Consider the following 72089-nt stretch of genomic DNA (forward strand, 5'->3'; position numbering starts at 1 on the left):
ATCGCCTTTTCGAAGGATTTTTATTAAACTGTTTTAGATCAGTAACCAAACTGATATTTTTAGTATAAAAATAAGTATTTTAACTTATATTAAGTTTACTTGGTGTTTGGTTAGTCATACGTGACTTCCGACGCTCAAAAATGTTACCAAGATGCTAAAATAAGTGTTTTCGACATAACTATAATGGGTTGTTCATGAGAAAATTTTATGTGTTACAATGTGCTATGTGTTTTATAATATGTGTATGATGACATGATAATACCTGACAAGATTATTTGTTTTACGCTTGAGTACATATACGCGAATATACCAAAATAATCAAAAATAATAACTTTTCAAGGAATCTCAAAGTTATGTGAAAATTCTAAGTATCGGAGAAACTTCGTCATTTTTATGAATTTTGTTTATTAAATCATTCTTATTCAATTTAGGACAAATAAATAATTTGAGGGATTGTGTTAGCATATAAAAACGCACCCAAAGGTGAGTACATAGTTCCCCTATTTTACTGTTTTCAATTGTTTTGGGGTGATTCATATGTATCAAAACGATTTCGATGTTTTAACGATGGTTTCACAACGAGTAAGATGGTTTATATTAAACTAATAACGATTTCGATAATGTGAACGAGCTTGTTGGTTGTAATTACATAACAAATGACATTCATTAATTTCGGCCAAACCGACCAGTATTAGGTTATGGTACCATAGGATTCGACAAGTCCTGTTATCAGACCGTACCCATGGTTATGTGTGGGTTAGGTGGGTAACGACCGAATCTGATGATTGTTAACTTACCCTTTGGAGGTTTGTTAATGCGAAAACGAGTTGAACAATAAACGAGTCACACAGGTTTGAATGTTATTAGCGAGACGACCAAAAGTAGTTTCACGATCTAAAACGAGAATGATTTAAACGACTAAAGAGATGTTTAACGAATTAAACGATCTGGGTAAACAATTGGAAGCGATGACACACAAACGAGGTTTCGAAACGATATAAACTGTACGAATTTTATTACGAAAATGATTTACGATTTGGTTTACGAAAAAGAAATGTTTTGGGTAAAGATTCATGGCTTCGAGGTTTATAAATTATAACCAAACTATTTTGATTCGGTTATTCATTTTACGATACAAACATTTTACAAAACAAGGTTTTCAAATGACAATTAACAAGGTTGCACAATTTATTCCAACGTATAAACGAGCCATGAATCTGACACTCTCACAAAACCTATGTACTCGCCAGCATTTCTTTGCTGACTTTGTTTTTACATATGTTTCAAGTGAAGTTGCTTAGTGTGATTGCGAATAGGAAGCAATGCTCACTTAGGACCGGACGAGGCCTTAGTGATTTAATAATGATATTAGTCTATGTTTGATTTGCTTGTTTAACTTTAGAACAATGTTTAATATTTAATGAAATGAAACTCTTCGTATCCATGGTTTGAAACAATAATTCTGTTACAACACTCCCCGGCGTTTCCGCCACGATTTGTCGTTTTACGTGGTCGGGGTGTGACAGTTATTGTTCAAATCGGCATACTTTCGCAGTTTGTCAATTTTAGTCCGTGTAAGCGAATAGACTTGATTTTGCCATACCAAAGCCTTCAAAACTTATTTCTAAGTTATGTAAAGGTTATTTAAGGTATGTTAAGCATAAGTTGATATTCCGGAGTATTTGTCGCATTAAACTGATTGCGTTCACGCACCAGTTTGTGTATAATTCTCTAGAAAGCGATATAGAGTTTGAAATTGAATAAAAACCAAAACATGAAAAACATCAAACATAAACAAACAAACATAGGGATCAAATAACTTTATTTCATTGATAACTGAACTGTTTACAATGATTACAAGCACAGATGTCACAGTCTCCCCTACTTGTGGAAATTTCGTCCGGAATTTGTTTAGAGGAAACTCGTGGGAAAAGATGTGGATACTTCGCCTTCATTTGATCTTCACATTCCCAAGTAAACTCAGGTCCACGTTTAGATTCCCAGCGAACTTTAACCAACGGAATGCGCTTGCGTTTAAGCCATTTCACTTCACGATCCATAATTTCCACCGGTTTCTCAACAAAATGAAGTGTTTTATCAACACGGATTTCTTCAAGCGGTATGTGGAGGTTCTCATCAGCTAAGCACCTTTTGAGATTGGATACGTGGAAGGTTGGATGAATATTACCAAGTTTAGGAGGTAATGCAAGTCTGTAGGCTACCTTGCCGATTCTTTCGACGATCTTGAATGGTCCAACATATCTAGGTGCAAGTTTTCCTTTCTTTCCAAATCTGATCATACCTTTCAAGGTGAGACCTTAAGTAATACACGATCACTGACTTGAAATTCCAAGGGCTTGCGTCGTCGGTCCGCGTAACTCTTTTGACGACTTCTAGCTGCCTGTAGGTTATCACGAACTCTCTTAACCTTGTCAGTTGTCTTTAGAATGAGGTCAGGTCCAGTAAGCTGAGCCTCACCTATCTCATTCCAGCAGACTGGTGAACGACATTTTCGACCATAGAGAGACTCGAAAGGAGCCATGTTGATGCTGGAGTGAGAACTATTGTTGTAGGAGAATTTAATCAATGGAAGATGTGAATCCCACTACCACCAAAATCGATCACACAAGCTCTAACCATATCCTCCAAAGTCTGGATTGTTCTTTCAGTTTGGCCATCTGTTTGTGGATGATAAGCTGTGCTCAGATTAAGTTGGGTCCTCATAGCAGATTGCATGGTTCTCCAAAATCGAGAAGAAAAGTGAGCATCTCGGTCAGAAATAATGTCCAAAGGAACACCATGTCGATATACGATTTCATCCACATAGATTTTGGCCAGCCTTTCAGCAGAAAAATCCTCACGGATTGGCAAGAAATGCGCTGACTTAGTAAGACGATCAACAACTACCCAGATGGCATCATGACCTTTCTTAGTGCGCGGAAGTTTGGTAATGAGATCCATAGCAATGTTTTCCCATTTCCAAAATGGGATCTCTGGTTGCTCCAAAAGACCATAAGGATGTTGGTGTTCAGCCTTAACCTTAAGGCAAGTAAGGCATTTTGAAACGTACAAGGCAATGTCTTTCTTCATACCAGGCCACCAATACTGAGTACGAAGATCCTTATACATCTTGTCTGAGCCAGGATGAATAGAATAACGAGACTTATGGGCCTCATCCATAAGCAAAGTGCGGAGATCATCTAGGCTTGGAACCCACAAACGGTCCATGAAATAATATGATCCATCTTCCTTCAGAATAAGATCAGGCTTAATGTGATAGGATAATTCCTTACCCATCAAATCTTGTGAAACACAAGCATGTTGAGCCTGAGTAATGCGTGCTTGGATATCAGATCGAGCTTGAATAGCAGATTGAACACGAACACAATGAAGCATAGTACGTTCCTTACGACTCAATGCGTCAGCCACAACATTCGCTTTACCGGGATGGTAGCGAATTTCGCAATCATAGTCGTTTAAGAGTTTGACCCAACGTCTTTGCTCATGTTGAGTTCTTTCTGATTGAAGATATGCTGGAGACTTTTGTGGTCAGTGAAAACCACGCATTTTGTACCGTACAAATAATGTCTTCCCAGATTTTGAGAGCGAAGATAACTGCACCCAACTCAAGATCATGAGTGGTGTAGTTTCTCTTATGCACCTTTAATTGCCTTGATGTGTAGGCTATGACTTTGTTCCTTTGCATCAGAACACAGCCAAGGCCCAATTTCGATGCATCACAGTAAACGACAAAATCATCATTGCCCTGAGGCAAGGTCAGAATAGGTGCATCACAAAGCTTCTGCTTCATGGTTTGAAATGCTTCCTTTTGCTTATAACCCCATTCAAAGGGTTTGTTCTTCTGAGTTAGAGCAGTTAGAGGAACTGCAATCTTCGAGAAGTTCTCGATGAAGTGGCGGTAATAACCCGCAAGACCAAGAAAGGAACCAACCTCAGTAGGAGTAGTAGGCGTATCCCAATCCTTAATCGCACTGATCTTGGAGGGATCTACATGAATACCTTGTTCGTTGACAATATGTCCCAAAAAATTGAACTTCCTTAAGCCAAAATTCGCACTTGGAGAATTTTGCAAAAAGTTGCTCTTTCTTTAGGAGTTCCAGAGTGAGACGAAGATGTTGCTCATGATCAGCTTACGTCTTAAAGTAAATCAAGATATCATCAATAAAAACGATGATGAACTTATCCAAATAAGGCTTGCAGACCCTATTCATCAAGTCCATGAAAACAGCAGGAGCATTGTGTTGGACCGTTGTTTTGACCCGAAAAGTCAGTAGAGATAGTTCATCTTTGTATATAAAGGCGGAATCAGTATATATAAAGTTACACAACTTGTCCTTTCAATTCCTATGCTTTTTATTGCTTTCTGAATAGATTTTGACAGAGTTTCGTTCCACAAGCACACACATACCTCTAACTAGATCCGCTCAAATGATCAGGTATTTATAGGGTTGAGAGGTTCGCTCTAAGTGACTTGACTAATAAGTGAACCACTCATTTTGACTAATGAGCGAACCTGCCAGATGACCTGATAAGCGAATCTATAAAGAGCCCTATGAGCGAACCTACTTATAAACTGTACATAAAAGCGAACCTAATACATATAACTCATATTTTGACTTTCTAGACCCTCTAATGACCTATTTTGACCTAAGACTTCACGAATACGTAGTCAACAGACATCCCATGCATCAACAGACTCCCCCTTGGATGTTGACGTAGTCTTCAGCAGTCTTTCGCTCCTGAGTCTTCGGTCTTGGTCTTTTTTCCAACTCTGTCTTCTCTTCATAATCACTTTATCTTCAGAGGTTCAGAATCACAACCTGACTCCATCTTCAGACTTCTCTTTAGCTGTTGATCAAGACTCCCCCTCTCAGTATGCTGGGATCTAAGAAATATGGTTTAAGCTTTGACATTTAGCTTCCGTTGGAATAATGTCCAAACCTGCTACTCAACCAATAACATTACACTTCTATCTTTTCAAACAATAAACACAAATTCAACCAGTTTTAGAAATCCACTCAAGTCTTCAAGTTCAAGTTAATGACCCTGATCACTTGATTAATCTACCAAGTTCAATTTAATGACCCTGGTTGATCAATTGACGAATCAAACTGATTTTCAACAACATTTTTAATCTTTTTCCAAAATAACAAGTATCAAGTTAATAAACTTGTTTTTACTTTCAATATCCCAACTTTCATCTAGTATAAGCTCTCCTCATTCTTCAGTCCAGAATCTTCTGCATCTGCTTCAAACTTTCGTGAATCCGACAATCAACTTTCCACTCTGGTTTGTCTAAAATGAAGCAGAAATGTAAAATCTTTTTGAATTTTAAAGATGATCTAAACTAAGAAATGAAATAACGAAAAACTTAAACTATTTACAAACTTATTTTGGTGAGCGTGTCAGGGAATCATATCAGTTATTAGACAAGTTATCAGTACCGTTAAGCTTTAATTCATACTCATATTTAAACATTTTACGTAGATAGTCTCTAAATTCTCAGCACAATTTTCAATCTATTCAGGATACGATTTAGATGTTTTAATAAACTTAGCTCATTTATGTGTCCCACCTCTTGAATATACTCCCGTATCCAGAATCTCAAACTTCAGATTTACATGTGATTGTACTAAAATGATGTCTGTATATAATTTAGGGAATGCGAAGACTGAGGGATCTCAGGTCGATACTTCTGTATGCGCAGAGAGATATCAGTTTCGACATAGCAGTTTTGTCCCCTTTAGAGGATCTTTTAGCTACAACATATGATTATCAATTTTATTGTCTAATCAACTGAGGGCTATAATGCTATGTTTCAAGCATTTAAGATAAAGCATTATCCAAGGACTAGGTCAGAACTTCCGTTCACCAGAAGTCCCGGAATAATACCCCAGACATCAAATAGTAAAAAAACCTAGTATATCAGAATATGAGATCTTTCAAACGAGATTTCAGGGGTTACCTATATATCCAAGTAGTGTTCCCCATAAATTTCGCAAGTTTGAAATTTTAGGTTTATATCCCAAATAAATCTACTAAATGTGTAAAGATCTTATCAACATATCATCAGTAAAACTGTTTAACTCTTTATACGTTACAAATCTTTAGCGTACGACAACTGTCAAACCGATGTACTATCATTTTCCCTATATACACAAGCTCTTTTTCAGATTTTATATTGTTTTTGGATTTTGAACTTTTTATCATGTTTTTGTATTTTTGAATTTTTTACTGTTTTTTTATTTTCTAAAACATATCTATTTACAGATATCTACTCCCCCTAAATACCAAAACAACTAAAAATTCGACAAACCATTGCAGATTGTTTCTCGTCGTCATCATCCACAACAGTAATCTCATCAACGCTAAGAATGCCATCCAACACCTAGAAAAGCTTCATACCATTTAATTTCAAAAGAAATTTAAACCGATTTTTATCAAAAGATTTGGTTTGTAAATCAGTTTCTGATTGTCAGTGTGGATTTTCTCAATCCGTATCAATTTTTTTTCGAAGCAATCTCGAATAAAGTGATGACGAATTTCTATGTGTTTAGTTTTAGCGTGATGTACTGGATTTTTCGTAATGTTAATTGCGGCCTCATTATCAACAAACAGAGGTGTGTTAAGAAACTGCAAACCGTAGTCGCGCATCTGTTGCTGTATCCACAGGATCTGAGAGCAGCAACTGCTAGCAGAAACATACTCCGCTTCACATGTAGATAACGCCACAGACGTTTATTTCTTACACTGCCAGGTAACCAATCTAGGACCAAAGAACTGGCAACCTGCTGTCGTTGATTTCGCATTGATTTTGCAGCATCCGAAATCCGAATCGGAATACCCTTCGAGCGTGAATTCGCCTTTCCTAGGATACCATAACCCCAATGAAGGAGTACCTTTCAGGTAACGTAATATCCTTTTGACAATGATCATGTGCGATGCTCTCGGGTTAGACTGAAATCTTGCTGCGAGGCATGTTGGGCACATGATATCAGGCCTTGAAGCAGTTAAGTACATTAAAGAACCTATCATGGAACGATACAGCGTTTCTTCAACCCTATCTCCGGTGAGATCTGGATGTATCCCATGATTTGTCGCAAGTGGGGTTGAAGCCGGAGTAGAACTTGACATGCCGAATTTCTCCAGAATATCATGAACGTACTTCGTCTGGTGAATGAATATTCCCTCAGGTAATTGTTCAACTTGAAGACCCAAAAAGGATTTCATCTCCACCATTGATGACATTTCGAATTTCTGCTTCATGACTGATTCGAAATCTTTGTACAATTTATCATTTGTTGACCCAAAAATTATATCATCGACATAAATCTGTACGATCAGAAGATGACCGTCGACTTCTTTAGTGAAGAGAGTGGCATCCACTTTCCCTCTGATAAAGCTGTTAGCGAGTAAGTGTTGAGACAAAGTCTCGTACCAGGCTCTCGGCGCCTGATGTAGACCATACAACGCTTTGTCCAGCAAATATACTTTGTTCTTGTGGATTGGGTCGACGAAGCCCGGCGGCTGTCCGACATAAACCTCCTCCTTTACCTTTCCATAAAGAAAAGCCGATTTGACATCCAACTGATATACTTTGAAATTTTTCCAAGATGCAAATGCTAAAAAGATTCTGATCGCTTCTAGGCGAACTACAGGAGCATAAACTTCAGTAAAATCGATACCCTCCTGTTGACTAAAGCCCTGAACAACGAGTCGAGCCTTGTTACGCACAACCACTCCACGATCATCACGTTTACACTTGAATACCCATTTTGTATTTATCTTCTGATGACCTTCAGGTAAATCAACCAGCTTCCACACTCCTAGTTTCTCAAATTGCCCCAATTCTTCTTGCATCGCGTTGACCCAAGAATCTTCAGTAAGCGCCTCTTTATATGTTCGCGGTTCGATCTGCGAAATAAAACAACTCAGTGAAAAATCAGATTGTAAAAGTGCTACTGTAGAATAAAAACATGTTAAGCCCTGGTCAATTTGACGTCTAGTGAGAACGCCCGATTGTAATTCTCCTATGATCAGCTCCTCCGGATGATATGAAAGAGTTCGCGGCATCACTTCGCTTGGAACATCTACATTTCCCTCCAGATTAGTAACATTCTGCTCTGCATCTTGTTCACCAACTTGGTTTGTTTGACTTGATAACTGGATCTGCTCCCCCTCAAGATCTGAATCACCATGGTCAAATACTGGCATGTTATCAGCTTCTTGATCGTCATTCACCTCCGACTGATTACCAGGAGCAACTTCATCATCATGTTCACCAGCATTACTAGGACCTGCTTCATCGTCATTTGAAGTTTCCCGAGGTCTTCCAGAATACTCTGCTGGGAACTTGAGTTGCGACTCATACTCTCGCAAAATATCCAGCTCATCAAAGAAATCTTCCTCTTCCTCTGATTCTTCTCTCATGTCAAACGAATCCCAAAGTTTGTGATAATGATAACGCCATGAATCACCAGGATTCTGTGGCGGCATAGTGTAACCTTGACATTCAACATTTGCAGCTTCAATAATCCGCTTTTCACTTGGAACGAAGACACGTCGTGTAGGACTTGAATAGCCAACAAAGATACCCTCAATGCTCTTCGAACCAAACTTTCCATTAGGCACTATCACCGTACAGGGAGACCCGAACGGTTCTAGATACTTCAAATTCGGCTTGCGGTTAATGATTAGCTCAAAACACGTCTTGTTGAACTTCTTTACAGTAAGAACTATGTTGAGAGTATAGCATGCAGCAGAAACAGCTTCAGCCCAGAAATTAATTGGCAACTTAGAGTCTGCAAGCATCGTTCTGGCTGTCTCGATTAGCGTCCGGTTTTTGCGTTCTGCAACTCCATTCTGCTGCGGAGTGTACGGAGCACTAAACTCATGCAGTATACCTCGTTTGTTACAAAATTCTTCCATCTTACTGTTTTGAACTCAGTACCATTATCACTTCGAATTTTACAAATAGGCCTCTGGTACAGATTCTCAATTCTTTTAAACAACGCCATCAAGCTGTTAAACGTTTCGTCTTTTGATTTCAAGAATGAAACCCACGAAAATCTGGAATAATCATCAATCACGACCAAACAGTAGTACTCTCCTGTTATATTCTTGACATTCACTGGACCGAACAAATCCATGTGAAGTCTTTCCAAAGGTCTTGAAACTGAATTGACTTGCTTTGTAGGGTGTGACTTTTTCTTCTGTTTGCCTTTGATACAACTTATGCACTCCCCTTCCAGATGAAAACCTTTGACATGCACTCCTATGACCAAATCGTTATGCACCAAGTGATTCATCTTCCTTAGGTGAATATGCCCCATCTTTCGGTGCCATAATCTTGACTCTTTTTCCGTTGCTCTGGACACAAAACAATGAGCCTGACCCGTGGTTGTAGTAGCTACGCTCATGTCCAACACGTACAGATCGTTGACTCTTGGTGCCCTCATGACGATCCATTCCTCAGGTATCACAAATCCCGGTTTCAAGATCAAACATTCTTTGTCAGTGAAATGAGTAGTATACATCCTGTCACAGATCTGGGAGATACTCAGCAGGTTGTTCTCCAACTCAGCGATGTAGTTAACCCTCTCAAACGTTACGATGCCATTCAATAACATTCCTTCACCTATGATCTTTCCTCCTTGATTACCCGCAAAACCCACGTAACCACCGTTAATGTTTCTCACATCATACAGCAGCGCGGTCTTCCCTGTCATATGTCTTGATGCTCCACTATCCATGATCCATCTGGATACAAGTTTTGGAAGATCCTGCACATAACAAATCATCACTTAAACAACTTCAAGAAAGATGCCGATTCATGCTTCGCAATCCAGGAAGCTCCGGCAATTCAAACTGTTTAGTCAAACATGGTGTCCACCCAGGCCTCACCAGCCTTAGGTGTAACGTTGACTTTCGCAATTTGAATTTTGAAATTTTCAGCCTTGAGAGGTGGAAAATTTGCATCATAATCAACCGTAATTGATTCTTCAGCCTTTTTCACCTCAGAAGTTGAAACTTTCTTTTCAACTTTTGATTCAATTTTAGGTTTCCACGCAGTCAATGCAACCCGTTTGTAAAATTTGTCATTTTTAGTTACCGACTTCTTTACAAGTTCATTTTTCATTTTGAAGTTGTCAATTTTAACATTCTTCTTCTCAACAACTATTGGTGCTTTACCCTTCTCATCAACCTTCTTCTGTTTAACCTTCACAGCTTCAGTCTTAGGCTTCACATTGGTACACCTTTGTGCAATGTGGCCAACTTGATTACATCGAAAACAAGTACGAGTATCAGCTATCCGACTCGTGCCCTCAGACTGAGCCTGTGAAGCTCTTTCCTCAAAAAATTCTTTGTTAGATTTTGAAAAAAAATTCTTTTTCTTCATTAGCAAGTGAACTTGAACTGTTCACAAACTTCTTCTTCTCAACAAACCTTTTGTTTGAAACATTTCTTTTCTGATACGATTTACCCCCTTGATAACCACCCGACCAGTTGTTTCTGTTGTTATTGTAAAAACGCGGTGGATTAACAGATTTCTTGTTGTAAACCTTATCTTTCTCAAACCTCATTTTATTTTTCTTTTGACACAGATTATTCACTGTTGACAACTCAACTTCAACCAGTTTGAAAACATTTGTCAATTTGTTGATGTTTACATTCTCGATTGGAAACTCTGAATCCGAAAACAACTTATCTGAACCCATCATCTTGTACATGACAAGGTTTGATTCTTCATTTAGGTTGTTTTTGAACTTTTGTTTCGAAATGTATTTGTCTAAGAAACACTCATCCTCCTCAGAAGTGTCACAATCCGGTTTTAGCACTTTATCAACCACACTTTTTACCACATCATTTTGGACACTTTCGTCATTGGAAGACGTGAACGTGAAATCAATGTTCTCAGGAAGTTTAACTTCACTTTCTTCATCAAGTTCAACCAAGCTAGATTGCTTTTTCGTGTAATTATCCAAAACTGGCGGTGGAACTTTATGAAAACCTACGCCAGTTCCATCAGAAAATACATCTTCTCCAGCTTTGTTTTTCCCTATGGGTTTGGGAACAATGTGCTGTAAAACAAAGCTTGCGGAGCTATAGCTGTTAAGCTTCAACTGGATTCGTTCGTTCTCAATTTCAGCCTCTTGAACTTTAAGTTTCAATTTAGCGATTTCATCCAGTTGTTCATTAATTAATTCTTCTTTTATTCTCAGCACTGCTCTTAGATGTTCGTTTTCTTTATAAGTTTTACCATTACGATCATCACTATCTTTCACAATGCTTTTAAGTTTTTCAAACTTTTCAAAAATCTGACGGTTTTCAAGAATTAACTTTTCATTTTCACGTTTAACTTTTTCATGTTCAATTTTATCAGTTTCAATTTGAGCCGTTAATTCTTTAATTCGTTCAGTTGAAGCTTTTACAGTTTTGTCACGACCGAGAATCTGATCCTCAACGCTTCTGACCTTTGCTGTCAGATTTTTAATTTTCTCACCATTGAGGTACGTGACAGTGCTACAAAAATTGCATTCATTGTTGCAATTTTTGCAATCAGCATTTCCTTCAAACTTTTTACCTGACGCATTTGTCGACGATTTTGGACGGACCTGGTCTTTTGACTCAGACATGGAGTTAGAGTCTACCTCAAGTGCTTTCGCAGCTAGCACTTTGTCAGCCATTTTTCCCAGGTTCTCAGCCGTCAACTCCTGCGTAGTATCGATCATGCCGGTATCAATCTGCTTTGCTTTCTCGATCTCTTCTTTTTCTTTCTTCTCTTTCTCTTCTTTCTCTTTTTTTCTTTTTCTTCTTCAATCATTTTCTCAGTTGGAGTTCCTCACCATCTGTGCTGCCAATATTCATCATCTTCTTTAATCTCCTTGATGATGGCTTCCATATCAAGTGTGCTGTCATCAATTGCAATATTTCCATACTCATGAAGATAGCATTCCCTGTCTGGATCCCATCTTCTAGCTCTCCTAGCATCCAGATAGATACGAGAAATTCTCAAGATTCTGTTTTCAGCAATCATTTTCCGATAACAATACTTCTGCTCTTCAGTACGATCATCTTTCCACGGAATTGGGTCATCGTTACTCGCCATGAATGCGTAACCAACCGCATCTTCTTCCGATAGAACTTCTTTACTCCAATCGTACCCCTCATCATCATAAATCACAGCAAGAGCCCTTGATTTATCTCTGTTATCTTCAGCCTGCTTCAATCTAGGTGGCTCGGATTTATTCTGATGATATATCGCCTTTTTGTAGTAATCATCTCTAAACGGATTCTCTGACCCATCAGCATACGCATTTCTGCATTATCGCTTGAAATGACCCTTCTGCTTACACTTGAAGCACGTCACCTTTGATTTGTCGAATCCCAACGTTGTAGACGGACCACCAATCGTTTTTCTCCCGGTAATTTCCATGAAACGTTGTGCACGTCGAACAGCACTTGCCATCGCCCAACGAATATCTATCAGCTCCATTTCTTCGGGATCTATCTGATCGTAATCTTCTTTTGTCAGATTTGTATTCCCGATCTTACCAGCCACCAACCCTTCATACGATTCTAGCACAGACGCCAAGAAGACCATCTGTTGCTTAGCCAACTCTTCATCAAAATTCTGAGCATTCTTCAGATCAATTGCGATGTTGCATGAAAACTTTGCATCAGAACGATTTGCAGAAGATGAAGATCCACTGTGATAACCACTGTGACTTTCGCTGCTTGGACTGCTTTGACTTTCTTTACCTGCTGAAGAAACATTCTCAGCAGAAAATGCAGTTTTCGGAGAAGTAGCTTTCGGCATCAAACTTTTTGGATAGTACAGATCCAGGTTTTGCTGATAAGATGAGTGACTGACTTTGTATGTTTTCTTCAGTTCTAGCTCATGACTTTCAAGTCTCTCAATCACCAAATCTGGAGTCAAATCTTCAGGAGCAATAGTGTTCTTCAACATCAGTGCGTAATATCTCCAATCCACTTCATCTGGTAATGAATCGAACAGTTTGTCAACAAGTTCTTCATCAGAATACGTGATCTTATGTCGTGCAAGTTCCAGCTTCAGATGACCAAACCTTTCAATCATTTTGCAAACTGATTCATTTTTAAGACAACCAAACATGTCGAACTCTTTTCTAAGCATTTTCGTTTTATTTTTTACAATCTCTTTACTACCTAGACACTTCTTCTTGAGTTTTTCCCATAAATCTTTTGCATTGGAGTAGTCTATCAACGAAATAATGTCTTCCCGCACAGACTGAAACAGTAATGCCACACACTTTTGCTCGGCTACAAATCCTTCAATTTCTTCAGCTGATCTCAATGCTTCACCATTCTTCTTTCCATTTGCATATCCATTTTTCATACTTTTCCAGCTTGCAAATGCGAATGCCATCAGCCAGTCTTCGAATTTTGTAGACCACCTACTATAGTCTTCTATAGCCATCAGCTTCGGAGGTTTGTTGAATGTACCAAATGCAGTCTCCAACTCCCAAGCTTCTTTCTTTTTCTCTTTTGGTGGACTCTCGTTCGTATTGCTCGAAGACGTATCATTGTTTCCGGAACTACCTGTGAATGCATACATGTTGCTGAAAGGATTCAAGAATGTAGGATCGTGTCGCGACCTAAACGAGTCGTTCGGAAGAGCTCAAATCCGTTTCAGAGGCGGAAACAAAGAAACGGACGTGTACACAACTTGAATCACACTTTAAACCTCTTGTATATTGATTTTACAGCGTTTACAGTTACAAGGAACACCGGTAATACCTCGGTATCAATTCTGGAATCGTTACAAATGAAATGAATGACAATCCTATTTATACTAAACCTGGTTCGCTCCAATGACAGAACCAAAAAAGCGGACCATACAAAGATCCATAAAAGCGAACCACAAATACCGTAAAAGTGAACCTTCCATGATCCTTATTCAAGATGGGCTCTCATTGGACCATCACATGTTAGTTGGGCTCTCATTGGACCATCACATGTATTTGTCTTATGTGAACTAGTATGATGAAGATGTAACCTGTTTCAATCACGTGAAGTTTGTAAAGCATGATGTCATCATATGATGTCATCATCCATGATGATGACATCATGTTTGATCCAAAACCGAAACGAACCCGAGACTCGATATTAAGACGAAGACGACAGATGACTGAACCAACAGACTCCCCCTCAGATGTTGACGAGTCTTAAGTGTCGAGTCTTCAACGACTTCAGACTTTATCAGTCTGAATACTCTCTGAAATATCTCACAGTGTAAGCATCCTCAAATCTTTCTCTTCTCTTTTCATCATCATCAACGGACTCCCCACGCACAATCTCAACTCAGATGCCTTCAGACTCCCCCTTTCGATATGCTGGGATCGCAGTCTGGCACGTTGTAATCACAAAGACTTCAGGTATCGGAACCTGGTTTTCTAACACTTCAAAACCTGCACATCCTCTACCCAAAAATAAATTTTCTGGTGATAACATGTAAAAATCTAATGGATCACTCACAGAAATTTTACATTCAAAGAATAATTTTACAATGTTAATCTTTGAAGAACCACTTGAAGATATATTATTTTTATTTTCAAAACAACACACTCTCCCAAACCATCTGTTCATCATGTTTAGCACCCGGAATTTTGAAAATCAACTTTTCAATATCAGTTGTCGAAAATCTTTTTGGATTTTTGACATAAGAGAAATAAAATGCAGTAAAGAAATATTTACAGACAATGTTTTTGTGAGTTTGTGTAAGAGGATCATATCAGCTAATGAGACAAATCACCAACACCGTTAAGCTTTGATTTCATTTTAAGTTCTAAACAATTTACCTAGATTGTCAGTATACTGGTCCACTTAAATTTTCACACAAAGTTCAACTGATCCGAGATACGATATTAATGTCTTAGAAACTAAAACTTATCCGTGTGTCCCACTACTTGAATATACTCCCGTATCCAGATCCCAATATTCAGTCTTACAGGTGAGTATACCACAGATGATATCTGTAAGGGGTTAGGTGCGAAACCGGGAGAGATCAGGTCAGAACTCCCGTTCAGCAGAGAGATGACGACTCGACTTTTGGTGGGTCCCCTTTAGAGGATCTTTTTTACAACAGCAATGACTATCAATTTTATTGTTTCATCGATTTGCTGAGGGCGGTGCTTTTTCAAGCATTTGCAGAAAGTATTATCCGGGGACTAGGTCAGTACTTCCATATAGCAGAAGTCCCGGGTTAATACCCTAGATATCACTGAGCATAAAGACCTAGTATCTCAGAATAAGGGACCTTTCAAACAAGATTTCAGGGGTTACCTATATATCCAAGAAGTTTTGTTAACCCACAGAATAAGCAAGTTTGAATTTTTAAATTTATATCTCGTTACAGTTTATTAAATGTGCGAAAACCTACTGACATATCCACAGTAAGATTGTTTATTACTTTTAAACTTTCCAATTCTTTAGCATGTTGTGATAGTCTGCTGATGTACTATCATTTCCTCTTTTTCACAACAAACTCATTTTTAGATTTTATCATGTTTTTGTCTTTTTCAAATTTTCTAATGTTTTTGGATTTTCTGAAATTTTCTACTCCCCCTAAAATGCAAACACATTAACGAAAAATTGAAAACAAACTGTACAGAAACATGACAACCGATATCAAATCGCATCAATTCGCCATTCACTTGGCATAAACAATCAGAACTCCCCCTATCAACAAACTATTTTCTCATTTAGATTTCAAAACACTTAAGTTTGTTTTAATCAAAATGATTTTTCCGGAAAATAAGTTTGGTTGATTTTACCACTTGTAGGTATATCAATACTAAGTTCGGGAATGTGGTTCATCATCTTGTCTCTCAATCACTTGTAGGAAAATGCAAGTACAAATTAATGTCCTTGATTTACCATATGCACAAGTTATGAACAATCAAATCTTCTAACCACTTGTAAACAAACATAAACAAACCTTTTTTACCGTTTGTATTATTGACATTACCGTAGCAAATTCTTCAAGAAAGATGCCGATACCTGCTCCTCGCTTACCAACCTGGAAGCTCCGGCATAGTCCTTCAACCTGTAAAATTTCACAATTTTAAACACTTTCAAATCATTCTAATTAAACATGAAAGATGCCGATTCCTGATCCACGATTACCAACTTGGGATCTCCGGCAAGTCCGATGTTTTACTCAAACATAATGTCCACCCAAGCCTCACCAGCTTTGGGTGACTTTGGAACACATCTGTCCCACCAACATTTTGATTTATAAAACTCTTTAGCACCCTTTACTTTCTTATCAACCATCTTACCAAAAATATGTTTGACTTTCCCGTTGAAAGCCTTCTCAACATCAAATTCTCCTTTATCAGCAAAGAATTGATTTGAGATCTCAACCTTTCCAACTTTCTTCATCAGATTTTCCTTTGACAATGGCGGAAAATTTTCATCGTTCATCACCGGAACGGAATTCACAATCTTTTTATCAACCAATGACTCCTCTGATTTTATGGAATCAGATTCATTGTCAGAATTACCCTCAGATTTAACCACCCACTTTTGCTTGTTCATATCACCTTTTCTTTTGTAAAAACGTTTTGAACTTTCTCCTTCCTCAGAAGTAGAATTTTCAAACTTTTTAACATTTTTCACAGGTTGTTCTTTCTTATCAACACAAGTTTTTCTCAAAACAGAGTTAGAAGAAACTCCCTGTTTTTGGTAGTTGGTCTTGGGGCAATTCCATGCTATGTGTCCAACTTCTTGACATTTGAAATAGGTTCTTCTGTCAATTCTTTGAGCAGATTTTCTCACATTCTTCCTCACTTCATCAAGAAACTCTTGATTCGATTGTTTCCAGAACGGTTTCTTCTGTTCATCCTCTGAACTTCCTCCTGAAACAAATTTTTTTTTTGGTTTATAAGTTTTCTGATTTTTATAATTTTCTGAAGAATTGAAACCAAGACCTTTCTTTTTGAGATTACCATTATGGTTTGGTTTCTTTCGATAACCTGAACCATAATCATAACCCTTTTTCTTGTTCAATCTCTGTTGAACTCTTGAAGTGTACTTTTTAGGTTTTTTAGTAAGATTTACATCTTTTATTTCAGAAATATTAATTTCTGTTAATTTGAAAACCTGTTTGATCATTTCAGTTTTGACACTTCTTATTGGGAATTCCTCATCAGAAAATAATTTGTCCGAATTATTCAAGGTATAAGCAACCTTAAACATTTCGTCATTCAAATTATTCTGTGATAACACAAATTCTTTATTGTAAACCCTCTTAACCGGTGAACTCGGACTTTTCTCAGACGAACTCGAACTATCTGATTTAGACTCCGACTTTGACTCTTCATCCATATCAAACACCTGATCGACAACTCTTTTAACTAACTCGGACTCATGATTAGTGTCAGACGCTGTGAATGTAACATCAATATTGTCTGGTAATTCATCAGTGATTTCAGACTTTAATTTGATGTTTAGAGCCTTGTCTACTTGTTCCTCGTTTGGTTTCCTGGGGGAATAACTCTCAAAGATAGGAGGCGGACATCTGTTATACTTGACACTTGGTTTCTTACCAGTATCCTCTTCTTTTTCTTTCTTCTTGAACGCTTCAAGACCTACAACAGTAGGATAAACACGATCAATCAGATAATCACAAGTAGTATAACTCAAAAGTAATCGGTTAATCCTTTCACTCTCAATTCTCTCAAGTTCCAACTCCTTCTTCAAGTTAGCACAATCTTCAATGTAATCATTTATGACACTTTGCTTTGTCATCAAAGTTGCACTCATCTTGTCATTTGCTTTTTCAAATTCTGCATTTGCTCTTTTCAAACTGTCAACTGTCCTATTCAATACGTCGTATGACTCTTTCACATACTTCACATCAAACAGTAAATCTTCTTTCATTTTCTTTAGCTCAGCAATCTTTCTATCTTTTTCTTCACAATCTTTGTAAGATTCTAAACATTTCTCACAAGGCTTAGTAACTTCAACCACCTTTTCAACTATCTTTTCGACTTCGACAGTCTTTTCAACTTCTACAAATTTCTCGACTTCTACAATCTTTTCTATTTCGACAATCTTTTCAACAATTTTCTCAACTTCCACGAGTTTCTCGACTTTGACAATTTTCTCGACCACTTTCTGTATTTCAACAATCTTTTCTGGTGCAATCTCAGCAATTGTTTCATCTTTTGTTTCTACAGCTTCAGTCTTCGCCTTTTCATCAGCGAGTAACTTTGCAGCCTCTAGCTCTTTCTGCAATCGAGCAATCTTCTTCTGATTCAGCATCTCAACTTTATCTGCATAGAAAAAATTAAAACTGTCAGGATCAATGCTTTTTCTACATTTGTTTACTCTTCCTCATCATCCGTATCAACATCACTTCCAAGATCTGGAAATATTGGAATCCTCTTCTGACAATCCTCATTTTGATCCAGAATCCTGGTAACAAGTGCCACATCAGATTTAGTTCCACTAGGTATATACTTGTCCCAGCTAAATCCCTGTGCAACAAACTCATCACTTTGATCTATTATTCCATAGTAAGCTTTCCTATTGGCTTCTTCAATCATTTTCCCATGAGCAGTTTGCGGTTCCTTTTGTTGAGGTTTTTGATCGATTTGATGAAAGATTGATTTCTGATAGTAATTGTTTTTTTCTTGACTACCAGTTGACTCTTGGTTCTTACATTCTCGTTTAAAGTGACCTTTTCCTTTACATCGGAAACAGGTAACCTTTGACTTGTCAAAACCAAGTGGAGAAGCAGCCATTCCTCGGAACTCGTCTCTGCCAGTAATCTGTTGAAATTTTTCAGCTCTCCTGCAGGCACTAGCTAAGCACCACTTCACATCCATCAGCTCTAGCTCTTCTGCATCAATTTGGTCGTAATCTTCTTTTGTGAGCATCGGATTACCAATTCTTCCTGCTATCAAGCTTTCATATGACTCCAACATGGCGACAAGAGATGCCATGTGTTGCTTTGCCACCTCAGGAGAAAGATGTTGACCATTCTGAATGTTCAAGGTCACATTACACTGCAGATTTGTAGAATTTTGCTTCTGAGGGCTAGGTGTGTTACTGTTTGGATCAAAGCTTGAGAATGATGAAGTAGATCCACCACTTTGAGTTGTAGTACTTGCAGTTGGACTTGCAGAACCATCAGCACTGAATGCAGTACTAATCTTTGAAATTTGACTGGGAGTGGTCTCAAACTTGTTCCCTCGATAGTACAGACTGACATCTTGCTTTGCATTTGGATTTGTCATGACAGCTGTCTTTTGAATATCCAGCTCCTGCTCTTCGATTTTCTGAATAAACTGAGCCAAATTCATGTTTTCGGACTTTCTCATAAGTTTCACAATCATCAAATACGTTCCCCACTTATGCTGTGGTAACGCCTCTGCTAATTTATCAACCCACTCATCATCATCTTTCACAATGTTCAACCTATCCATTTCCAACACCAGATGACAATACTTATCAATGGTCTGTTTTGTAGTTTCATGATCGAAAGTTGTAAACATATCAAATGATTTTTTCAATAACGCCTTTTTGTTTTTGATCATATCAGCACTTCCTCTAAATTTCTGAATCAAAGCCTCCCAAATGGATTTAGCTGTTCCGTTATGTTGAAGTAAGACGAAGATATCTTCTTTAACTGCTTGCTGAAGGATGCTGATCATCATCTTCTCACTAGTGTACTTCAACTTATCAGCTTCAGTAAAATCATTAAAACCCTTTTCCAAACCACGTTCATTCTTTGGTTTCTCGTAATCTTTCAGTAAAGAACACCATGCTTCGAATCTGTAAGCCTGAACCCAGTTCTCGAATCGGTTCTTCCAACCTTGAAAATCTTCAATGTACATGAGTTTCGGCGGTTTTTGATGAGTTCCCGTCTCATTCTCATTATACAACGCTTCAGCAGGGGTTACAGGGGCAACGGGTGTCGCGAACGCATTGTAGAACTCTTCAGCCATGTTTCAAAACGCAGATGATGCTTCGGGAAATACCTGAAAACACACAAACAACACAATCAGTTTAAAAATTTATCAATTAATGAAAACGAACTGGTACTCGAACTGATGATTATTCTGTGCAGATTGAGATTTGACAAACTGTGCGGACTGATATGACCCGGATCAAATACGAATGGCGTGACCCTTTTTCGTGTAGACTGACTGACTTTCAAATGACCTGATGAATACGGCAAACGAACTGATGATTTTTTCAAGCAACCTGAACAACTCGTGTGAACTAAGGAACTCAAACTTCCAACAACCTGAACCGGTGCGACTAGAATTTTGTATGGACAATTTCAAACCTTGGGTCGATACTCTATAATGAACTACCAATAATAACACTAATGAAGCCCTAATTTTTTTAAATGTGGCCAATCAACTTATCATGTATGCATTATCATTGAGCCTCGAGCTTATCAAAAATTATATGCAAGCTAAACACACTCACAAGCAACTTTAGAAAAACAAATGGATTTAAAACCTTTTGACTGGACCGATATCCTTTTTTAAACATATGATAGGGCCTCCAAACAAAACCACTAAATCGACAAGTGATTGGGTCGCAACATGAATATAACTGATGATAGTGGCCTAAAAATCCTCTTGAAAATGTGATTGAGCCTTCACATTAATGGGGCAGTGCACCTTTTTTACTTAAAAAATCTCATTGGGTCTTCACTATCTAGTGAGTCGGTTTTAACTGTTTTACATGAATCTTTTAATGCAACCGACAACAATTACTCAATTTCTTCAATTCAAATGCACATGGGTCAAAGAACTTCACGTGATAATCGACAAACACATGCAATCCTTAATGCTGATTGGACCTTTATAATAACATGTACTCCTCGAGCAGTGCAAATACATGAACCGACATACTTTTTCACGTGATGACTGATAAAGCGAAATTTATTGAAACCACAAGAGCAAACCTACTGATATCGAACAAATGAGCGGACCTATGTTTGCAGTGACACAAAAGCGAGACTGAGTTGTCAAATAAGCGAACCAGAATGTCTTTTAAAGCGGACCTAATGATGTGACACTATGAGCGAACCTTTACTGTCACTAAAAGCGGACCAAATGTTCTATGAGCGGATCTGTTTCATTTTTGAGCGAACCTGTTTGAATTTTGGAGCGGACCTGACTTTTATGAGCGAACCTAAGCAATTGTTTGGAGCGGACCTTAGTGATGTCAGCAAAGAACGAACAACTTTCAAGCGAAAGCTCAATTTGAATCAATTTTAAGCCGATTTTAGTTCTGAAATCTTCCAGGTTTTGTTAATACATGATTACGCATACACTGTGTGAGTTTAAAGCAATTCTGACCGTAAAAAGTTCTGTTTTTTCAGAAAAGAAAGGTGTAGAAGCAGAAAAAATGATGAAAACGAGCTGTTTTTGCGAGATCTCTTCCTCCTTGGCTCTGATACCAATTGTAGGATCGTGTCGCGACCTAAACGAGTTGTTCGGAAGAGCTCAAATCCGTTTCAGAGGCGGAAACAAAGAAACGGACGTGTACACAGCTTGAATCACACTTTAAACCTCTTGTATATTGATTTTACAGCGTTTACAGTTATAAGGAACACCGGCAATGTCACACCCCTTTCTGCGGCGGAAGCACGAGGTGTGATCATGAAAGGTTCTCATTGCATACGAAAGGTAAACATACTACATGCTCATGAAAATAACTTCAAATACCATAACTTGAAATCATAAGTTAGCGTTTACAACGCGAGATAACATAAAACATTGTCTTAAAAGGTTTACACTTTATTTAAGGACAAACACAAGCGACATCCACGAGCATAAGAGAGACCACGCGCACATCCATCCTAGTTACCTGAAATACATGTGAGTTTTGGGAAAAACGTCAACATAATGTTGGTGTGAATTCATGCCGTTTTGTTTTGCACTTTTGTATACTTTGTATGAAAACATATTTTGTGAATAAATCAAGTTTTCATAAAATCCAGTCTCATGTGTACACCACGTACTCATGTATGATTCAAATTCTTCTAGAGTACCCCACGTGCTCAAGTATAATCCATGCTTTTCTTGAGTACCCCACGTACTCAAGTATTCATCAAGTTTTAGAATGGTATGAGTTTTTATGTAAATTAAGTATTCCTGTATGTATCAGGATTGTTAATGGGTTGCAAAGCCATTAACATGTGACACGACATAGGAAGTCACCAAACCTTAGGCATTTAATTGGTATATTCTGAGACACAAAAGCACTACTCGATACTCGCCCTCATCGAGAGTGTGGCTGCCCGGCACCCGTTAGATCTAACCTTTTGTTCTGCGGTCTAGGTATATTGTTGATTAATGGTGCTTCTGTACCCTATTCGTGACACGATTCCTCGCATCATTTTTCATAGCGCATCCTACTTGGTACTCGTTTCTCACCAAGCGCGCTTCTCATATTCCTATTTCACAACACACTTGGTACTCGTTCTCACCAAGTGCGCTTCTCGTTTTCTTATTTCACAACACACTTGGTACTCGTTCTCACCAAGTGCGCTTCTTGTATTCTTATATCGCTACACACTTGGTACTCGTTCTCACCAAGTGTGCTTTTTATTATCATACCATTTGTTAAACATAAAAATATCTGTAACATGTATTTCACCCCCGAAGTTATAAAACTGAAAACAGTTAAGAGAAAAGGGGGAGCATGAACTCACAACTTTGCGTTCCTGTGCGTCGTAAACTTCACCGGGTTTGCTTATTTAACGTCGTAACCTATACGCGTTTTCTTAACGTTAGTCACTAGACTTGCGTCGCACAAGTTCAGTCACTCACTTTTGTATTCGTATTGTCGTGTTAAAAAATATTTCATATTTTTTTTTTAACTAAGTATCTTACTTATATTATTTTTCGCAAATTAATATAAGTATCTTGTGTTTTGCACTTTGCACCCGAATTATGTGTCTTGTATATTGTATGTGTATTTTCATGTTTATACTCCTCATGAGTATTTAGTGTATTTTTACGTCTTAATACGCTAGCACGTATAACACATACTATATACACTTAGCACAAAAGTTGGTGATAAAATAATATATATTTTTCTCTCAAAAATATACATACTTATATTCATTTTTATTCTTGAAGAAATCCTCATTTCTTATCACCAAAAATTAGGGAAACCTTGGTAATACTCTTAAATACATTTTTAGGGAATAAGTTTCTCAAAAACTTATATTTTTCTAAGTATCAAAATTTATAAAAATTTTGGCAGAGTTTCCCCTAAAAATGGAGGTTTCCCATGTTTTCAAAACATGTGTTTATTTTCTTTTAAATCGTCAACAATCATCAACAACACTTATCAACAATAATCATCCACGAATATCACTAATTTCTCCATTTCATGAACTTGGTTATTTACTAAAATTGTGTAGTAACTTACTAGCACATTTAGTAAGTCTTGTTATCTTTAAAAATAAGTTTAGTTTCTTAAAAACCTTATTTTCAAAGAATATAAAGTTTCACAACTTCTAGTCGGTTTTTACGAAAATTATTTCTTTGTTAAAACTTTTGTTACACAAATGTCCATACACTTGTTTGTTCACAAAAATCACTTTTGTTTGTGTAAGATCCGGTTTAGAACATGTGGTTCCTTTTGACGCTTGGTCTTTTGAAAATACCACTTGTAGATACATAGATCGGCAAGTTTTAAACACTTTTTTACAAGTAAAGATACTTTTACACAAGTTCATGTTTCTCGTGTGGTAGAGTTTCACCTTTTAACCCTTGTACCGTCTGAAACAAGCTTATGTCAAGATCTATGATCTTAACAAAGTCGGGTTAAACGGTGATCCGGGCTACCACAACGTAGATCGGGCCTAAATAATCCCACAAATCAAATACTACAACATTTACACATCATGTGAGCTTTTATCCATCATTTAAGTGTCTTTTAGTAGACTTTAATGTATCAAATTGCAAGATTCCAAGTTTTAACTGTTATCTATCATATTAACCACTCTAGATTAGTTCAAGAATGTGTTTTAAGTAACTCACCACTAGCTCGAGGCTAGGGAAGAATCTAGACGCGAATGTGGTGGATAAAAGCTAGAGAAAAAGGTCCTTCGTGCTCCGAGTGCACCAAGCCTCCTAATACGTGATCCTTGATGCTTGGGTATGCTTGGAATGGCTTGAACAAGGCTCGAAAAATTGATGGGTGATTAGGGATGTTTGGCCGTGAGCTTTCTAGAGGGAGAGAGGAGAGTTGTTTGGTGTTGTGAAGTGTGAGAGTTCATATGTGCCATCTCACGGTATTTATAGACATTCCATATGGCATATTCCTAGCATATTCCTGGCATATTCCTGGAATATTCCTAGCATATTCCTGGCATATTCCTGGAATATTCCTAGCATATTCCTGGAATATTCCTAGCATATTCCTAGCATATTCCTAGAATATTCCTAGCATATTCCTAGAATATTCCTAGCATATTCCTAGCATATTCCTGGAATATTCCTAGCATATTCCTGGAATATTCCTAGCATATTCCTAGGTTTTCTGCGTTGTCTGCGTTTTGCAGTGTAAGCACTGTGTCGCGTAGGAACACACGGTACGCGCTTAAACATGAAAAAAAAATAACGTTTTTAAGCGTTTTAACTTATTTTTTTTTTTCAACACGAACCTGATTAAAATTAAATTTTAATCATAACAGAATGTTTGTGGGATTAAATATTATCCGGGCGGCCATCAACGTTCGTTTCGCAGTTTTGTCGTAATTAGTTCTGCTCTTAAAGTGTGTTTCGGGTGCTTTTAGTGCTTATTTTTGCTTTCGCAATGTCTATAAATTAAACCCTTATATGTATTCTTGGGTTTTTATGTACCTTTGTCGTAGGACCTACACCTAGGCCTCAATTCTAATGTCTGACTGCTTTCTGCAGTTCCGTTGACACAGTGTGTCTTACCGGTGAGTTTACTAATATTTCTGACGCAACGCTCTCGTTTTTGCATAAAGCAATATTTTGTAGTATACAACGTGCATGAATTCACTTGCTTAGCTTCTAATCAGTCAATGTTGACATTTAAGCTCATAATTGCAGTCATTAAATAATAATTAAAATGTACGGAAGTTACCGGTTTTGTGCCAGTTGTCACAGTCTCCCCCCGTTAAAAGAATTTCGTCCCGAAATTCAGGTTGAACTAACTCTCGCAGGAGTCTTCTTGAATAGGTGGGGATACTTTTCTTTGAACTGGTCTTCGCGTTCCCATGTATACTCGGGTCCGTGCTTAGAGCTCCAACGTACTTTGACAAGTTTCACACTGCTCCTCCTAGTCTTGTTGACTTTCCAGTCAGTAACCTCAACGGGTTGTTCTGTAAATCGGAGGGCTTCATCAATATGCACTTCATCCACCGGGATGATCACGTTTTCTTGTGTTGGACTCTTCTTCAGGTTGGATACATGAAACGTATCATGTACTCCATTAAGTTCTTCCGGTAACTCCAACTTGTACGCCACGGTACCAATTCTTCTCAAGATTCTGAATGGTCCGATGTATCGTGGGTTCAGCTTTCCACGCTTTCCAAATCTGACTACGCCCTTCCAAGGTGAGACTTTTAACAACACTTTGTCTCCCACCTCGAATTCTACTGATTTTCTTTTCGGATCAGCGTAGCTCTTTTGTCGATCTCGAGCCGCCTTAATGCGTTCTCGGATCTGCGCAATCTTGTCGGTTGTCTCTTGAACAAGTTCAGGACCAACCATACGTTTATCTCCGGCATCTGCCCAACATAAGGGCGATCGACACTTGCGGCCATACAGAGCTTCGAACGGCGCGGCCTTTATGCTTGTATGATAACTGTTATTGTAGGAAAACTCAACTAAGGGTAGGTGAGTATCCCAGCTGCCGCCTAGATCCATGACACATGCGCGAAGCATATCTTCTAACGTTTGTATAGTCCGTTCGCTCTGGCCGTCTGTTTGCGGATGGAATGCCGTGCTTAGATCTAACTGAGATCCAAAGGCTTCCTGAAATGATTGCCAGATTCTTGAGACAAAGCGTCCCTCTCTGTCTGAAATGATTGAGATAGGCACTCCATGACGTGCCACAATTTCTCTTAAGTATATTTCTGCAAGCTTTCCAGTGCTATCCTTCTCTCGGATTGGCAGGAAATGCGCAGATTTCGTCAACCGATCAACTATTACCCATATCATGTCGTGCCCCCTTGGGGTCCTGGGTAATTTCGTTATGAAGTCCATCGAGATTTGTTCCCACTTCCACACGGGAATCTCTGGTTGTTGTAGTAGGCCGGACGGTTTTTGATATTCGGCCTTAACCTTAGCACAGGTTAGGCATTTTCCAACATAGACAGCAACATCGCCTTTGAGTCTCGGCCACCAGTAGTACTCTTTCAAGTCTTGATACATCTTGTCCGATCCTGGGTGGATCGAATATCTCGATTTGTGGGCTTCATTAAGGATGACTTCTCGTATGCCACCATAGAGTGGAACCCAAATACGCTTCTTGAAGTATAAGGCTCCCTCTTCATTTGGTGCCATGTACTTCAATGCACCTCGGAGGTATTCAGCTTTACGGTTCTCTCCTTTAAGAGCTTCTTGTTGTGCATCACGAATGCGTGCAGTGAGGTTCGTTCGAATGGTCATTTCTAACGCTCGAACTCTTAGGGTCTTAACCCTTTCTTTTCGACTTAATGCGTCTGCTACAACGTTTGCCTTTCCTGGGTGGTACTTAATCTCACAGTCGTAATCATTTAGCGGCTCGACCCATCGCCGCTGGCGCATATTCAATTCCTTCTGATTAAATATGTGTTGCAGGCTTCTGTGATCTGTGAAGATTGTGCATCGAGTACCATATAGATAGTGTCGCCAGATTTTCAAGGCGAATACCACTGCGCCCAGCTCCAGGTCATGAGTAGTATAGTTTCTTTCATGCACCTTTAGTTGCCTTGAAGCGTAAGCGATGACCTTTTGGCGTTGCATGAGCACGCATCCCAGTCCTTGTCGCGAGGCGTCGCAGTATACCGCGAAGTCTTCCGTGCCTTCGGGTAGTGACAATATTGGTGCATCGCATAGCTTGTTTTTGAGTAGCTGAAAAGCTTCCTCTTGTTTAACACCCCAGTCATACTTCTTGTCTTTCTGAGTAAGGGCAGTTAGCGGCTGAGCTATTTTGGAGAAATTCTCGATGAATCTCCTATAGTAGCCTGCTAAGCCCAAAAATTGGCGAACCTCAGTTGGGGTTTTGGGAGCTTCCCAATTCTTTATTGCTTCTATCTTGGACGGGTCTACATGAATGCCCTTCTCATTCACAATGTGACCAAGAAATTGTACTTCGCGAATCCAGAATTCGCATTTTGAGAACTTTGCATAAAGTTTCTCCTTTTTCAGTAGCTCCAAGATGGTTCTGAGGTGTTGCTCGTGCTCTTCTTTCGTCCGAGAGTAAATCAGGATATCATCGATAAATACAATCACAAATTTATCGAGATATGGTTTGCATACGCGGTTCATCAGATCCATAAAGACCGCTGGTGCATTCGTCAGCCCGAATGGCATCACAAGAAACTCGTAATGCCCATAGCGTGTTCTGAATGCAGTCTTTGGTACGCTCTCCTCTTGGATTCTCAGCTGGTGGTATCCAGACCGAAGGTCGATCTTGGAATAATAGCTTGACCCTTGTAACTGGTCAAACAAGTCGTCAATTCTCGGTAGTGGGTACCGATTCTTGATCGTTAATTTGTTCAGTTCCCTATAATCGATACACATCCGCATGGTTCCATCCTTTTTCTTCACGAACAAAACTGGAGCTCCCCATGGCGAGAAGCTTGGCCTTATGAATCCTTTATCCAACAACTCCTGGAGTTGTGTAGATAATTCTTGCATTTCGGATGGCGCAAGTCTATATGGTGCCTTGGCTACAGGAGCAGCTCCCGGAACCAGTTGTCAACTTTATCTGCATAGAAAAAATTAAAACTGTCAGGATCAATGCTTTTTCTACATTTGTTTACTCTTCCTCATCATCCGTATCAACATCACTTCCAAGATCTGGAAATATTGGAATCCTCTTCTGACAATCCTCATTTTGATCCAGAATCCTGGTAACAAGTGCCACATCAGATTTAGTTCCACTAGGTATATACTTGTCCCAGCTAAATCCCTGTGCAACAAACTCATCACTTTGATCTATTATTCCATAGTAAGCTTTCCTATTGGCTTCTTCAATCATTTTCCCATGAGCAGTTTGCGGTTCCTTTTGTTGAGGTTTTTGATCGATTTGATGAAAGATTGATTTCTGATAGTAATTGTTTTTTTCTTGACTACCAGTTGACTCTTGGTTCTTACATTCTCGTTTAAAGTGACCTTTTCCTTTACATCGGAAACAGGTAACCTTTGACTTGTCAAAACCAAGTGGAGAAGCAGCCATTCCTCGGAACTCGTCTCTGCCAGTAATCTGTTGAAATTTTTCAGCTCTCCTGCAGGCACTAGCTAAGCACCACTTCACATCCATCAGCTCTAGCTCTTCTGCATCAATTTGGTCGTAATCTTCTTTTGTGAGCATCGGATTACCAATTCTTCCTGCTATCAAGCTTTCATATGACTCCAACATGGCGACAAGAGATGCCATGTGTTGCTTTGCCACCTCAGGAGAAAGATGTTGACCATTCTGAATGTTCAAGGTCACATTACACTGCAGATTTGTAGAATTTTGCTTCTGAGGGCTAGGTGTGTTACTGTTTGGATCAAAGCTTGAGAATGATGAAGTAGATCCACCACTTTGAGTTGTAGTACTTGCAGTTGGACTTGCAGAACCATCAGCACTGAATGCAGTACTAATCTTTGAAATTTGACTGGGAGTGGTCTCAAACTTGTTCCCTCGATAGTACAGACTGACATCTTGCTTTGCATTTGGATTTGTCATGACAGCTGTCTTTTGAATATCCAGCTCCTGCTCTTCGATTTTCTGAATAAACTGAGCCAAATTCATGTTTTCGGACTTTCTCATAAGTTTCACAATCATCAAATACGTTCCCCACTTATGCTGTGGTAACGCCTCTGCTAATTTATCAACCCACTCATCATCATCTTTCACAATGTTCAACCTATCCATTTCCAACACCAGATGACAATACTTATCAATGGTCTGTTTTGTAGTTTCATGATCGAAAGTTGTAAACATATCAAATGATTTTTTCAATAACGCCTTTTTGTTTTTGATCATATCAGCACTTCCTCTAAATTTCTGAATCAAAGCCTCCCAAATGGATTTAGCTGTTCCGTTATGTTGAAGTAAGACGAAGATATCTTCTTTAACTGCTTGCTGAAGGATGCTGATCATCATCTTCTCACTAGTGTACTTCAACTTATCAGCTTCAGTAAAATCATTAAAACCCTTTTCCAAACCACGTTCATTCTTTGGTTTCTCGTAATCTTTCAGTAAAGAACACCATGCTTCGAATCTGTAAGCCTGAACCCAGTTCTCGAATCGGTTCTTCCAACCTTGAAAATCTTCAATGTACATGAGTTTCGGCGGTTTTTGATGAGTTCCCGTCTCATTCTCATTATACAACGCTTCAGCAGGGGTTACAGGGGCAACGGGTGTCGCGAACGCATTGTAGAACTCTTCAGCCATGTTTCAAAACGCAGATGATGCTTCGGGAAATACCTGAAAACACACAAACAACACAATCAGTTTAAAAATTTATCAATTAATGAAAACGAACTGGTACTCGAACTGATGATTATTCTGTGCAGATTGAGATTTGACAAACTGTGCGGACTGATATGACCCGGATCAAATACGAATGGCGTGACCCTTTTTCGTGTAGACTGACTGACTTTCAAATGACCTGATGAATACGGCAAACGAACTGATGATTTTTTCAAGCAACCTGAACAACTCGTGTGAACTAAGGAACTCAAACTTCCAACAACCTGAACCGGTGCGACTAGAATTTTGTATGGACAATTTCAAACCTTGGGTCGATACTCTATAATGAACTACCAATAATAACACTAATGAAGCCCTAATTTTTTTAAATGTGGCCAATCAACTTATCATGTATGCATTATCATTGAGCCTCGAGCTTATCAAAAATTATATGCAAGCTAAACACACTCACAAGCAACTTTAGAAAAACAAATGGATTTAAAACCTTTTGACTGGACCGATATCCTTTTTTAAACATATGATAGGGCCTCCAAACAAAACCACTAAATCGACAAGTGATTGGGTCGCAACATGAATATAACTGATGATAGTGGCCTAAAAATCCTCTTGAAAATGTGATTGAGCCTTCACATTAATGGGGCAGTGCACCTTTTTTACTTAAAAAATCTCATTGGGTCTTCACTATCTAGTGAGTCGGTTTTAACTGTTTTACATGAATCTTTTAATGCAGCCGACAACAATTACTCAATTTCTTCAATTCAAATGCACATGGGTCAAAGAACTTCACGTGATAATCGACAAACACATGCAATCCTTAATGCTGATTGGACCTTTATAATAACATGTACTCCTCGAGCAGTGCAAATACATGAACCGACATACTTTTTCACGTGATGACTGATAAAGCGAAATTTATTGAAACCACAAGAGCAAACCTACTGATATCGAACAAATGAGCGGACCTATGTTTGCAGTGACACAAAAGCGAGACTGAGTTGTCAAATAAGCGAACCAGAATGTCTTTTAAAGCGGACCTAATGATGTGACACTATGAGCGAACCTTTACTGTCACTAAAAGCGGACCAAATGTTCTATGAGCGGATCTGTTTCATTTTTGAGCGAACCTGTTTGAATTTTGGAGCGGACCTGACTTTTATGAGCGAACCTAAGCAATTGTTTGGAGCGGACCTTAGTGATGTCAGCAAAGAACGAACAACTTTCAAGCGAAAGCTCAATTTGAATCAATTTTAAGCCGATTTTAGTTCTGAAATCTTCCAGGTTTTGTTAATACATGATTACGCATACACTGTGTGAGTTTAAAGCAATTCTGACCGTAAAAAGTTCTGTTTTTTCAGAAAAGAAAGGTGTAGAAGCAGAAAAAATGATGAAAACGAGCTGTTTTTGCGAGATCTCTTCCTCCTTGGCTCTGATACCAATTGTAGGATCGTGTCGCGACCTAAACGAGTTGTTCGGAAGAGCTCAAATCCGTTTCAGAGGCGGAAACAAAGAAACGGACGTGTACACAGCTTGAATCACACTTTAAACCTCTTGTATATTGATTTTACAGCGTTTACAGTTATAAGGAACACCGGCAATACCTCGGTATCAATTCTTGAATCGTTACAAATGAAATGAATGACAATCCTATTTATACTAAACCTGGTTCGCTCCAATGACATAACCAAAAAAGCGGACCATACAAAGATCCATAACAGCGAACCACAAATACCGTAAAAGCGAACCTTCCATGATCCTTATAAGCGAACCTTCAAGATGGGCTCTCATTGGACCATCACATGTTAGTTGGGCTCTCATTGGACCATCACATGTATTTGTCTTATATGAACTAGTATGATGAAGAAGTAACCTGTTTCAATCACATGAAGTTTGTAAAGCATGATGTCATCATATGATGTCATCCTCCATGATGATGACATCATGTTTGATCCAAAACCGCAACGAACCCGAGACTCGATATTAAGACGAAGACGACAGATGACTGCACCAACAAAGAAAATATCATCCATTTTGACTGTACCTGCAAAATCAACCAACACTAAGAAAAATTTTCGAAATTTTTGAAAACCAGGACCACAAAAGCGGATCTATCTGTTTAGGTGACAGATAAGCGAATCAGATAAACAATCAGATAAGTGAATCTGTTCGAGCGAACCAAATAAGCGAACCAGACAATATTAGTTCGAGCGGACCAGGTAATGTACGTTCGAGCAAACCAGGTAATGTACGTTCGAGCGAACCAGCAAATGTCCGTTTGAGCGGACCAGAAATTGTTTGTATAAGCGGACCGTATGAGTGAATCTGTACTTGAACAGATAAGCGGATAAGCAATGTATGTTCGAGCGGACCTATATGCGTCCGTTCGAGCGAAACTATCAGTAAAACTGTCTGAAAAGCGAACCAAACAGGTTATTTCGAGCGAACCTGTTGTGAATTACGAGCGGACCTAAACACTTATGTCTGAAAAAGCGAATCTCTCGATAGTTTGAAAAAGCGAATCTAGGTTTTTACCCAATTTTAACCATTTTTACTTCGAGTTTTAACCTGAAACTTTCTAGGGTTTGTTATTAGTATGTTTTACACGTTATATTCCATTTTCAGACAATTTCAACCGTAGGAACCACTGTAAACCGAAAAAGTATGAAAGAAAGTGAGTAGAAAAGAGAGATTTCTGCAGATTCAAGCTGTAGTAGTATGAACTCCTCGTCCTGTGCTCTGATACCACTTGTTGGACCGTTGTTTTGACCCGAAAAGTTAGTAGAGACAGTTCATCTTCGTATATAAAGGCGGAATCAGTATATATGAAGTTACACAGCTTGTCCTTTCAATTCCTATGCTTTTTATTGCTTTCTGAATAGATTTTGACAGAATTTCGTTCCACAAGCACACACATACCTCTAACTAGATCCGCTCAAATGATCAGGTATTTATAGGGTTGAGAGGTTCGCTCTAAGTGACCTGACTAATAAGTGAACCACTCATTTTGACTAATGAGCGAACCTTCCAGATGACCTGATAAGCGAATCTATAAAGAGCCCTATGAGCAAACCTACTTATAAACTGTACATAAAAGCGAACCTAATACATACAACTCATATTTTGACTTTCTAGACCCTCTAATGACCTATTTTGACCTAAGACTTCACGAATACGTAGTCAACAGACATCCCATGCATCAACACATTGGTCAAACCGAACGGCATGACTGTGAACTCATAATGCCCATATCGAGTGCGGAATGCTGTCTTGGGAATATCCTCTTCATACACACGAAGTTGATGATACCCAGAACAAAGGTCGATCTTCAAAAAGCAAGTAGCACCCTGTAACTGGTCAAAGAGATCATCAATGCGAGGTAGGGGATATCCATTCTTGATGGTAAGCTTATTCAGCTCACGATAATCGATACACATTCTGAAGGATCCATCCTTCTTCTTGACAAAAAGAACGAGAGCACCCCATGGTGAAAAGCTAGGACGAATAAAACCTTTGTCAGAAAGATCCTGAAGCTGCTTAGATAGCTCTTGCATCTCAGACGGTGCAAGACGATATGGAGCTCTGGCAATAGGATTTGCACCAGGTACAAGATCAATACGAAACTCGACTTGACGTGCTGGAGGTAGACCAGGTAACTCTTCAGGAAACAACTCCGGATAATCCCGAACGACAGGAATATCTTGAATAGATTTACCTTTGCCTTTATCTTCGGTAACATGGGCCAAGAAGGCCACATAGTTCTTTCGCAGATACTTTCGAGCTTGAAAACAAGATATAAGCTTGAGGCTACTAGCAGGTTTCTCACCATAAACCTGTAGTATCTCACCTGACGAAAGCGGCACACGAACGATCTTCTCAAAACATACTACCTCTGCGCGATGATTGGCTAACCAATCCATACCCACAATAATGTCGAAACTTCCAAGTTGCATAGGTGTGAGATCAGTAGGAAAAAGATGGTCGTTAAGGTTCAACTGGTAGTTGCGAAGAACATAATAAGGAACAACGGGTTCACCATTCGCAACTTCGACTGTCAAAGGCTTACCTAGTTTCGTTCTAGACACGCGAAGCAAGGGCTCAAAAGATAACGACACAAAACTCTTATCGGCCCCTGAATCAAAAAGAACAGACGCAGGTTGATTATTAACAAAGAACGTACCGTTCACCACCTCGTTGTCTGCTTGCGCCTCAACAGCATTCATGTTAAAAGCTCGTCCTCGAGCCTGAGCTTGAACTGGGTTCACATTTATCAACCTTGGACACTGGTTACGGTAGTGGGTCAGATCCCCACAGTTGTAACAAGAACCTGGTGGGAAGTGAGGTCGTGCTGCTTGACCTTGTTGCTGAGCAAAAGGCTAAGCAACTTGTTGAGCCGGGTTCTGAGCTGCCCGATTCTGATTGACAGGAATGCGGCATGTAGCAGCAAGATGACCAGACCTTCCGCAGGTGGTGCATTGACGGCACTGGTGGTGTGGTTGATGATGTTTGTTACACTTATTGCACAGAGGTGCATTGCCAAAGTATGGTTTCTTGGCAAGAGGTTGCGCAGGCTGATTCGTCTGTGTAGTAACGGCAAAATTTTGGGAAGCCTTCCGCTTCCTAGAACCCTTTGAGGAACCTACATCACTTCCCTTCTTGTTTTTACCTTTCTTGCTATCCTTCTTGTCAGACTCCTGCTTCTTACCCTTCTTGTCACCCTTCCTGTGCAACTTACCCTTTCGCATCTGCGATTCAGTCAACGTTGCAGCTAACTCGATTGCCTGACGGACAGTGGTAGGATTATTACAAGTAACGATGTCTTGTACGGGGTCAGGTAGACCATCGATGTATCTCTCGATAGCCTTATCGAGTGGGGTGACCATTTTTGGGCATAACAAGCTCAGCTCTTCGTACCTATCAGTATATGCCCGGTGCTCGCCACTAATCTGCTTCAAATCATCAAACTCTCTTTCCAACGCTCGCAATTCATGACGAGGACAAAACTCCCTCATCATAAGTGTCCTCAATTCAGCCCATGTCTGTGCTAAAGCGACTTCAGCACCACGATCTCTCATAACCCCATTCCACCACGTAAGCGCCGTTTTCTGAAACACACTTGAAGCAAACTCGACCTTTCTATTTTCAGGACATAGAACGTGGCGGAAAGTACTCTCAATGCTCTCGAACCATTAAAGGAGCCCAGTTGCCCCCTCAGTACCACTGAACTTGAGTGGTTTAGCCGAATTGAAGCTCTTGAAGTTACAAGGAGCGTTCTGATTGTTATTGGCTTGGGTTACTTGAGCTATAATGTTTGGGAGTGCGACAGCCATATGCTGTGCAAGAATGTCTGCCATTTTGGCATTTGTTAACGGGTTTTCACGTCGAGGAGGCATGCTAAAAAGAGGAAAACATGAGAGGAAACGAGTGAGATGATTAGATGAAAAGAACGAGATGAAACAAAATCAACAAAGCAAGGATGGTGGTCATTTGTCAGTATCACAAAGCAAACAAATGACACACAGTGACTAATCAAAGTAAATGGGTCCATAAATAATGCTTAGTGAAGACATGCTCGCCTATAAGTGAACACTCACCCCAAGAGTTCCCAGGTAAGAGTGACTGGTCCGATTATGTGGATTTGTACGAACACTCTAGCCTTAGACAGAAAACCCAGGGTACAGGCATTCACCCTTCCAGTTTGCACGTGTCCACACTATTTAGAACCCAAAACTTTGACGAAATTTTGAAAACTTGGAAGGCACAAGGCCAAAAGAATCATTCAAAAACAAATGATAATATTTCAAAATCAATTTGAAAAATCAAAAGGGTTCAAAACCATATAATAAATCATTTGAAAACAGAAGATTGTTTTTCAAAAATCATTTTAGAAAACTGGGTTCTTGTTTTGGTGATTACCTAAGGATAAGTGAAGTGCATGTTTTAAAATCTAAACACAAGATAACTTGCGTTGGGGTCCTAGAAAGGTTATAGTCTAGGTCAAAGCATTACTAATAACCTAATTCCCTATAACCATTGGCTCTGATACCAACTATTCTGTCACAACCTGACCACGTAAAACATCAAATCGTGGCGGAAACGTCGGGGAGTGTTGTAACAGAATTATTGTTCCACAACCATGGTAATTAAAATAATATTTTATTCATCACCCAAGGGTGGAATACATCGTTCAAAACAAGAACCAACATGCTACATTGTCGTAAAATAGAAGAAAACAAAAGTACATCACATAATTAAACTAAGTCTAGCTCCGTTTTATATCACTAAGGCCCAAGTCCACCCTAGCGTGTCACGATCATCCTATGCATTAGCTCCTGAAACACATATGAAAATAGGTACGTCAGCATAAAAATGCTTGTGAGTAACATAGGTTTTGTTGATTTAGGATTCATGACTCAGATTTAAGAAAAAGTTTAATGAAAACTTGTCATGAATCTAGTTTAAATGCTTGCTTATATAAAAATGTTTGAAAAGCGATAACAAATTAGTTAATATGTATGTATATAAAAGAACGATGTATGGTTAAAGAATAACCAAGTAAAAATAAGTTGTATGAAATAAATTGTTTTGTAAAACAAAGTCTTGTGAAAAATATGTTATTTGCAAAAATGTATAAGTCCAAAATTGAATGATTTAAATAACGGTATGTCATGTAATACAATACAAGCACTTATATATAGGAAGTACCAGCGGCGTATCCACCATGCTTGTAGCATACTACACACATATCGTTACTTAAGTCACTTAAACAAACCACCAAAGTATAATGTTCATGTTTAAACCAACCATCAAATGTTCTTGTCTAAACCATTGTCAATGTTTAAAAATCCAAAATGTAGTCATGTAGTTATGTATGTGTAAACAAAAGTTATGTATAGTAAGTAAAAATGAGACTACTTAAACCATAAGTAAAAAGGAACAAAACAAAGTATTTTGAATAAATCAAAAAGTTATGTTTTGCCAAGTAAAAGCATGTTTTATTGATACAAACATTTATGTGGTAAGTTAACGCATACATCCAAGCCTTGAGACATCAGGATAACCTTAGAGTAATGGTTATCAAAGTAAAATGTTTTCGGATTCAGTCATTCCTTACACCCAAACAAACCTAGGGTGTCAAGAACGGGATTTGTCAAGTCCTATGGTACCATTACTTACTACCGAGTGGCATAGCTAATGTTAATGAATGTAATAAAGAACCGTTTATGCAAACCAAATGTTATACCAAATGTAAACAAGTTATGTGAAAACAATGTACTAAGTATGCTAAGTAAACATACGAAGCAGAAAAGTCATGTAAAACAATGTGCTAATATGCCATGTAAACATATATAGCAAAGTAGCGTAATGCAAATCAATGTGCTAGCATGCTAAGTAAACATACATAGCAAAACATAATGAATTCATGTACTAATAGTGTACTAATGAACATAGCAAACATATGATGTAAAACATGGAAAGCACGAAAGTAACAAGTAGGCACATGTGTTTTATCCCAAAATGTTTGAAAACAGTAAAATAGGGGACTATGTACTCACTTGAGATTGCTTAGAAGTCCTAGAATAACCACCAAGCAAAGCTAGAAGATCACGGAATCAAACTGCACCTATATAGGTATCTACATTAATAAACGGACCAATCGGAGGATCGGGTAGTACGAGGGTTCGTAAACCAAATAACTGTGGGAACTTATGTAATATGGTTTGACAAAGCCTACATACTAAAACGAAACTTATCCTAAGTGCTTTTGACCCGTTACGACCCGTTTAGGTAGTTTATGCTACTTTAACGCGTCGTTTGCGTAAAACGCGTTTGAAAAGCTTAACTAGTTGTACGACAAGTAAAATATGCCTTAATATGTTTAATGTTGTTGCCAAATCAGTTTAGATACCAAAAATTTGGTTACATAGGCTTAAATGAATTTTAGCGTAAAAAGGGCATTTTGGTAATTTACCTAAGGCATAAGAATTACTTATCATACAACTACTTAAATGACGTGACCATAAGGTATAACCTCGGAAGGCTAATCCCTATACATCTATGGTCACCTAATGTGTTTGGTCGGATCCTAATGATCGACCAAATGGGTCGGTTTCGAAAGTATAAGCGATTGATTAGATCGCTTACCTTTACGACCCTAAACAAGCACAAATCTAAAAGCGACGAGCTAAACATGCTAGAACATGTTTAGTAAAGTTAGAAAACAGCTTTGGTATTAAAACAAAAGGTTTTAATACCCTAGAGTAGTTTGGTTACAAAATACGCAAGAAAACGCATTTTGGCCGAAACTACGACTTGTCACTGAGCCTAGATAATGTGGTAATCAGTAGGTATAGTCACTAGGGACTATAACCATCGTGATTACGCTCAAGTTATTAAGTTCAAACGAACTTCGCGTTGACCATAAACTGGTCAATGCAGAAAGTCAAACGCAGTTTGACTTTAACGATAAAATGAATGAAAAGCACGAAAGAATACTTACAGAAGGTCCCCACAAGATTTGACCCGATTCGCTTTCAGGTAGGAAGCATATACTTCCACTTAGAAAACTTTGAATCAGATCAAATGTGGGAAATGAATGAAGTTGGGTTGGGTATCTATAGGAATGGCACAACCGTTAGGATCATTCATCGCGAAACGTGCTTTGATCTTGGCCGTCCAAGTGGGCACATGGTATTTGGATACCATGGGCTCTTAAAAACCATCAAATTTGTCCGCTTGAATGATCAAAAACCAGGTTCAAGGGTGTGGAACAGCTGGTAACAGCCGGAACAGATTTTTTTTTGCTGATCTGGGACTTTCACGCGGCCCTTGTAAGGCACACACCAACTCTCACGCGGCCCGCCTGGGCATAGTTTCCAGAATTGACATAAATGGTCCCTGAACTTGAGAAACATGTAATTCGGCCCATTTTTGACACGTTTAAGCCCCGTTATCCTCATTTCAAGGCTCTAAAATGATGTTAAAGTACAGGGGACATGAAACATGCTAAAAAATATGCCGGATGCCGGTTCGTTTGGTCGTACGGTTGCGTTATTCGCTTAATTACGACGGTAGTCGTAACGAACGCAAAAACGATCCAAATTGTGCGACGAATGGATTTTTCTTATGCCAAACACTAAAATAAAATATTTTAATTCTTACATAAATTTTTGGATGTCCGGAAGTAATCAGAAAGTAAGTTATGCGCGAAAATGCAAACTTATACACTTTTTGACGCTTTTAGTCCCTGAATGAGCATAAAGTTTATTTTAGCACATCGAACCCCTCAAAGCCTATTTCTAAGCTATGCAAAGGATATTTAAGGTGTGTTTAACTCATGATCATGTTCCGGAATGTTCGTTATAGTTCAAATCAGCATACTTTCGCAGTTTGTCAATTTTAGTCCCTGTAAGCGAATAGACTTGATTTTGCCATACCAAAGCCTTCAAAACTTATTTCTAAGTTATGTAAAGGTTATTTAAGGTATGTTAAGCATAAGTTGATATTCCGGAGTATTTTTCGCGTTAAACTGATTGCGTTCACGCACCAGTTTGCGAATAATTCTCTAGAAAGCGATATAGAGTTTGAAATTGAATAAAAACCAAAACATGAAAAACATCAAACATAAACAAACAAACATAAGGATCAAATAACTTTATTTCATTGATAACTGAACTGTTTACAATGACTACAAGCACAGATGTCACAAAATCATCACCAATATTTTATAGAAAATCATTTTCCGGAGTGCAATCAGATTCATCTTTTTCTGACTGTAGTCTACGGAATAATTTATTTAAAATTCATCGTACGTCCGATTTACGAAATTCTAGTGGGATAATTACAAATACATCAGTGGTCATCTACGGTTTACAAATTTCATGACCTAATCCTACACAGGTTTCAAGTTATGACGAAAAACATAACACCTATTTTCAGCAGTAAAAATGCAGCTTTAGTTGCTATTAGAAAACGACCCTTTAAAAATAGCAAACAATGTCCAAAAATTATGATTCCGGTGCCATTAGAACCGAATTTCATAATAACACGTAATAGACTCAAAGAAAATCAGTTTTTGTTAAGTTATGATCTGGTTACAGCCAGTTGAAGGTGGTTGAAAATGCTAATCATCAAGCTGTTTATAGGTTAAATGTTACTAAAATGTACACCTACGATTACCATTCCTTCTAATAACGATTTATATCATAATGTGAGTCTTTTACAGCAGGTTATCACTTATATATCTCAGATTTTTCATGTATTATTATCTTTCATCTCATGACCTTCATGTAAAGCTCTTATGTTCATGACCTTGTTTATGTCTTTAGTGTTTCTTGAGATGTCATGGTTCTTTAACTATTAACCATCAAAAACATGAAGAGGATGAAGATCTAAGAGACTTACCACTAGCACAAGGCTAGGGGAGTTCAAGTGTAGGAAAGTGGTGGATAAAAGAAAACGAGAGCGGTCCTTGACAATCCGTGAGCTCCACACTTTGTGATTCACCTTGGTGCACCTTGTAGTGAACATGGAATGAATGAGTGAAAACCGAAAATGAGGGTGGTTCAAGGGGGTGCTCGGCCGAAGCTTGTAGAGAGGGAGAGAGAATGAAGATGGAGTTGTGGTGTGAATGATGAAGATGAGTTGAATTAGGGACTTGTGGATTTATAGAAAATCCTCCAACATTGTATTGCCCTCTAGTCCATGTGTTCTCTAGATACTTAACATAATCTTATTTTTAAATCAAAGAAATCAAGGGGGTGTCCCACTAATCCATAACCGGTTGGGGGGGGGGGTTGGTCTAGTTGTGTTGCAATGGTAAGTAACTAAGTTAGTTAGAAGGTTAAGTCTTTAGTTAGTGCTTAATGTGTGTTATGTAATATATAGTGTGTTAGAGTGTTCGGGGACCCTAACTACATCAGAAAAAAAATAAGAACAATATGTTTGACAATATTTTTGTGTTCCGGGTAAAGTCTGGTTGTTCGGTTGGGTATGGTTCCGTTAAAGTGCTAAATTAATTCATAAAGTGTCGCTTATATTACTTTTAGTGACATAATAAATTCTCAACACTTTGGAAAGTATCTAGGACTATTTTACCAAGTTTTTGCACTTTACTAGCTTTGTTAAATGCTGAATTTTGGTATTTAGTGCAGAACTCTGCATTTAAAGTATGTTTTAGGCACTTTCCGGTACTATAACTATCACCAAGTGACGCAGTTTTATGATCCTCACTTCCCTACACACTACCCTAGTGTGATACTTTATTTCTGACTCATACCGGGCCTCAAAATACTGTATGTCTATATGCTGGCACTGTCAGCATGTATCTGGTTATCCGCTCACGGTGCTAACTACGCTTTGTGCATCAAGTTTGTCACTAAAGTTTGTGTGTAATAAATGGAGTGACAGTATAAATGTGATGCATGTGTGATGTGCGTGAAGTGTGTTATGTTTTAGGTAATATTTTAAGCCCTTTTTACACTTTTTAGCCAAGTTTTAAATTTATAAAACATGACATTTACTAACACTAAACACACATATGGGCAAGTGCACCCATCGTGGACGTAGTATAGTGTTGGTAAGATACCGAGGACGTCCAAGGACACAAGAGCTTTTAGTACGTGTTTATCCTCAACGTCTAATCAAATCAAAATGTTAGAAAAAGGTTTTTAAACTAAGAAAATAAAACTAACTAAAATGCTGAAAAATAAAATAAAATAAGATAAAACAGATAGACAAGATGAATCACTTGGATCCGACTCGTGTGTAGTGTAACCTTTGATTATTTTCGCACTTTTGCACTTGTTTAAGAGATTATCTTAGTTATTGTAGTAGGCCCCTCTTTTGAAGGCGACGTTACCCTTAACCCAGTAGTTTGAGTCAGCAAGGATACAATCCTAAAGGGTCAGATTATTGAAAGATAATTAATTAAGTTATTAATGCATAATGTGGTAGGCCCCTCTTTTGAAGGCGACGTTACCCTCGGCTAAGTACTCTAAGTCAGCAGGGATACAGCCCTAAGTTGCCGGGTTAAAGTTTTAATAGTAGTTTAACTTATGAGGGGATCAAAGAGTTTGGACCCCCTCCATCCAATACTTTTGGGTATTGAAGGAGGTCCTACTAAATTTGATCCAGGTCCTTTGCAGGATCTATACACTGAATAATGACAAGACTCTTACCAAACCGTTCCCTTAACCCCCGACCAGGTAGCCAACATACCTTCATATAGACCGTGGAGATATGAATGGTGAAAATCTTTTATTTTATATAGACAGTAAAATAATGCCAAGACACCACAGACAAACGATAAGGAAGAATCACCTTCAACATAAGAAACTAGTAATTAAAGTCATTAATACAAAACAATTAAAAAGTGCAAAAGATTAAAAATAAAAAGTATTACACTAAACACTTGTCTTCACCAAGTGATGTAAGAGACTTAGGCAAATATGGCCTTTGATTGTCAAGAACTCTTACGATCAATCTTGGATCCCGAGACGACTCACACACTCTACGATGGACAATGGATGATGGTGGTATGTTGGTGGTGGGTGGTGGGTGAAGTGTGAGAGAGGTGGTGTGCCAAGGGATGAGTTGCAAGAGCTCCAAACACTCCTATTTATAGGCTGAACAGAAGCTCGGGCACGGCCCCGTGTCCGCTGGGCACGGCCCCGTGTCCATCCGAATCTCTCTCTTCATTAATTGCAATTCGCAATTCCAATAAATGCGTCTCCAGGAAGTTGACCACGCCTCCTGTGTCCGCTGGGCACGGCCCCGTGGTGGGCAACAGAAGCTTCTATGAGTTTGTCTTTTCTGCTGACACTTGGGCACGGCCCCGTGCTCGCTGAGCACGGGGCATGTTCAGTCTTCTGTCTTCTTTGTTTTGCTTGGAAAGATGTTGTCGGGGGGTCGGGCATGCCACTTTTGTTCCTTTTCTTGTATTTATGTTAGATTTAGCTGTCTATTTGCTTCTTTTGTTCATTTGAGCTCATTTAATCCTGAATATACAAAAGGAAGACAAAAGCACACTTTTTCCAACATTAGTACTAAAAAAGGGTTAGTTTTATGCCACAATTGATGTAATTTATATGTTGCATTTTGTGCACATCAAATACCCCCACACTTGAATCTTTTGCTTGTCGTCAAGCAAAACTCTTTATACTATTGCTTTTTTTTCACTCCCAAATGGAATGAGTAGAAGAGAAGGTTTTTGGGCTTGTCATAGAGTGTCTGGATTTCCAAGATACTTTATTTCTGTTTTATTTTTATCTATTAACAATTCTATTCGTCATGATTTATTAAAAACGGTTCATAAAATAAATTACTTATTAAGGCATAAAATACCTTTGTAAAATTCCATTTATATACAAGTTCACATACCTCACGGGGGATCACACAACACTCGGCCGAAGGTGTATTTTTAGTGAATCACTCGAGAGCGGCATGGAACTTACTCCTACCATAAGCTTGCCAAGCCATCAATCCTCCTCATTTTTAACTATATACCTTTGTAAATATCAAGAGAACTTTTTGGGTGAAGGGTTAGGCTTGGGCTAAAGGTGGGTGGTTAGGTTAGTGGTTAGTAAAAGGGCGAAAAGCGTAACAAACGTCGGTTTTTGAAAGACTTTTTATTTTTCACATTTTTATTTTATTTTGATGAACCGTTCTTTTCAAACAAAGTTATTTTTGATGAACTTGTTTGTTTGTTTGGTTTCATCGAAATATGTATATATATATATATATATATATATATATATATATATATATATATATATAGGGATCCGCTAAAATGAAAACCACCTCTAGTTGTAAGAACCATGAGAACCAGTCTCCACCAGTCAATTTTTGCCAACAAAAAGGGTATATCGGTCATTCACCTCAAATGTCAAATCTCACCCTCTCTCTTCATAAATGTTCCTTACATTATCTCTCACCTCATTTGTCTCTCTCTTCCTTTAAATGTACCAGATCCCTTCAAAAAGCATGTCACCATCTTCACAAAACCAAGCTTCAAAAAGAAGATCTACATCTTCAGCCACCATATTCATCTTCATCTTTGATCGTCTCCCTCACCATATTCACAAAACCAGAGCTTCATCCTCAACGTCATCCTCACGTGCAACATGCAACTCCGGCGATAATCATCTTCAACTCCGACGACAATCATCCTTAACCTGCAACTCCGGCGACAATCATCCTCATGTGCAACCTGCAACTCCGGCGACAATCATCCTCAACGTCATAATGGAACGTCATAACATTGGTAGAGAAGGAGAGAGAGAGATCGGAGCCGACCCATATTCCCAAGCCCTACCCGAGCCAATCTGTAAACATTCACATTTGAAACGAATCTCCACTCCTCCACCAACTCACAACTAGCTCTCGATTTGTTCCCCTTTTTGTCTGTAGTTAATGGAACAACAACCGGGCACCAATAATGGAGTTGAACAACAACAACAAGAACAGGATTCCAGTCTTCTCAATCCAAGAATACCGTCCGGTGAACAGACCGTGTGGGCCGACGTTTCCAATCTTCTCGAATCTGCTCGTAACGGTATCAATTTGTTCGTTAATTTGATTCAATCGATTTTAGGTCTTTGATATGATGAATTGGTGAAAACGTAGGGTGCACAGTTACCGATGGTGATTTATTTCGATTGGTGATAGGTGTTATGTGTTTTGTTAGGTTACATTTGTTAAGTTCATTGATTTTGAATTTTCGATGCATTGTTGATGAATTATATCTATTTCAATTTTTATTAAGTTTAGCAATTGTGTAATTTTAAGCATTGATTCATTTTATACTTTCTGTGATATTTGCAAGAATAAGAACTTCTCATAAGACCGTGCGTAGTGGCTCCATTTTGGGGCGTTCTTGTGCCCGAAAACACCCAAACACGCCCAGGATCGCCCCCCGGGGCATTTTTTTTATTTTTGGTGTTTTGGCGTTGTATTTTCCACGTCCATGTTCAAAAATTTTTGGTCAATTATGAATCGGTCAAATCGTTGTTTAAGCAAGTTTTTTTACTAATTCTTGTTAGTGTCACGTTGGTTTGAATTGTTGTTAGTTGGAAGAAAAGGTCTCGTATAACTTGAAGAGTTCGATTTGGTTGTGATTCTGTCTTCCGTTGTTTTATGTGAATTGTTATTAGTTGGAAGAAAAGGTTCCGTAAACTTTTTAACGTAAAAAGTAAAGTTTTTGACGTAAAACGTAAAGTTTTTAACGTAAAACGTAAAAAGTTTAACGTGAAGCGTAAAAACGTAAAACGTAAAAAGTTTAACGTAAAGCGTAAAAAAATAAAACGTAAAAAATTTAACGTAAAACGTTAAAACGTAAAAAGTTTAACGTAAAACGTAAAACGAAAAGTTTTTAACGTAAAACGTAAAAAGTTTAAAGTAAAGCGTAAAAACGTAAAACGTAAAAAGTAAAACGTAAAAAGTTTAACGTAAAACGTAAAAAGATTAACGTAAAACGTAAACTTTTTCACGTAAAATGTAAAAATGTAAACTTTTTCACGTAAAACGTAAACTTTTAAAACTAAAATGTAAAACGTTTTAACGTAGAACGTAAAACGTAAACTTTTATTAAAAAACTTTTTAACGTAAAACGTAAAACTTTTTCTACATAAATTGTAAAACGTAAAAAATCGTGTGATAAATTGACGCCTAAACATGGGGCGTGAATACGCGGCATAGAAACGCCGCGAAAAAAAACGGGACGTAAAAAATGGCGCGTTAAAACGGGACGTAAAAAACGGCGCGTAAAAAAACGGCGTGTAAAACGGGACGTAAAAAACGGGGGCGTAAAACGGGTCGTAAAAAAACGCACGTAAAAAACGGGGGCCTAAAAATACGGCGTGTAAAACGGGTCGTAAAAACGGTGCGTAAAAACGGGACGTAAAAAACAGGGCAAAAAAACGGCGCGTAAAAACGGGACGTAAAACACGGCGCGCTAAAATAACGGTGCGTAAAACTGGGAATAAAAAACCGCATGTAAAAACCCGGTCGCAAAAACGGCGTGAAAAAACGGGGCGTAAAAAACGGCGCGTAAAACGGGCCGTATAAACCGTGCGTGAAAACGGGATATAAAAACGGGACGCTAAAACGGCGCGTAAAAAATGGGACGTAAAAAATGGGGCGTAAAAACGACTTGTAAAAACGTGACGTAAAAAACGGTGCGGCAAAAAACGGTGCGTAAAACCGGGCATAAAAAACGGCACTTAAAAATCCGGTCGCAAAAACTGCGTGAAAAAACTGAGCGTAAAACGGATCGTAAAAAACGCGTGTAAAAAACGGGTCGCAAAAAAACGCGCGTAAATTTTTTTATCAAAAAATCTGATTTCAAAATGTTTTTTAATAAAATAAATCTGATTTAGAAAAAAACAATTAATGTAATAGAACAAAAATGTAATAAAAAACAATAAAGTTAATAAGACAAAAAAACAAAATTACTTAAATACCCTTTTAGATTAAAATATTAAACACATAATAAGAAAAAAAGAATTTAATATTACTTTTAACTACTTTTAATCTCATCCATCCATTTTGAAAATCTAATGGCCAGAAAGTGGTTCATGCGGTTCTTACACCTGGAGGTGTTTTTCATTTTAGCGATCCCCTATATATATATATATATATATATATATATATATATATATATATATATATATATATATATATATATATATATATATATATATATATATATATATATATATATATATATATATATATATATATATATATGTACTACTTTTTAAAGCATATAGGAAGGACAGAAATGGTCATTTGTCACTTTACAACCATTTAAAGCTGTTAGTGCACCTACGTCTGCTGACTACGTCTTTCATCAAAGTCTTGAAGATTAAACAGAATGGAAATGACACGGAATCCTAGATTTAGTCTGAATCGCTTATATGTACAATCTAGGATCGCTTTTATGTCAGTTTTAGTGTCTGGATCGCTTATAGGGTAACATGTATGGATCGCTTATACAGAATGGATCTAGGATCGCTTATATGGACTGCCATATAAGCGACCCAGAGCTTCTATATATAGGTGGGGCGATCCAACACACATAGTAACGGTGTATTTCTTCCGGTGAGCCACAAAGTGCTGCCGAAGTGCTGTCAGAACTTGTATTTGTGTTTAATATCAATACAACAGCAATATTAGAGTGAATATGGCTTCAATTGCACCAGATTATTAGTTTCCGCCTCTTAATCTGGACGTGAACTTCTCTGAACGACTCGTGAGGTCAGAAAACGATCCTACAAGTGGTATCAGAGCTCAGGAGGAGGAGTTCTTGCCATTGTAGTTGCTATTCTTCTGATTTTCTACACTTTCTTCACTTTTTCAAAATTTTTCACGGTGAAACCGGCTCAAATTTGCACAGTATGCTCGGAATCATAAAGCCTTGAAAGTTTCAGATTCAAATTCGACCTAGAAAGTTGATTTTTAGGTGAATCGCTTTTTCGGATTTGTGCAAAAAGTGACGTAAGATTCTGGATCGCTCGAAACTGTCGTCTTGGATCGCTCATTTGACAATTTCTGGGCCGCTTATTAGTCCAATTTGTGTGGATCGCTTGAAAATTTCAGCTTGGACCGCTTTTGTGACTGATTTTGGACCGCTCCAAAATTAAAAGTGTGAACCGCTCGAACAGGTTATTGTTGAATCGCTCTTGTGACTGACCTTGGACCGCTCGAAACAGAATTCCTGAACCGCTTATTGAACAACTTGTGGTCCGCCAAAACGAACAGCTAATTGGACCGCTGATTTGGAAACTAGTTGAATCGCTCATTTGTCAGCTGATTAGTCATTTCATTGGTTCATTCTTTTGAACAGTTGTATAAATTTTGGAATCTTTGTGAACGATTGAACAATTTGAAAGATGGATACGGAATTTTATAACGCTTTTGCCACCCCGACTTCAATTACCCAAAGTGCTTTGATTGAAAATGAAACCGGAACTTCTCAAAAACCACCGAAACTCATGGATATTGATGATTACAACTTGTGGTCGGAACGATTCGGAAATTGGGTTGAAGCGTATCATCTTGACGCGTGGGAACACACTGAAGTACCATATACAAAACCCACAAAAGACAATGTTGAGAATGCTGCTCCGCTAACACTTAGAGAGATGGATACTGCACAAAAGAAGAAGTATCGAGATGAGAAATTGATGGTCAGTCTACTTCAGCAGGCAATAAAAGAAGATATTCTGATTTTGCTTCAACATGATGGAACTGCATATTCGATTTGGACAGAGTTGGAAGCAAAGTTTATAGGAAGTGATGAAATGTTAAGAAACAAAATGTCTCTCATGAAAAAGGATTTTGATTTGTTTCGGGGATTGAAAAATGAAACCACCAAACAAATTATTGATCGATACTGTAATTTGGTGAGAAATATGACAAAGTTAGGTGTTAAGAAAAGCACTGATGAATTAGTTGAAAAACTTGCAGATGCTCTTCCACACGTAACATGGGGAACTTTTCTGATGATGCTAAAATCTAACAGAAAAGATTTCAGAGCTATGACCTTGGGAGATTTTATCAAGCATTTAGAAGCTCAAGAGATGGAACAGAGAAAGATCGCTAGGATGAAGAATTACGATGGAGAACAGGATATCAGTTTATACTACAAGCATGGTGTTACTGATTCAACAAAGTTCTCTCCTAAGATCGAAACTGCTTACAGTGTTAAAGATTCTACTGAAAAGAAGACATCTCAGGGATCAAGCAGCAGCACAAGATTTTCATCTTTTGATCCTAACATCTCTGTAACAAAAAATGGTAGAAAACTTCAGTGTAACATTGTGTTAAGCCTTGAGAATGATCAAGACTACACTGAAGATATTGCAAAAAATCAAATGTCTTTGTTAGGGATGATTTTAGAGTCTTATAGTTGTTTTGTTGCAGGAAAGATCGGAAATCCAATGCTCACAAAAGAGGATTACGATCAAATTGATGCTGAAGAAATGGAATTGATGGATATAAAATGGTGTATGGCGAGTGTGATGAGACGTGCTGAAAAGTTCAAACAAATTACCGGCCGTGATGATTTTCGTGATGCAAATGTTTCAGCTTTAGGTTTTGACAAATCTAAAGTTACATGTTTTCGTTGCAGGGAGGAGGGGCATTTCAAGAGGGAATGCAAAAACCGTGAAGCTACCGGTGCCCAGAATCCTTTCGGAAACAATGATTATCACAAGAAGGCCATCTATCATCAAATCACTCAACCAGCACAGCAGCATCAAGCACAAACAGCTCATGGAAGAGATGTGGTTGATAAAAAGGCTTGTGTTGTTAGTCAGGGAAAATATGATAATTTTACCTGGGAAAAATATCTTCCAAAAGAAAGCAAAGTGTGTGTAGCTGAACAAAATGACGAGAAGTTGGCTGAAGGATTTACTTGGAATGATTTCTGTACAGATCAAGATTTTATGGCCAAAAATACTTCTCATGCTTTCTTTGCTAATGCTTATGATTTGAAATGTGCAGAAAGATGCAGAAAAGTCATGGAAGCTGCTGAAGAGAGACGAAGAAAGCTCGAGGAAGAAGCTGAAGAGGAAGAGAGATTGAAGGAAGAAGCAAAAGCGGAGAAATTAAGAAGAGCTCGTTTTTTAAGTTCAAGCAAGATAGTCAAAGAAGTTCCTGAATTTGAGGTTAAAGTGGATGCTGAACCGATTATGGTCCAAGAAAAGTGTATAAACTGTGATTCGCTGATCAAGCAGAACAATGAGCTGTTGCACAACATTCACAAGTTGAAAGAATCGTATGACACAATGAACAGAGAAATCAACAAGTATACAGATTCTGATGGTGAACAAGCTGAAGCGATGAATACTTTGAAAATAGCTTACCTAAGACAGCTTGACACGGCGAACTATAACATAAAGAAATGTGCAGATCTCGAGCTTGAGTTGGCAACACAAAAGATAGAAACTGAGAAAGTTAAGAAATTACTAGACAGTTACTCATGTTCTACTTTTGTTGTTGACAGGATTTATCCAGTTGTGAAAGATTTAAAGAATTTTGAAGAAGTAAAGATATTTGAAGAAGAAAAATCCGTGACAAAAGATGAAGAAAAATTGAAGACTTCTGGTAAGAAACCGAGTGTATCTTACAACAGATGTCCGCCCCCAGTCGAAAATGGATATTTACCTCGAAATCCAAATTCAGAAAGAGTCAATCAAGCAATCAATTTGAAATGGGAGTCTGGGTCGTCGGATAACTTACCAGAAAGTATTGATGTCACATATACGTCATCAGACACTGATCATGAGTCAAAGTTGATAAAAAGTATGGTCGATCAGGTGTTAGACACAGATGACAATGAAGAATCAAAACCGAAGTCAAAACCCGAGTCAAAATCTGAGTCCAATGCATCAAAGCCAACAGTCAAAAAGGACAAACGAGTTTATGATAAAGAGTTTTTACTTTCAAAATCTAATTTGAATGATGAATCAGTCAAAGTGGCATATACTTTGAAAGGTTCTGACAAATTATATTCAGATGAAAGTTTTCCAATAAGAAGTGTCAGAACTGAAATGATTCAAAAGGTTTTCAAAATGACAGAAATTAATATTTCTGAAATAAAAGATTTCAATCTTAATGGAAAACCTAAACACTACACTTCAAGAGATCAACAGAGAATTAACAAGAAAATGGGTTACAATTGTGGTTATAGTTTCCAAAAGAAACCAAACCATGATCGTAATTACAAAAAGAAAGGTCTTGGTTTTGCTCCACAGAAAAACTATAAAAATGAAAAAGTTTATAAACCAAAAACAATGTTTGTTGCAGGAAAAACTACAGAAGCTGAAAAAGAAAAATCATTTAGAAATCAGACAAATCAAGAATTCCTTGCTAAGAAGCAAGAGGGCATGAAGAAAGAAGACCCGAAAAAGGTTGAAAAGAGATCTTGTTTTCAGTGTAAAGCTGTGGGTCATGTTGCGAAAGATTGTCCAAAGACATTTCGACCAAAACAAGAAGTCTCAAGAAAAATGAAAGAAAAAATTGTTGAGAAGACTGAACTGTCAACCCGGAAGTTCACAGGCTTTGAGAATTCGACTTGTGAGAAAGGAGAATGTTCAAAGAGTGCTTCCAAAAGAATAGACAATTCTACAAATCAGAAATGGGTTGTTAAAGGTTCAGGTAACAAGTCTGGTGATGAATCTGATTCCATAAAATCAGAGGAGCCACGTGTTGAGAAAAAGATTGAAAAGAAAGTTCAGATAGTGGACGATGTGAATTTTCCGCCACTAAGTGCTAAAAATTATAAATCTAAAATCGGAAAAGTTGACATTTCGAATCAGTTTTATTCTGACAAGAAGAAAATTGATGTTGAAAAAACTTTCAATGGAAATGTAAAACGCATCGTTGGAAAAATGGTCAGTGGTAAGGCCCAAAGCATTCAGGATTTTTATGCTTCCAAAGGATGGGTTTACAGGTCGGTTGAAAGAAACAATGAAAATGATGAGGTTACACCCAAGGAAGGTCAGGCTTGGGTGGATATATTTTTCCAAGAATGAAAACCTGACTTGCCGGAGATCTCAAGATGGTATTGCGGATCATGAATCGGCATCTTTCTAAATCTGTTTGTGACGTTGCAGGACTTGCCGGAACTCCCAGGTTTGTAAGCGAGGAGTAGGAATCGGCACCTTGAGAATTCAACCAAAAGATGGTAATTGGTTGAAAAACAGGTTTGAAGAACTTGAATTGCTAAACTTACAAGTGGTTGTATGGTAGTGATTGATGTAGATCTTACAAGTGGTTAAATCAAGGTCATTGAATTGGACTTGATTTAATTATCATTCAAGAATTTGGTAAACAAAGTGATGATTTGAACCCCATTTTACAAAAGATAAAAACAACTAAACTTATTTTCCGGAAAAACCATTCTGATTAAAACAAACTTAAGTGTTTTGAAATCATTATGGGAAAATAGTTTGTTGTGAGGGGGAGTTCTGATTGTTTAAGCCAAACGGATGGAGAATTGAAGTGTTTTGATATCAGTTGTCATGTTCTGTACAGCTTGTTTTCAATTTTCTTTAGATGTATTTGAATTTTAGGGGGAGTAGTAGAATATATTTTTTTAGAAAATCCAAAAACATCAGAAAATTTGAAAAAGCCAAAAACATGATAAAATTGAAAAATGAGTTTTTGTTGCGATAAAGAGGAAATGATAGTACATCAGTGAACTATCACGACATTCTAAAGAAATGTAAAGTTTAAATGTGATAAACAATCTTACTGCGGATGTGTCGGTAGATTTTCGCACATTTAGTAAATTGAAACGAGATATAAATCTAAATCAAACTTACTTAATTCGTGGGTAACTATTCTTGGATATATGGGTAACCCCCGAAATCTTGTTTGAAAGGTCCCGTATTCTGAGATACTAGGTCTTTATGCTCAGTGATATCTGGGGTATTATTCCGGGACTTCTGCTGTATGGAAATACTGACCTAGTCCCCGAATAATACTTTCTGCAAAAAGCTTTGAAATATAAGCGCCGCCCTCAGCAAACTGATTAAACAATAAAATTGGTAATCTTTGCTGTTGTAACAAAAGATCCTCTAAAGGGGACCCACCAAAAGTCGAAGCCGTCATCTCTCTGCGTATACGGAAGTATCAACCTGAGCTCTCACGGCCCTCGCACATTACCCCTTTACAGATATCATCTGTGGTATACTCACCTGTAAGACTGAATATTTGGGATCTGGATGCGGGAGTATATTCAAGTGGAGTGATACACAATTAAGTTTAAGTCTTTAAAACATTAATATCGTATCTCGAATCGATTGAAATCTGTGTTGAAAATTTAAGTGGACAAACATACTGACAATCTAGGTAAATTGTTTAGAACTTATCATGTAATCAAGCTTAATGGTGTTTGTGATATGTTTCAAAACTGATATGATCCTCTTGCACAAACTCACAAAAATATTGTTTGTAAATATTTCATTTCTGCGTTTACTTTTCATTCAGAAAATTTAAAAAGATTTTCGACAACTGGTGTTGAGATGCTGATTTTCAAAATTCAAAGTGCTAAACTTGAAGAACTGGTTTGGGGAGTGTTTGAGAGTTAAATGATGAAGTTGTTTTTGATAAAAACCAGTAATGTTCTTGAATGCAAAATCATAATTGATTGGTTCTATATAGTTTCTAAAATTGTTGAAAAGTTTATCTTTATAGAAACTTATGGTTGGGTAGAGATTGTGCAGGTGTTAAAGAGCCAGGTTTCGATCTAGAACCTGATGAGAGCCTGTTAAAGATCTCAGAACCAGTGAAAGATTGACTTCCAGACTACGATCCCAGCTATGTGAGAGGGGGAGTCTGAAGACACCGAGTCAACATTCAAGAGAGAAGAGTTTGTTGATGATGAAGATAGAGAACGAGGATGCTTGAAATGACAAATATTTCAGAGGCAGATTGTCGACTGATGAAGCTTGTAGATTGCAGACTGGAATGAAGACATTGATGAAGACTCCGTCAACATCCGAGGGGGAGTTTGTTAGTGCACCTACGTCTGCTGACTACGTCTTTCATCAAAGTCTTGAAGATTAAACAGAATGGAAATGACACGGAATCCTAGATTTAGTCTGAATCGCTTATATGTACAATCTAGGATCGCTTTTATGTCAGTTTTAGTGTCTGGATCGCTTATAGGGTAACATGTATGGATCGCTTATACAGAATGGATCTAGGATCGCTTATATGGACTGCCATATAAGCGACCCAGAGCTTCTATATATAGGTGGGGCGATCCAACAAACATAGTAACGGTGTATTTTTTCCGGTGAGCCACGAAGTGCTGCCGAAGTGCTGTCAGAACTTGTATTTGTGTTTAATATCAATACAACAGCAATATTAGAGTGAATATGGCTTCAATTGCACCAGATTATTAGTTTCCGCCTCTTAATCTGGACGTGAACTTCTCTGAACGACTCGTGAGGTCAGAAAACGATCCTACAAAAGCCCATTGTACAACCTTTAAAGCATGAAGGTGTTGAAAAATCTTTAACACGCGCAGCATCTCAAATGGATCTCTTTGACCCGTTTCACCCAAATGGATCCAATATATACTTTCTTTCACTCGATCTAAACGCTAATATTCATTTCATCCACATCCGCTGTCACACCCCCAAAATCCACCTGCGGAATACCACCGCTTGGGAGCGTGACTGACCAGGATCAAGCCACCAATCATATTGAACATGTAATTAATATCAAGTAAAATAAATGCAAACCAGTCATTCAATACGATAGGTGTTCAAAACATAATTATAGTATCAAGTGTAGCGGAAGCATAAGTATGAAAACCCAAAATATATCATAGTTCAAATGTTTTAACATGGCATTCACGATCCATGCTCCACAACGACCTGCTCCTCCAGTGCAAGCTCCATGTATCTAACGACCTGCAAGGCATGCAGCAGAGAGTCAACAACTAGTTGAGCGAGTTCACAGTGTATAGTTCAGTAATGGTAATAGTATGAGTAGCATTATGTTCGTTCGTTAAGTCATGTATCGTATTAGTTTCCATCGCGGGCCTCTCGGCATGTATACGAAGATTTGGGGTAATACTCCCAAATATCCTAGACTATGTATATTTGTATCGCGGCCACCCTGGCATTACTTGCGAAGTTTTAGTATCTATAGTTCGCGGCCTTCCCAAGCCATGTGTGCGAATGATTAGTCATAATATCGCAGCCAACCCCTGGCGTGTGTGCGAAGATCAGTTAAAATGGGTATACAAGTCTAGCCGTATCTTATCTTTACTCTTCCTCTCCCGAGGACCATATCATTAGGTTCGATTGACTAAGTATGTAAGAATAAATCATTCAATCCCATTCCCACCCTGGGAACCCCAAGCCTTGGCTGTGTGAACTCACCTTGGTTTGCTTGGTATGCTATGCTCTAGGGTTTATCAAATGTCTAAGTCCGTTACACACGACCTAGGATATGTTGCACATGATACGATGTAAGTGTTTGCATCAAATTAGGGTTTGCAAGTCATTGATATTCACGCAACTGTGTTTTGTGTGCTTATTGTGTACAGGCTGATATCACATCTAATGTTCATACATACGGGATCATACAGTTGCATTCAGTATCATACGATTATACGTATATATAGAATCATACATCACGTAAACAGTTAATCATGTTCACATAATTCATGCGTCACGTCTTTGATTTCACAGTTTAATCTAACGTGGATATTAACCTAATTACCACCGTTAACATACTTAACATATTAACATCGTTAACAAGCTTAACAGGTTTAACAGAGTTTGTGGCTTAACACAGCAGCATACACATCTTAACAACTTCAACATCAACCAACGGGCAACTCAAAGCTTCATATTAATCATACATAAAGTCAGACAGGGCCTTGTCCTTCTTAAAAGTTCGGACAAGTGTGGGGGGGGGGGTTTCCCCTGTTCAAAAGTCGGACATGGGTCCCTGGGCATGAAACTCGGACAGAATCAAGGGGGGTATGGGGTTAAAAGTCGGACCCAAGGGTAGGGGATTAAAACTCGGACAACATGGGGGTCACAAAGGTCGGACATGTTGCATTATTATAAAGATCGGACAAGGGAATGGGCTCCCTTCACAAAACTCGGACCAAGGAGAGGGTTTCTTGGCTTAAAATGTCGGACAAGAGAGAGAGAGGGGGCTGCCCCTTCTAAAGCTCGGACCCCCATTCCCTTTGAAATAAAGTCGGACCAAGGTCAACTATTACAAAACTCGGACAAGGAAGCTTGTCCTTTCAAAAGCTCGGACATCACATGTATGATAAAAAGGTCGGACATCCCCATGTCCTTGAAAAGTCGGACACCTCTAATCATCATAAAGGTCGGACCCTTTTACCCATATACAAATTCGGACTCCTATAACTAGCATACAAAATTCGGACTCTTGGCTATCTTTACAAATTTCGGACATCAAATAACAAATAAAACTCGGATTTTAATCATTATCTTTCAAAGGTCGGATCATGCATCAATCATATAACCCTAAACTCAGTGTATCAGTTACGTTCTATTATTCATACGATCTGGAAAACCCGAATTCGTACATTGCATAACAGGAATCAATTTAACAATTAACAACTTCATCATATCAAGCATATCTTGTCATCAAACAAACGATTTCACGACTAATCATCATCATAACACAATAATCAAGATTCAATTCAGTAAATACAGAACCATCATATGAAGAACTAGGGTTTGCAAGGATTACAAGAATCAAGAACTGATATCAATCAAATAATCAACAAACAATTACCTTGGATTGATTCTAGAGAAAGTGTGGAATCAAGGGTGATGAATATCTTGTGCCAATGATGATGGTGATGATTGTCAGAGAGCACCAAAGAATGAAAGTACGTGCCTTGTTTCTTGTGTGAGGTTTAGTGAATGATTAGGGTTAAGTATAATTAAATTTTCACTAATTACTCTATACACCCTGAATTATTATATTTTACACAAGCACACCATCTCACAACAATTTCACAGTTTCACCACCAAGTTCATATATTTGACAAGTCTTTCAATATTTAACAAACAACCATGCACAATCACACAATACAATTCCATAGCAACTAATTGTGCAAGTAAACAACTAAACAATAAATGAACGTGCAAAATGCGAAATAGGGATCTTGGAAATTCGAGTTGTCACATTGTCCTCAACTTGAAAGAAATTTCGTCCTGAAATTTAGCATGCGGTTACTGAGGAAGCTAGGTAAGTTGTATCGTTTAGTGATTTTCCTGGGGTGTCACATCATCCCCCCGTTGATTTGGAATTTCGTCCCGAAATTCCGCAGTAGTAGCTTCAGTCTCAGTAGTGGTTGCATTGGTCCCGAATAACTGGGGGTATTTTTCTGTCATCTGATCTTCGCGTTCCCAGGTGTACTCTGGGCCATGTTTGGAGTTCCAACGAACTCGGACAAGAGGGATTCTCTTGTGTTTGAGGACCTTAACATCCCGGTCCGTGATTTCAACTGGTTCCTCGACGAACTGCAACCGCTCGTCGATAGTGAGTTCCTTAAAAGGAACTATGAGGGTCTCATCTGACAGGCACTTCTTCAGATTCGACACGTGGAATACATTGTGAACTGCACCGAGTTCAGCTGGTAGGTTTAGTCTGTAGGCTACTTTGCCTATTCTTTTAGTGATTTTGAATGGTCCAACATACCGTGGATTGAGCTTGCCTCGTTTACCAAATCTAACCACACCCTTCCAGGGTGAGACTTTAAGTAAAACCTGGTCCCCGACCTGAAATTCCAATGGCTTCCTACGCTTATCCGCGTAGCTTTTCTGACGGTCGCGTGCTGCCGCCATACGTTGTCGTATTTGTGCTATTCGTTCAGTAGCATCAACTACCATTTCTGGACCCGTAATCTGACTATCCCCCACCTCTGCCCAACAGAGAGGTTACCGGCATTTACGCCCGTACAATGCCTCGAATGGAGCGGCTTGTATGCTGGTGTGGTAACTGTTATTGTACGAAAACTCCACTAACGGGAGGTGCTTTTCCCAACCGTTGCCGAAATCGATAACACATGCCCGAAGCATGTCTTCTAGGGTTTGAGTCGTGCGCTCAGACTGCCCATCCGTCTGAGGGTGATAAGCTGTACTCATGTCTAATCGAGAGCCAAAAGCTTTGTGCATTGCTTGCCATAATTCTGACGTGAATCGTGCGTCGCGATCCGAGATGATAGAGGTGGGCACCCCGTGCCTCGAAACTACTTCCTTCAAGTAGGTGTCTGTTAGAGTAGAGAATTTATCCGTTTCTTTGATGGCCAAGAAATGAGCAGACTTTGTGAGTCGATCAACGATCACCCAAATAGTATCGTTCCCGCATTGGGATCTAGGCAGGCCAGTAACAAAATCCATGGAAATTTCTTCCCATTTCCACTGTGGTATTCTGGGTTGCTGAAGTAGGCCTGAAGGTTTCTGGTACTCTGTCTTGACTCTCGCACAAGTCAAACATTTGCCGACGTAAGTTGCAATGTCGGCCTTCATGCTAGGCCACCAGTATGTAGTTCTGATATCGTGGTACATTTTATCCGAACCTGGATGTACCGAGTAGCGAGACTTTTGAGCTTCACCCATCACAAGTTCTCGTAAACCGCCACATAGTGGTACCCAAATACGTCCTGTTACATAGTAGGCGCCGTCTTTCTTTTGTTCTAATCGTTGCCTTGATCTGCGTAAGGCTTCAGCCCTGACGTTTTCTGGTTTCAATGCTTCCACCTGAGCATTTCGTATTTGTGCAGGAAGATCAGACTGAATAGTGAGCTGCAAAGCTCGTACACGCCTAGGTAGAGTGTCTTTCCGACTGAGAGCGTCAGCCACAACGTTGGCCTTGCCTGGATCGTACTTGATGGCGCATTCATAATCATTAAGTAACTCGACCCATCGTCGTTGACGCATGTTCAATTCTTTCTTCTTGAAGATATGCTCGAGACTCCTGTGATCGGTGTAAATAATGCACCTGGTACCGTACAGGTAGTGTCGCCATATCTTGAGTGCGAAAACAACAGCTCCCAGCTCTAAATCATGCGTCGTGTAGTTCCGTTCATGAACTTTGAGTTGTCGCGAAGCGTAGGCAATAACTTTATCTCGATGCATCAATACACAACCAAGCCCCTGTATCGATGCGTCACAATAGACCACAAAATCGTCTGTGCCCTCTGGCAGTGAGAGAATAGGTGCGCTGCAAAGCCTATCCTTTAAGTACTGAAAAGCGGTTTCCTGGGAATCTCTCCAACGGTAGGTGACACCTTTCTGTGTCAGCATAGTAAGTGGCTGTGCGATCTTCGAAAAGTCTTTAATGAAACGTTTGTAGTAACCCGCCAGACCCAAGAATTGGCGTATCTCTGTTGGTGTACGCGGTGCAGGCCAATTCCTGATCGATTCTACCTTGGATGGATCGACATGAATCCCATCCCTGTTCACCACATGGCCTAGAGAGTGGACTTCTCGAAGCCAGAAGTCGCATTTAGAAAACTTGGCGTATAATTATTCCTTTCGAAGCAGTTCCAAGATAAGTCGTAAGTGCTGCTCGTGTTCCTCCTGACTCTTAGAGTAGATCAGGATGTCGTCGATGAAAACAATGACGAACTTGTCTAGATAGGGTTTGCACACCCTGTTCATAAGATCCATGAAAACTGCCGGCGCGTTCGTAAGCCCAAATGGCAGGACTAGAAACTCGTAGTAACCGTAGGGAGTTCTGAATGCTGTCTTGGAGACGTCCTCATCCCGGACTCTCAGCTGATGATACCCTGACCTTAGATCAATCTTGGAGTAGTAACTCGACCCTTGCAACTGGTCGAATAAGTCGTCGATGCGTGGAAGAGGATAACGGTTCTTCACTGTGACCTTGTTCAGTTCGCGGTAGTCTATACACATCCTGAAAGTGCCATCCTTCTTTTTCACAAATAGTACTGGAGCTCCCCAAGGCGAAGAGCTTGGACGAATAAAGCCCTTATCCAAGAGCTCTTGTAGTTGCTTTGAAAGTTCTTCCAGTTCAGTTGGAGCTAAACGATACGGTGCGCGAGCTATAGGTGCTGCTCCTGGGGCTAGCTCGATCTGAAATTCAACCTGACGATGAGGTGGTAAACCGGGTAAATCTTCAGGAAACACCTGAGGAAAGTCGCGTACGACTGGAATATCCTCAAATTTCTTTTCCTTTGCTGATGCATCCGTAACTAGAGCCAAAATGGCCATGTGACCCTTTCGTAAGCATTTCTGAGCCTTCAAAAAGGAGATGATGCCAACCACAGCACCACTCTTGTCGCCCTGAACTTCGAGAGGTTGCTTACCCGAACGGGGAATACGAATGATCTTCTCCTTACAAAGGATCTCTGCCTGCTGCTTGGATAACCAACCCATGCCAATGACGATATCAAAACTACCCAAAACTATGGGAATGAGATCAATCAAGAAGGTCTGACCAGCTAAGACGATGTTACAACCCTTGACTACATGAACGGCTTCTACACTCTTGCCATTTGCTAACTCTACGACATGTTTGGTGTTTAGAGGTGTTGGTGTACGTTTTAACATTTTACTTGCTTTTAACGATATATAACTTGTATCCGCACCTGAATCGAACAAAACAGTAACATAAATATCATCGAGAAGAAACTTACCCATAACCACATTGGGATCATTCATTGCGTCACCTCGACCCAGCACAAAAGCACGACCCCGAGCTTCGTTGCCATTGTTGTTCCCACCATTGTTGTTGTTGTTGCCATTTCCCTGATTGTTGTTGTTGTTGTGATTCTGGTTCTGGTTTAACTGGGGGCAATCACGCTTGGAATGACCTTCAGCCCCACACTGAAAACATCCCCTGTTGCCCCGCTGTTGCTGCTGCTGATGCTGGTTTTGTGGAGCTGGTGGTGGGTGTTGCTGATTCTGATTTGCAGGTCGCGAACTCCTGCAGTCTTTAGCTTCATGCCCTAACTTGAGACATCTCTGACAACGCTCCTTACGACACCGTCCACTGTGGTGCCTGTTGCACCTGTTACACAATGGGTGAATTCCCTGATATCCACCCTGCACCTGATTGCCTGAAAAGTGCTGACTGGGACTCTGATAACTGTCAGTCTTTCGCTGCTGAACTTGTGACAGAACTGAAGCTGATCCCTTGCTGGAATCCCCATCCCATTTTCTTTTGTTGTCACTGGGAGTAGCAGAAGTAGTAACAGCAGTAGTGGTAGCACTGATGCGTTTTGGCAGCTTGTTCTGTTCCACTGCCTGATCCGTAATACGATGAGCAAGGCGCTGAATAGCCTGGATATTATCAAGATTAGCCGATGTCACATGGCTCTGGATCTCTGGAGCTAACCCCTTGAGATACAACTCAATGCGCTTGATTGGAGGGTCCACCATAGTTGGACACAGCACGGCCAGCTCGTTCGACCGTTTAGTATAAGCTTCGATTTCTGACCCAGTCATTTTCAGATGGTAGAACTCATCTTCCAACTTGTGAATATCTTCCTGTGTGCAGTATTCACGTTTAATCAGCTCCTTGAAATCATTCCAAGGGGTGGCGTTAGCAGCTGCCAACCCTAGGATCTGCACTTGCGCGTTCCACCATGTTAACGCGATTCCTTCCAAAGTACCAGTGGCGTACTTGACCCTGCGAGCCTCAGGGCATTCACACATTTCGAATACTGACTCTAGCTTCTCAAACCAATGGAGGAGTCCCACTGCCCCCTCGATGCCACTGAATGAGCTTGGACGACAGTCCATGAAGTTCTTGAAAGTACAAACAGGCTGATGAGCGTGTTGACCTAATGTGTAAGAACAGAACGAGGTTAAACATAAGAGTTGTTTAGGAACGTAGGATCTAAAGATCCTAGAATGAGTTACGACTGCAGGGTATACCTCCTGCGTTTGCAGCTGCAAGTGCCGCAGCAACTTGTTCATTGATAAGAGCCGTCAACTGGGCTTGAGTCATGTTAATGCGTCCAGCCATTATTCTTCCCAGTAAAAGTAGTGTAAGTGAGAATGGTTCGCGAGTAGTGCGATGACAGAAGAGTGTAAGCACATAGGTGTTCTCATGCAATAACAAGTAGTGAACAAGGTAATTTAAGCATACTACGAGCAAAGTTCTATGTAATTCTAGCATGTAGGCAATAAACATAAACCTTATTACCTAGGATGTTGAGTCTTGCACGTGGAGCGAAGCGTCGTTGTGGATCGTTGAGAGCACTATTCTGGTTATAGTCCGGTTTTAATAAAAACGTTTTCCCATATTAAAACCAAGTTCTCTATAACCAATGGCTCTGATACCAATCTGTCACACCCCCAAAATCCACCTGCGGAATACCACCGCTTGGGAGCGTGACTGACCAGGATCAAGCCACCAATCATATTGAACATGTAATTAATATCAAGTAAAATAAATGCAAACCAGTCATTCAATACGATAGGAGTTCAAAACATAATTATAGTATCAAGTGTAGCGGAAGCATAAGTATGAAAACCCAAAATATATCATAGTTCAAATGTTTTAACATGGCATTCACGATCCATGCTCCACAACGACCTGCTCCTCCATGTGCAAGCTCCATGTATCTAACGACCTGCAAGGCATGCAGCAGAGAGTCAACAACTAGTTGAGCGAGTTCATAGTGTATAGTTCAGTAATGGTAATAGTATGAGTAGCATTATGTTCGTTCGTTAAGTCATGTATCGTATTAGTTTCCATCGCGGGCCTCTCGGCATGTATGCGAAGATTTGGGGTAATACTCTCAAATATCCTACACTATGTATATTTGTATCGCGGCCACCCTGGCATTACTTGCGAAGTTTTAGTATCTATAGTTCGCGGCCTTCCCAAGGCATGTGTGCGAATGATTAGTCATAATATCGCAGCCAACCCCTGGCGTGTGTGCGAAGATCAGTTCAAATGGGTATACAAGTCTAGCCGTATCTTATCTTTACTCTTCCTCTCCTGAGGACCATATCATTAGGTTCGATTGACTAAGTATGTAAGAATAAATCATTTAATCCCATTCCCACCCTGGGAACCCCAAGCCTTGGCTGTGTGAACTCACCTTGGTTTGCTCGGTATGCTATGCTCTAGGGTTTATCAAATGTCTAAGTCCGTTACACACGACCTAGGATATGTTGACATGATACGATGTAAGTGTTTGCATCAAATTAGGGTTTGCAAGTCATTGATATTCACGCAACTGTGTTTTGTGTGCTTATTGTGTACAGGCTGATATCACATCTAATGTTCATACATACGGGATCATACAGTTGCATTCAGTATCATACGATTATACGTATATATAGAATCATACATCACGTAAACAGTTAATCATGTTCACATAATTCATGCGTCACATCTTTGATTTCACAGTTTAATCTAACGTGGATATTAACCTAATTACCACCGTTAACATACTTAACATATTAACATCGTTAACAAGCTTAACAGGTTTAACAGAGTTTGTGGCTTAACACAGTAGCATACACATCTTAACAACTTCAACATCAACCAACGGGCAACTCAAAGCTTCATATTAATCATACATAAAGTCAGACAGGGCCTTGTCCTTCTTAAAAGTTCGGACAAGTGTGGGGGGGGGTTTCCCCTGTTCAAAAGTCGGACATGGGTCCCTGGGCATGAAACTCGGACAGAATCATGGGGGTATGGGGTTAAAAGTCAGACCCAAGGGTAGGGGATTAAAACTCGGACAACATGGGGGTCACAAAGGTCGGACATGTTGCATTATTATAAAGATCGGACAAGGGGATGGGCTCCCTTCACAAAACTCGGACCAAGGAGAGGGTTTCTTGGCTTAAAAGGTCGGACAAGAGAGAGAGAGGGGGCTGCCCCTTCTAAAGCTCGGACCCCCATTCCCTTTGAAATAAAGTCGGACCAAGGTCAACTATTACAAAACTCGGACAAGGAAGCTTGTCCTTTCAAAAGCTCGGACATCACATGTATGATAAAAAGGTCGGACATCCCCATGTCCTTGAAAAGTCGGACACCTCTAATCATCATAAAGGTTGGACCCTTTTACCCATATACAAATTCGGACTCCTATAACTAGCATACAAAATTCGGACTCTTGGCTATCTTTACAAACTTCGGACATCAAATAACAAATAAAACTCGGATTTTAATCATTATCTTTCAAAGGTCGGATCATGCATCAATCATACAACCCTAAAATCAGTGTAACAGTTACGTTCTATTATTCATACGATCTGGAAAACCCTAATTCGTACATTGCATAACAGGAATCAATTTAACAATTAACAACTTCATCATATCAAGCATATCTTGTCATCAAACAAACGATTTCACAACTAATCATCATCATAACACAATAATCAAGATTCAATTCAGTAAATACAGAACCATCATATGAAGAACTAGGGTTTGCAAGGATTACAAGAATCAAGAACTGATATCAATCAAATAATCAACAAACAATTACCTTGGATTGATTCTAGAGAAAGTGTGGAATCAAGGGTGATGAATATCTTGTGCCAATGATGATGGTGATGATTGTCAGAGAGCACCAAAGAATGAAAGTACGTGCCTTGTTTCTTGTGTGAGGTTTAGTGAATGATTAGGGTTAAGTATAATTAAATTTTCACTAATTACTCTATACACCCTGAATTATTATATTTTACACAAGCACACTATCTCACAACAATTTCACAGTTTCACCACCAAGTTCATATATTTGACAAGTCTTTCAATATTTAACAAACAACCATGCACAATCACACAATACAATTCCATAGCAACTAATTGTGCAAGTAAACAACTAAACAATAAATGAACGTGCAATAAATGTGAAATAGGGATCTTGGAAATTCGAGTTGTCACATCCGCCCCCATCCTTCTCTCTCTAGTGATAATACTCTTACTTCACTCAAACAAAACCACACGGACAGAAGTATTCTAGGGTTTCTCTCCATCTGCGCCTCTCCTCTCTCTCTGGCGATCAGAAGTAATCTAGGGTTTGTCTTCACGATCATATCAGAGGCCGGATCTCTCTATAAGACGCCAGATCTGTGGTTGTGGGTGGAAGACGATGACACAAGGCTTGGTTGGGGGCCAGATTGGTACCGTTTTTTACCCTATCTTGTAAGTTTTTTTTTTAAATCTTTGTCAGATATGTTATAATACTTTTAGATCTGTGTTGGTTTTGTGATTTTTTTAATGTTCTGTGAATGGATCAACGGAGAGAGTATATATTTTTGTATAGATTAGGGTTTTTGTTTTCTGGAATGGATCAACGGAGAGAGTTTATATTTTTGTGTTGATTAGGGTTTTTGTTTTTTGGAAATGTGAATATAGTTGAAGACGAAGACTGATGAACAGGTGAAAGAGAGAACACTGCGGCTTGGTTCAAGAACCTTCAAATTCAGCCTTCGTGGTACCGTTTTTTACCCTATCTATAGTTTTGTTTGTTAAATTTTATATCTTTTAAGTTTTTTATAAACATCTTTGTCAGATCTATTATAATACTTTCAGATCTGTGTTGGTTTTGTGTTTTTTTAATGTTTTGTGAATGGATCTACGGAGAGAGTATATATTTTGTATTGATTACGGTTTTTGTTTTTTATGTAGCCTGCTGTTTTTCCATAAGAATGTTGATTGATCCGGGTGCTTCTCTGAAGTTGGCAATAAGAAATGATTGGATATTAGCGGAAAACATAGCACCAATTAACAAAAAGGTGCAAGCTAAGGTATGCTTGGTGCTGCTATCTTTTGAAAAACAAAATGGAAGTCTTTGACCACTTTTACATGTTTGAGATAAAACGTGTAAGACATGATCCCCTTTATGCCACTTACCGTGCCCCCCCCCCATACAAACTGAAGTATTAATAAAAAATATGATATTAGGGATATAAGTTATACTAAAGAGATGGCCAGATATGTAAGAGAACCTGTCACCAGCCTCTCTTTGATTATGCGGTCAGTGAGGAAAATAACACTTTTTAAACTATTGGGGCAAAAGAGTTAAAATGGACAAACCACAGGGAGCAAAAACGAAGCTAACTCAATGTTTTAACTATGGGTCAAATGACTATAATGCCCCTTGACAAGGACAACTGAATGAAACTTGTGAGCGAATAATCAAAGATTTATTGGTTACTAAAGGGAAATAGAGTCAATTTTAATTGAAAACCACAGAAAATGTTGTGTTTTTAGTGTTGAATTTTATTTACTTCTTCAAAAATATGAATCTGATGAATTTTGATATTTTTGTTGATATTCTTACTAACTGTTTATGATGTAACAGAAGCTGCATTCAATTGCTGTGTGGAGGAGATAGGGACCACATGATTATGGAAAAAATTGAGAGGCATTTTAACCATAGTGTTACCGAGGTAAATATATCTTATAGTCTATTCTTATATAGTTCAATCTTAATACAATTTATTTAATTTAAAATTACAAACTATGCTTAGGAATCTTGCAATAAGCTTTTACAAATCTCAAATTTGAAACCTTCAAGAAGTAGTGTATTGGTAACTGGTAAGCTTCGTTTAAAAAGCGACAAGGTCTAAAACCCAGGAGCGAAGCGTCAAGCGCAAAAGCGCACTGCTTTTCGTAACTGAGGTTTTTAGCACCATCTACCCAATGTATTATATTTCTGATGTCCCTTAGATCCAAGGGCTTCAAGGTATGTTGTTCCAAATTATGAACGGTAAAAATCTTATTCCTTCTTTAGGTTGCCTTTGAAAGTATGAAAATATACCAAGCAATTAGTGATGTTCAGTCAAGTTGGTAGACAATGTAAGTTGTAATCTTAGCTATTGCAATCTAGAGTTCTATCAATGAACTAATTTCGATAAGCTACACATTTATGTGGAACCATTCTTTGAAATGCAATTACATTAAACTCTTTAGGCTCTACATATAAATAACTTATAAGAGGGCTGGGCAACATGTAAATTTATGGACAATTATGTACATGTTCTGTTAAATTGAAGGAAATCATGAAAAGAATTTTGTATTTGGGAAATACATTAATTCAAGGAACTGCTAGAGGTAAGAACGTTGATATTGAATACTACATGAATAATACGTATCTAAATCGTTCTATAAATTATAACTGAATTTGCAGGTTCTGCAGTTGGTTTCAAGTTGGACAGCCTATTGAAACTCACCGATACACGAGCTTCTAATAGCAAGATGACTTTAATGCATTATCTCTGCAAGGTACAAGTTTCTTATGCATAATGATTGCCATGTATACAGCTTTAATTGTGAATCTTGACATGTTATCTACTGGTCAGGCCTTGTTGAAGCATGCTACAGACGCAATGAAGGAGTCACGAGTCCATGATTTTCTAACATCGGTATGATCTTTAATAAAACAAACTTTTTATATATATTTAGTACTCGGTTACATATTGTTATCTTTTAAATGATTGATGAATTCTGTGCAGCGGCATTATGTGTGCTTCAGCTTGAGGCTCTTGATAGATGGGACGAGACTGCATGTTCCGCGTATGAAATATTTGACAAGGATGGGAATAGGGCCATCATGATCGATGAACTCGTTTCGGTAAGTAATAAAATATAACCAAAATTCGGGTATTTTTTGCATAAACGAGTTGGGTATCTAAACTGGAATATAAAATCTATATTGTTCAGTTAATCATCTATACTATATTAATAAGCATATAGGAAGGGCAGAAATGGTCATTTGTCACTTTACAACCCTTAAAGCTTATTGTACAACTAACTAAAGCACAAATGTTGAATCTGATAAAGCAACAAATTTTTTGGCGGCCAAACTTGTGCATTCAAACTTTCAATTCAAACTTGAGCGGCCAATTTTTTCATTCCTTCCGCTCATCCCAATTCCCCATACACCCCTGCCTTCTTTTTCATTTTTCATTTGCAGAAAGGAAGGAGAGAGAGCGCACGAGAAATCAAGGGTTATGCTTTCCTCATATCTGAATTGGTTTCCTGTTGTTGGGTCCCCTGCTCTCAAGATTTGGAAACCGTTCGGAAAGGGCATGTTCGGCCAAGTCTACCTCGCTTGTGAAGCAAAGCTAACACATACGCTTCAGAATTCTCAATGATAACTTCGACTTTTTTGAATTAGAGATTTGGTCGAGCTCGGGCTCGGCTCGGCTCCGTTGCACCCCTACTTGCATTATTGTCATATTATATGTATCGTGTTGTTAGGGATTTGAGTTGCATTTAGTCTTTTTGTATGCTTACCAGTTTAGAGATAAGATTTTTATATCTATATGGGATAAGACAATAAGTTGGTAGCATATGATGTGTGCAGGTATTAATTATTGAAATGATTCTGAAATGGACAAAATGGTGGTGCTAAAACTTCTAGCCTATCAAAGCTTTCACAGGTATCTATATCTTTTATTTTATTTCATCTATATCATATGCTTGTCATTTGGGACATTTAACTAATTGGTATTGGATTATAATAATAACTTTTGATTATACTTCTTACAGAACGATATTGCTAGAGTGGACTTAGAGGACAAAGCAGTCACAAGTGACTTCGTGAGTTTTGCGTTTTGCTTCCATGCATTATTATAAAAAACTAAATATATGATCACAAATATTTTATAGTCCTAAGCATGGTGATAAGACTAATTAGGATTGTGGTGAATGATTTGTTGTACTAAATTTACATAATTTCGAAGTTCTCATAAGCGAATTAAGAATAAACTAAACTCATATTAAAGTTTGTTTGTTTGACCCGTTTACTAAAATTGATGAGTCTGCCCCATTTACTAAAAGTGATGAGTTTAACCCGTTTACTAAAGTAGCTCACTATGACCTGTTTGTTTCAAATGGTAACCTTGACCCGTTTATTACAATAAGTGTGACCTGTTTATGATTGTTTCTAATTCTGACCCGTTTATTAATTATTTTTTAACTGGTCCGGTTAATTATTTTAACCGATTAGGTTAATTAACCGGATATTTTGGGTTATTAACCGGTTATTTTGCCTTTTTATTTTGAGTTTTTGGCTTTTTTTTGTTAACTGGTCCATTGGTTAAAAAACTGGTTAATAACCGGTTCTTGTACTAAGTACTTATAACTGGTTAATAACCGGTTCTTGTACTAAGTACTTATAACTGGTTACTAACCTACGGTTAAAAATAACCACTAACTGGTTATTCCTAAATTGGTTATTAAAGGTTACAATTATGATTAATTAACTGGTTATTTTGTGCACCTCTACCAGAGAATGAAAAAAGATGCACTGTGGATAGGCACTTATGTGGCATCGATGGGAACAGTCAAAAGCAATGGAACTGGAAACGTGGTCCTGCTTTTCTTGAAATTACGGAGAGTAATTGGCTGAGAAGAGATATGGATGTTATGGCTTTGGCTGAAGTTAATGATAAGTGGGTTTAGATCGAGACTAACTTATATGAATTCTTAATTTGTGCTGTCAAGAGAATGCTTTCCAAAAGGAACGATTATTGCGGTAACTACGTGTTAGAATGGTGCAAGTGGTTACTGTTGAAGTGTATTGTTTTCGTGTGGAGAGCCGAAATTGAAAAAATGCGACGGGAGCGGCTTTTATAGACTAAAATATTAATGTGGAAGTCTCAAACTGCGTATTTTGTGATTACAGCGATGAAACAGTGAGTCACTTGTTTTGCTCATGTATGATTGCTTTGACAATTTGGCTGCACATTAGTAGATGGTGTAAGATAGCTCTCTGTCATAAGCTCGGTTAGAGATATCCTAGAGTTGCAGAATCTTATGGGCATGACTGGATTGGTTAAGAACGTCTTTCATGGAATTTTGATCGTCGGATGTTGGTGTTTGTGGCGGGCTAGAAACAGTCTCAGATTCGAGAACAAAGAAGTGCAGGAGGAAGAAATTATATGAGAAATTAAATCGTTGGGTTATTTTGAATTAGCATTAAATTAAAAGGAATGACCGTTTTGTGGTCCGATTGGTGTAATTTTGTATATATGTAATCCGGTTTGGTGTGTGTCTGCCCCGTTTTGTGAGTTGGAGATTTTTAAGAAATATGTTAAAAAAAAGAATAATACTTAAATTAGCACATATCAAATACCAACCCCTTCAAAAAAATGTCACTAATCACCGTGACTTTGACATTAAAGTGTTGACTTTTAATTATTATCCACTTCATCGTAGTCAGCTACTTCAACTTTATCTGTGACATTCTGTCATAAATTTTGTCAATCCTGATTGGATTTTGAAGAAGATCCAATGGTTCCTCGCTCCTAAATGTTGTTACTCCAGCATGAAACTGCCACAATAGCTTGCACTACCTTCCTCTTGAACTACTGATCAGACACACGCTTATGGACTTCAAAAAGATTGTTAACGGAGAAAGCGAAATAGGGACGATTTTACATCATCTTGATAGTGTTGATATCAAACACCAAATCATTCATGTTCCTTTTAGCCTCTGTGAATTTCGCCTTATCCATATATTTTAACAGAAAACGAGCAACGCGTGGGTCCCTACTCACCAACCTAAGTGATATTTTTCAAACCAAACCGCCTCGTACATAGCCCTAAACTCACCAACCTAAGTGATATGTTTCCCGCCGCATCGCGCGGGTAAACGACTAGTGTATATATATATATATATATATATATATATATATATATATATATATATATATATATATATATTCAAGTCATAAGAAAACCGAACGTTGTTACTAAAGGAAAGGGGTAAAATAAAAAGGGTTAGGTGGGTAAAAAGGGTGATTGTTTTGGGTTAAGAAATGAAAAGGTTTAGGCTCAAAGGGGTTAACTAGGGGGTTTTTGGGTAAGTGGTAAAAAAATAAAAAATAATGGTGTAGAAAAAAAAAGTTAGTCCTAATGCCTCCATCATTTACTTATTCGGGTTTAAGTTGGCAAGGACCGGGAATGTATTGTCGTGGCAAGTTCTAGAGTCGTACGAACCAAGCGGCTATTCACACAAGAAACGAAAAATGAGCATTTAGTGTAAAGATATGTATTTGTATGCTCGATAAAGTCTCAAAACTCACTTTTGGGGGAAAGGGTTTTTATGTGATCAAGTATATATAATCAAATATAACCTTGTTAGAACTTGAATTCCCAACTTAAACTTAGACAAGTAAAAAGAAAAATGAAAATTTTTTTGAAAAAAATTGGGGTGATTAGCGGTTCCAATAGAGTTTTGTGTAAGGCTTGTTATTAGGACTTGCAAGATTCAAGGTTTTAGCATCCCCCCACACTAAAATAACACATTGTCCTCAATGTGTCCCAAAAATAAGTTTTTAGGTTGATTGAATGTGTAAAAGGGTGTTGAAAAGCAAAATTTTATGTTACTGGCGTCCTGGACACGGCCACGTGTCGGACGGACACGACCCCGTGTTCAACTGCTAGTAACGAAAACTTACAGAAGGTGGACACGGGGGCGTGTTGGCTGGGCACGACCCCGTGTCTGGCAAACATCTGCAGAAAATAAACAAACAATAGGTCTGGGAGGTGGGCACGGGGGCGTGTCGGTCGGACACGACCCTGTGTGGACAGTCTGCAAGGTTGAAAAACAGGTTTCTTTCTCCAGTTTTCCTGCCCCGGCTTTAGTAGTACTAATGTTTAGCACTCTAAGCCTCGTTTATACCTGCTTTATCAATAAATACCACACCAAACAATACCAAACGTCCTAAATTACCAAGTTAAGCATCCACACCATCACGTTAAAGATAAAAACAAAAGCAGAAAATAAAAATAAGTTAGGAAAAGTAAATTGTTCAACACTTCGGCACGCAGGCCGGAAATTGTTTGATAGAAAGGGAATTTAACCTGTGGGATCACCAACCAGCCGCTCCTACTCTTACTCCACCCGCCTAGTTCATGTCTTCATCACTGTCATCACCTCCTCCCCCATGTCCCGTCATATACTCCCGGATGCTTCCGATGTCATCTTGGATATCAGAGATGTTTTGTTCAATATCTCTGACGCGGTGGTATGTGTTGTTGGCGAGGTTGTAGGTGTTCCTGGTGCACATAAGGTTTTCCTGCAAAGGATCATGTAAACTTTAAAAATTAGGAAAACCACCTCCTTGTGAGGAGGACGGGCCTGGTTCACCGTGGGGTTGGTACTGGTATTGGGGAGGTGGAGCGTGAAGGACTAGCGCCTCTTGCGGGTTCCATGCATAGCCTTGCATCCTCTGAAAGCTTACCGATCCGTCTTGTGACAACTCGAGTTTCCAAGATTCCTATTTCGCATTTATTGCACCTTCATTTATTGTTTAGTTTTTTATTTGCACAATTAGTTGCTATGGAATTATATACGTTTTGATGCAATGAATCGTATTGTGTGATTGTGCATGGTTGTTTGTTAATTATGAAAGACTTGTCAAATATATGAACTTGGTGGTGAAACTGTGAATTTGTTGTGAGATGGTGTACTTGTGTAAAAGTTAATACTTGTGGATGTGGAGAGTAATTAGTGAAATCCTAGTGATACATAACCCTAATTCTTTTTCACTAATCATTTACACAAAGCAAGACACGTACTTTCATTCTCTGATTCTCTGGCAATCATCATCACCTTCATCCTAGGCACAAGCTATTCATCGCTCTTGATTCCTCTCTTTCTCTAGAATTATTCGAGGTAATTGTTTATGGATTGTTTGATTGTTCTCAACTCTTAATTATGTGTTTCATAAAAACCCTAATTCTATATGTGATAGTTCTGTGTTTTGATTGATTTTGATTGTTGTAAATGGGTTATGATCGATTGTGGAATCCGTAAACTAATTATCTGCTGAATGTTAAATTACCTGTGATGATAGGATGGTTGGATATTGATTTGATGTTTGCAATGCAATGAAATTAGGGTTTCTGGATCGTAG

Source organism: Helianthus annuus, chromosome 10 (genome assembly GCF_002127325.2).
Source record: "Helianthus annuus cultivar XRQ/B chromosome 10, HanXRQr2.0-SUNRISE, whole genome shotgun sequence".
Classification (NCBI taxonomy): Eukaryota; Viridiplantae; Streptophyta; class Magnoliopsida; order Asterales; family Asteraceae; genus Helianthus; species Helianthus annuus.